This window comes from Symphalangus syndactylus, chromosome 1 (genome assembly GCF_028878055.3).
Source record: "Symphalangus syndactylus isolate Jambi chromosome 1, NHGRI_mSymSyn1-v2.1_pri, whole genome shotgun sequence".
Taxonomy (NCBI): Eukaryota; Metazoa; Chordata; class Mammalia; order Primates; family Hylobatidae; genus Symphalangus; species Symphalangus syndactylus.
The window spans coordinates 101428143-101495282 of NC_072423.2; the positions used below are offsets into that span (position 1 = coordinate 101428143).

General features: G+C 61.2%; 4 protein-coding genes across 9 annotated transcripts; 1 reads left to right on the forward strand and 3 right to left on the reverse strand.

Moving 5' to 3' along the window:
• Positions 1–6867: 6867 nt before the first annotated feature.
• Positions 6868–47480, reverse strand: LSP1 (lymphocyte specific protein 1). 3 transcript variants are annotated; one of them, XM_063636072.1, is made up of 12 exons: positions 47374–47480; positions 45799–46043; positions 18980–19117; positions 17566–17730; positions 15652–15793; positions 15181–15273; positions 14882–14925; positions 14624–14705; positions 12335–12469; positions 11882–11959; positions 11620–11722; positions 6868–7366 (listed from the first exon to the last, which is right to left on the reverse strand). In XM_063636072.1, exons 2-11 carry the CDS (start codon positions 45849–45851, stop codon positions 11633–11635), a joined length of 1020 nt encoding a protein of 339 aa, XP_063492142.1. In that variant the 5' UTR covers positions 45852–46043; positions 47374–47480; the 3' UTR covers positions 6868–7366; positions 11620–11632. The 3 variants fall into 3 exon arrangements, with proteins under 3 accessions (XP_063492142.1, XP_055128158.2, XP_063492144.1); XM_055272183.2 differs by lacking the exon at positions 47374–47480 and having other exon boundaries at positions 45799–46074; XM_063636074.1 differs by lacking the exon at positions 47374–47480 and having other exon boundaries at positions 6868–11722; positions 45799–45960.
• On the forward strand, positions 8550–10080 carry PRR33 (proline rich 33). The gene has a single exon (XM_055272172.2). It carries the CDS (start codon positions 8550–8552, stop codon positions 9963–9965), a length of 1416 nt encoding a protein of 471 aa, XP_055128147.1. The 3' UTR covers positions 9966–10080.
• Positions 47481–57684: 10204 nt separating the features above from the next.
• TNNI2 (troponin I2, fast skeletal type) lies at positions 57685–59362 on the reverse strand. The gene is made up of 6 exons (XM_055294574.2): positions 59162–59362; positions 58956–58997; positions 58745–58873; positions 58493–58582; positions 58213–58389; positions 57685–57907 (listed from the first exon to the last, which is right to left on the reverse strand). The coding sequence occupies exons 3-6, from the start codon at positions 58865–58867 to the stop codon at positions 57812–57814; spliced, it is 486 nt and encodes a 161-aa protein (XP_055150549.1). The 5' UTR covers positions 58868–58873; positions 58956–58997; positions 59162–59362; the 3' UTR covers positions 57685–57811.
• A 2533-nt stretch (positions 59363–61895) lies between these two features.
• Positions 61896–65065, reverse strand: SYT8 (synaptotagmin 8). 4 transcript variants are annotated; one of them, XM_055294578.2, is made up of 9 exons: positions 64891–65065; positions 64292–64394; positions 64032–64195; positions 63507–63605; positions 63207–63365; positions 62827–62994; positions 62557–62662; positions 62327–62460; positions 61896–62225 (listed from the first exon to the last, which is right to left on the reverse strand). In XM_055294578.2, the coding sequence occupies exons 1-9, from the start codon at positions 64918–64920 to the stop codon at positions 61986–61988; spliced, it is 1203 nt and encodes a 400-aa protein (XP_055150553.2). In that variant the 5' UTR covers positions 64921–65065; the 3' UTR covers positions 61896–61985. The 4 variants fall into 4 exon arrangements, with proteins under 4 accessions (XP_055150553.2, XP_055150551.2, XP_055150552.2 ...); XM_055294576.2 differs by having other exon boundaries at positions 64292–64397; XM_055294577.2 differs by having other exon boundaries at positions 64875–65065.
• Between the last annotated feature and the right edge of the window lie 2075 nt (positions 65066–67140).

Genomic DNA, 67140 nt, shown 5'->3' on the forward strand with positions numbered 1-67140 from the left:
CAGCCCTCCTTGGCCCACAGCGGCCCCCTCACCCTCGGGCACCCAGGCCCTCCCCAGCTTCTCATATTTCCCTTCTGTCTCCTCCAGGCCAGAGTCACATGGATGCCCCGACACCCCCAGGTAGGGTGACCTCAAGGCCCCCCGACTTGAGGCAGGAAAGGCCCACTCTCCAAGTGGGGAAACTGAGGCACCGGGTTTTCTGCTGAGCCCCTGGAAGCAACACAAGGCTGTTTTGTTTCCCCCAGTATGGCCTGTGTCATTGCGTCTGTTGTGGGGAGGGGCTGGTGGCAGGGGTGTGCTGGGGGCAGGGGATGGCATTTCAACAGCTGAGAAGCAAAGCAGGTGTCTAGTTAATGCCTGCCTTGGAGGGGCTGCGTGAAAATAACCTATGCGGTCAGTTTCCTTGCATCACCCTTCCCACCTTGGGAGGTGACGGGGCCAGGGCAGGGTGGGGAGGCAGGAGCCGATGTCCCTTGCTTGCTGTGGCCCTGACCATGCCCCCAGACTTCTTCTCCACCCATCCAACCTTTGCTTTGCCCCATGTCCCCCTGTGGACTTCAGGAGGGGTAGCTAAGGCCTCATCAGATGGCACAAGTCAGGGGGACCGTGTCCAGGGCAGGGAGGGTGGGTGGGGGCTCTTACGATCGCCAGCTCCTCCACCCTCCAGCCAGGGGGATGCGATGAAGCTCAGCCCCTCACTCCTGCCTCGTCCTGTCCCAGTCCAGGCCCTGTCCACTTCTGTCCTGCACCTCCAGACGCTGGCCCCCAAGGCTGCGTGGGCTTTAGACGCCCCCACCCCGACACACTCCTGGGCTGGCCATACAGGAGCCCCTGCTCTCCTGTCCTCTTTTTCGTCTCTACAAAATGGCGGTGTTGGAGGCCCAGGTGTGAGAGCTGCATGGCAAGGCCAGGATGGGCCCGGGCAAATGTCTACATGGCGGCCACAAGCTGGCAACCTAAGCCCTGGCAGGGCCCCTGCACGGCGTCTTCCCTGCCGCTCACACCCCGTGCCTCTCTGCCTCCCGCCTTCAGGCCACTCCCTAGCACTGGGCTTCCGTGAGCCCCGACTTGCCCCCTCCCGGCCTCCCACACTCTGCCTTCTTCTGCACCCTCCCGGTGCTGAGACCATCACGCCTCTGTGTCCGCATCCCAGACTCTCCGGACGCTGGAGCAGCCACCTGGGGGCTCCGAGCCATGATGCTTCGAGTTGAGATGCTCGGCACCACACGGACCTGGGACCTCGGCGCCCCAGGACCCCAGAGGGTCCCTGGAACCAGGGGCCATCCACCCGCACGCAGGAGGCCCCGTCGGGCCCAGTCCTGGGTGGCCGCTCCTGCCTATACCCACCTGCGGGTTGAGTGTGAGAAGGGCTGGAGTTCCCTGTGGACAGGACCGGCTGCAGGCACTGGCGCCCGGCTCACACCCTCGTGTTATAGTGACATTTGATCTTCCCAGCAGCCCATTGGCCAGTGACTGGGTGGCCGGGGTGTGTGCGGAGTCTTGTGGGGGGGACTATGCCCGTGCAGGCCCCTTACCAAGTATAGGAATGGCCAGAGGACGAGGCTGAAGGAGGCCAGGATGCAGAGGACGTGCTTGGAGAAGGAGGCAAGGTCCTCCCTCCGCCTCCAGGAGGTGTCAGCTGCTATTTTTACTCCCAGCAGCGGGTACATTCTGGATGGGCTGAGGAGGGGAGGAGGAAGGTTTTGGGTGGCCCTGGGGCACAAAGCCGAGGCTCTCTTTGGGCAAACTGGTGTGGGGGTCACCAGAGCCGGGCTGCCAGGTTTCCCATCCCCCCTGCCCCTTCTCTCTGAGATGTTTGTGGGAGTAAACATTTGTCCAGGAAAAGGGTCTGCACAGCCAGGGTCCCCTTCCGCCACCCAGCCCAATGCCCCAGGCCCTTCGCTGTCTCCGCCAGGGGAGGAAGCAGCCCGAGGCCTCGGAGACCCCCCATGGAACTGAGGCCAGGCCCCCACCCTATCTGAGACCCTCTTAGAGGCCAGCTCTGCTTTCCTGGCTAGACACTGTTGGGGCCTACACAATAAGCGGGCAAGGGACATGGCCAGGCTGGCTGCAGTCTGAGTCTGCCATACCTCCCCGGGGCTGCTGCCATTGGAGGGGGCTACACCTGGAGTTCACTGGGTAAGGGTCTGGGTCCGCCCTCTAGGCCCTCTCTTACCCTGGGGCCCCGGGGCCCTGGGCACTCGCAGTGGCCGTTACCATCTGTGCCAGCATCTCCCACAGGCTCACTGTGGCGTGTGGAGACTGGCTTTCTTTCCTCAAGACTCCAGGTGGCACCGTCCGACTAGCAGACACCCTTCCTGGCCTCCGATGGCCTGTATCCTGGCCAGCGAGGCCACCAGATTGGATAGTCCTGCCTCTTGGATCAGGGAAACTGAGGCACCAGGTGGGGGAGAGCAGTCTGGCACCCTGACCCGCCCCCTCACTCCCCTCAGACTCCACAGGCTGAGCGTGGGCCGTGGTGTCTGTGGAACTCTTCGATTGAGGCACAGATTGGTTCCTTCTTGGCCAGCGCCCAGGAAGAGGGTGAGTCCCGAGAGGCACAGACAAGGTCCCTGTCCTTCCCAGGCTTAGAGTCAGGGACATCATGACAACCCGGCAGGGGCTCCCAGTGCCCTGGGGCCGGGTCGGGGGCCTTCCGGAAGGCTTTGGTTGGCACCTCATTCCACCCCTCCATGGAAGAGCGAGGCCGCAGAGCCCAGGGACAGGCAGGGTGTACCTGGGGTCACATGACAAGGCGGGCTGGTCCCAGGCTGCCATTTCAAAGGACAGGGCCGGTCCCCTGCCTGCCTCCTGCTGAGTGCCGGGCACTGGGAAGGCTCTTGGAGCTGGAGTTGCTGGGATCCTCCCTGTCCTCCCGCTCTGGATCTGTGGCTTCGTCTGCACTCCACGCCTTCCCCTCCCTGTCCATGTCCTCAATGGGCAAGGCTTTGGGGGCCATGTACAGCCCTGGCCCCTGGACATCTGTGACCAGCTTTCTGCCCACTGGGGACATCTGCAGAGCTGCTCCCTCAGAGGCACCTGAGAGGGTCCCTAGGGGTCAGCAGGCCCACCCTGTCCTCTCCCATGGTGGGGCCAACCTCCTTTTCCATGCTGGCTCTGCCGGCTTCTCTAATGGAGCCCTGAGCCCACCATTCTGGTTACACATGGTTCAGTCTGCAGGCCTGGGAAGCCTGTGCCCACCCAAGCCCTCGCCCAGGCCAGGGGTCCTGAGGGGTGCACCTGAAGGTGGGTGTGCCATGGCCCTGCACTGGCCCCGTGTGGCCAGCAGGGGAGGGTGCTGCCCACCCAGCTCCTGGGGCTTTGGCAGGCGCTCTCCGCCCAGCTGGCTGAGGTCAGAGGGATAGAGCAGGTTTTATTTTGGGTATCGGTGACCTCCCGCTTGGGCGCTGGGCCTGAGGCATAGCAGGGACTGTACAGAGCAGGCACCGGCGGCCTCGAGGGCCTGCACCAGGTAATCCACGCCCTGCTGCCATCTGGCCTGACCGGGGTGGTCCGAGGAGAGGAGGCAGGGCAGGGGCCTCCTGGGGACTGTAGACCTGGGTGAGGGCAGGGCACAAGGGAGGCCCAGCCTTGGTTGGGGACGCATTTCCACCCAGGAGGAGTCTGAGGACGAACCATGGGGCCTTGGCTCTAGGGCAGTTGTTGGGGGATTGGGGGGTTCTGAAATTGGCAAATGCTGAGCCAAGCTCAGGGAGTGGGGAGCAGGCTGTGGGAGGGAGGACGGCCTCCTGAGTGTCTTGGCTCCAGCTCGCTGCCTAGGTGGCCCCCAGATGGTGGCCAGGGCCCCTCAATCTAGGTCCCAGCACCCAGTGTGCATGGTTGTGGGTGGTGGAGACCAAGAGGGTCCTGAGCCTATCCTCATGCCCTGAGCTGACCTGAGCGCCCAAGCTGGATCCAGCCTGAGGCCGCTCCACCCAGCTGTGGGCTCAGTCACTGCCAGGCCCAGGACAGGAGCAGCTGACACAGCACTTGGGGACTGAGCTGCTCCAGCCCTAGGTAGCTGCCTCCCCACAGGCCTAGTGCTTCTGATTTTGCAGTTTCATTGACTCGTTCTGCAGATACGATGAGTGTCTTCTGTGTGGCTGTCCTAGGGGCCTGTAGCAAGGGTCACAGGGTGTCAGGTGGCTGCTCTGGCAGGCAGGACAGAGGCTAGGGGCTTCGTCTGCCATCCCTGGCCAGGGGCCTCTTAGGCTGCAGGCCTTTTGAGCCTCCTGACCTCCACATTGGGCATGGCCTGACCTCCAGGTTTCCAGGAGCAGGGGCATGGAGTTGCTGTGGCCATGGAGGGGAGGCTGCATCAGAAACACAACAGGGCTGTGGCTGGGTAGAGCTCAGAGGGACAGGCCCTGGGTCCTTGTTCTCAAGGCTGAGCCGAGGGGTGCAGAGGATCTGACAAGGGGCCAGGGCTGGTCGGGGGCAGGGCGGGCAGTGGCTGCCTCCCCAGCACTGCTGACCCCAACTACCCCCTGCCCCTGGTGCTGTCCACTCTGCACCCCAGTGCTGAGTGCCCAGCTGTGGCCTTTGGGCCTGCCTCTCGGCTGCCCTTGGTCACCGTCCCATCCGGATCAGGTGGGAAAGCAAGGGAGTGCTGTCACTTGGTGGTTTCCCAGCTGAGCAGGGTGGCCTGGATCCTCTCTCAGTGGCCGGGGCATCTGAGAAAGGATGGGGGCACGTCACCTCCCTTGTGTGAGTGGTGGCTCTGTCGAGGTTTCGCTTTTCTGAACTGTGTGTATTCATGAGGCAAGCAGGGTTTGACATGAAGCCTTCAGAAAATAGTGGCTGCGAGGAGGCAAGGGAATGGCAAAGTGAAGTCCAGAACATCAGTCTGGGGGGCCTGCTCCTCGAAGGGGCTTCCCAGACATTGAAGGCTGCAGGGCTGAGTGTCAGGCCCCAGTGCAGGACCTGGGAGAGGAGGGACAGGAAGGCGGATGTCCCCAGGCTGTCTGCTATTTCACACAGTTGTCCATTCATCCACCCATCTATTCATTCCCATGCATTCACTCTCACCTTCACCATTTCCTTTCCTTCCTTCCTCCCTCCTTCTCTTCCATCATCCATCCCTCCGTCTGTCCATCCCTTCAACCACCCATACAACCACCTACCCATCCACTCATCCCTCCATTTCATCCATCCCTCCCACCATCCATCCATCCATCGTTAGTCTATCCATCCATTCATCCACCCACCTATCCATCTATCTATCCATCCATCCATCTGTCTATCCATCCATCCATCTCTTCAATCATCCATCTACCCATCCATGCATCCATCCATCCCTCTCTCCCTTCATCCACTCTCCCTTCATCCATCCATCCCTCCCTCCATCCATCCATCCACACATCCACTCATCCATCCATCCACCCACCCACCTACACATCCACTCATTCATCCCTTCCTCCATCCATCCTTCCCTCCCTCTGTCCATCCATTCATCTATCCCTTCACCCATCCATCCACCCACCCATCTACCCATCCACTCATCCATCTCTCCATTCATCCATCCACCTATCCATTCACTCACTCACCTATCTATCCATCCTTTCATCCATCCTTTCATCTACCCATCCACACATCCATCCCTCCATCCATCCATCCACCTATCCATCCATCCATCCAAATGTCCATCCACTCTCATCCATCCCTTCATCCATCCATCCATCTACCCATCCATGCATCCATCCCTTCATTCATCAATCCCTCCATTCTCCACCTATCCATCCATCCAACCACCGACCCATCCATCCAACCACCTACCCATCCCTTCATTTATCGCTCCTTCCTTCCATCCATCCATCCACCCACACGCCTACTCATTCACTCACTCATCCCTCCCTCCATCCCTCCCTCTCTCCGTCTGTCCATTCATCCAGCCATCCCTTCATCCATCCATCCACTCATCTACCCATCCACTTATACATCCCTCCATTCATCCATCCACCTATCCATTCACTAACCCATCCATCCATCCATCCATCCAGCCAGCCAGCCAGCCATCCTCCCACCCACCCATACATTCACCCTCCTATTCACCCATTCATCCATCTATTAGTCCATCCGTCCACCCACCCGCTTACCCATTCACTCATCCATACATCCCTCTATCCATTCATCCATCCTGTATTCATCCACTCACCCACCCCTCTACTTGCCCACCCAACCATTCATCCACTCACCCACCTACCCATCCATTCACCTGCTTATCCATCCACTCACCCAACCATCAATCCATCCATCCACCCACCCACTCGCTTACTCATTCACTCATCCATACATCCCTCTATCCATTCATCCATCCCCTATTCATCCACTCACCCATCCCTCCACTCGCCCACCCACCCATTCATCCACTCACCCACCTACCCATCCATTCACCCACCTATCCGTCCACTCATCCATCCATTCATCTATTCATCTATCCATTCATCCACCCACCTACCCATCCATCCACCCACCCACCCATCCACCCATTTGTCTGTTTACCAAACCTTCACTGAGCACCTCCTGGGTGGTGCTGGGGGAGGCCTCAAGGTGGATCTTGCCCTCAGTGGGTGCACAGTCAGGGCACAGAAGTTTCTATTGGGCTAGTCATGGTGGGGGTAGGGATATCACAGACATTCTGGAAAAGGAAGCCCAGACCCCACCCATTGTGTGCGCTCTGACTTAGGCCACCAGAGAGCTTATGTCTTGGAGTCTTATACTGCAAAGGCCATGAGACAGGTCAGACTGCCTGAACCCAGAGGCCACAGTATGCTGTGCGGTGTGGGAATGGGCTGGCCACTGGCCCAACCTTTCCATCCTGGACAGCCCTGCCCCCTTCGTGAGTACAAGACAGCCAGCACACGAGAATACACAGGGAGCTTTATTATACAAAATGGCGGGGTGGGGGGCGGCAAGCAGAGTGCAGGGGGGACGCAGCATCAAGCATCCTGCATTGCCGTTATCAGCCCTTGACCTGCAGTTTCCCCTTGGATCTGGGGGGTGACCTGCCCTCTCTGCACAGGCTGTGCTTCAACCTCCTAACTTCCTAGAAGGCACTTGGCCTCTCCAGGGGTAAGTCCCTTTGGCCAATGATCAGGAGTTTCTTTCCTCCCCCAAGTAATGAGAAGCAGAGCTGGGTGGGGTGGGGGGGGGAGGTGGTGGTGGTGGTCAGAGAGTGGAAGGGCAGAGAGGCTAAAGGGTCCAGGAGCAAAAGGAGGTGGCAGCGGGTGGCGTCAAAGAGGCGAGGGTAGGTCATGCTGGCAACGGGAAGCAACTTCTTAGCCAGGGCCAGGGGGTGGGTGTCTGGCTGGAATCTCCCCTGGGTACATGGAGGGTGCCACCCAGCTGGACCTGCAGACCCAGGAAGCTGGAACATAGGCATGGGGTGCAGGGGGCATTAGTCTAGGGTCCAGGGAGGGGCCACAGACCTGCCTCCTGCAAGCCCACAGATCCTGCTCCCCGAGCCTCTCTCTGCTGGCCTCCCTGCCCTGCCCACACCCCCACTCCACCACAGGAGAAGATGTCCTGCCTCAGAGGCCTGCTTCCCAGTGTGAGCACTTGTGCCCTGGGTCAGGACCTCTGGCTGGAGACCTGACTCCAGGTGGAGGGAAGGCGGCCTGCCTGCCAAGCAGCCTGCCCATCCCGGGAGCTAGAACTGGGGTTCTCGTGGTTCCTGCAGTCCCGTCATCTAGAGGAGGCAGGTAGCTGAGAGCAAGTCTTAGGCAGGCTCCTTCCGCCCCCACCCCTCCAGCAGCTCTGTTCTTGCCTTGGCAGAGCCAGCCCCCACCAGCGGCAGCCCCCAGGACTCCCTCCTTCCCCAAACCAGACAGCCTCTGGCTCGGACAGATGCCATTTGTCAATGTCCTCGCAAACACGTGGTGCCCAGAAACCAGGGTGGGCGGCTTGGCCGGACCACCCCAGACAGGAGGTCTGCGGGAATATCCCATTTAGCATAGCTCAGCGAAAACTGCTCCCACCTTCCGGCCGATCTACCTCTGATGATGCAGCCTCAGCTTTCCCAAGCCTCTTGGCCGCCACCCCTCACCACTGGCTCGCAGCGGACGCGCCTGTGGTCGGGCCGGCGACAACGGGGCGCCCCTCGTGTGTCTGTGGGCAGCTGCTCTTCCAGCCCTGGGCCAGGCTAGCAGCTGGCCAGGGGCATGCCTGTCACTTGGGGCTAACCCGCGTCTCCCACCCCAGCCCACCCGGCGTTGTGGCCTGACCCAGGCTGTGCACTTGGGGCCTGCTTTGTTCTGGGACGGCATGGAGGACAGAGCCCTGGAGGCAGGTTCTCGCTCTGTCCTGGGAAGGATGCGGCCTCTGTGCCCTCATTTCTACACCAGGGTGATGGTGGGGCCACCCCAAAGTCCCCAAGGGGCAGTTGAGCTCAGGATGCCCCCGGCAGGTTCCGGGTGCCCAGGAAGCAGGATACTCAGGCCTCCACACCCCTGGCCCCAGGTCCTCCCTGGATCACGGGAGACACAGGCCTCCCACCTCAAGAGGGAGGAGAGCTGGCCTGACCGCTGTCCCTCCCACCCTAGGACACAGTCATGCTCATCTCAGCTGCATCGATGGCACCTGAGGTGTGTGGCCCAAGCCTCCAGGGAACCCCTGGACCCCCACCACCCCTGCTGCCCAAGCCAGGGAAGGACAACTTGCGTTTGCAGAAGCTCTTGAGGAAGGCAGCCCGGAAGAAGATGATGGGAGGCACGCACCTCACTCCACCCAGGGCCTTCCGCACCTCCCTGTCCCCCGTGAGTGAGGCCAGCCATGACCAGGAGGTCACAGCCCCGCACGCTGCTGAGGGCCTGCACTCCGCCGAAGCCCCACGCCTTCCTGAAGCCCCACGCCCCGCCGAGGCTCCCCGCACGGTGGCTGCCCTACCCCGCTCCCCGCACACCCCCATCACGCACCATGTGGCGTCACCCCTGCAGAAGTCCACATTCTCCATTGGCCTCACCCAGCGCAGGATTCTAGCTGCTCAATTCAAGGCCACGGGGCCCCAGGTTGTAGCCCCGGCCCCAGAACCTGCCCCGCCCCCCAGGGGCTTCGTCCCTGTCTCAGCCCCTGTGGCTGGGGGCACCCACATCACCCAGGTGCACATCCAGCTAGCACCGTCCCCACACAGTGGGACCCCTGAGCCCCCCAGGACAGCCCCAGAAGGGGGATCCAACAGCCAGGATGGAGATGCCACCCCAAGTCTCCCCAGGGCCCAGCCCCTGGTCCCAGTGGCTCACATCCGCCCGCTGCCCACCGCAGCCCAGGCTGCCAGTCCCTGGCCTGAGGAGCCCCCTGTACCACGGCCGCCACCCGGCTTCCAGGCCTTGGTGCCCAGAGAGGCTAGTGCCAGGGTTGTGGTGCCCATAGCCCCGACCTGCCGCTCGCTGGAGTCCTCACCGCACAGCCTGGCCCCCGTGGGCCCTAGCAGAGAGCACCTGGAGGAGCCCCCGATGGCTGGCCCTGCCACTGAGGCTGAGCAAGTGTCCAGCCCTGCCTGGGCCTCATCCCCTACCCCACCATCAGGCCCTCACCCATGCCCTGTCCCCAAAGTTGCGCCCAAGCCCCGGCTCAGTGGCTGGACGTGGCTCAAGAAGCAGCTGCTGGAGGAGGCCCCGGAGCCTCCAGGACCGCGGCAGAGCCTGGAGCCAGAGGTGCCCGCCCCCACAGAGCAGGAGGTGCCTGCCCCTGCCGTACCCCGGGCCCCCACCTCCCGGGCCTCCAGGATGTGGGATGCCGTGCTGTACCGCATGTCAGTGGCGGAGGCCCGAGGGCGCCTGGCGGGGCCCAGCAGTGGGGAGCACACCCCAGCCGGCCTCACCCGCCTGCCTTTCCTGTACCGGCCTCGCTTCAACGCCCGGAAGCTGCAGGAGGCCACCTGGCCCCCTCCCACAGTCCACTCCATCCTGGAGCTGAACCCCCAGCCCAAGAACTTCAACCGCACAGCGACTGGTTGGAGGCTCCAGTGAAGTGGCCGGAATGGCCCCCAGGGCCCAGGACCATGGAATGGACAGAAGAGGGGCTGAAGCTCTAGCTGGGGGCCCACAGTTGCTGCATGAAGATGCACCAGGGTCCAAGGGGCATGGGGTGCAGGGCAGCCTGGGAAGGGCACATGGGGTGCTGAGGGAAGTCTGCGTGGTCAGGAGGGTGGTCAGGTGGACAGGGCAGAGAGGATGAGCTGGAGCCCCCGGGCTGCAGTGGTGTGAGGGGAACAGAGAAGGGATCTGTGTCGGGATGTAGGATGGGGGCCTTGGGATGAAAACTTTAGGTAAGATGGCAGAGGACTGCACCTATTGACCTAGCCCAGGCTCCTCAGGGGCCTGGGCCTTGCATTGTTCCTCCCTTTTGCTGTCACCTTTTGCTGTCAAAGGTTTGGGGGCAGATCTCTGCTTGCTGAGGCATGGGTGCGGTCAGGTTGGCTTGGCCATCGGCGTCAGGAGCAGTCAGCAGTTTTGCTGCCTGTGCTTCCTGATAGCAGAGCCAGACCCTGGGACTAGGGTGCAGCGGGGAGCCCTCAGCCAGCGTGGGACTTGGCACCAATACAAGTGCTCGGGGCAGGCAGGGAGGGGCTCATCAAGGGTGGAGGAGGGCCCAGAGTGACCTCTCTCTCGGCCCACCTCTGCTTCCCCTACCTGGGCTGACAGCCTGAGAGGGCAGAACTCGAGGGATTCGCTGGTGGGACAGCGAGGGTCTCAGCACTGGCCATGCCCAGGCTTTGACAGCTGGATGAGGAGGGAGCCCTGAGTCCCAACCCTGTGGGAACAGCTTGGCCAAGCGGGGCCGAGAAGGGGCTGTGGCTCTGGTGGGGAGAGTGGAGGGGCCCAGTCAGCAGTCAGCCAGGCTCTGGTGGGGAGAGTGGAGGGGCCCAGTCAGCAGTCAGCCAGGCTCTGGTGGGGAGAGTGGAGGGGCCCAGTCAGCAGTCAGCCAGGCTCTGGTGGGGGTCGTCAACCACAGGAGAGGGACACAGAGCTACCAGAAAAAGCCTCTGCCACAGCTGCTTGAGAGTCAGGGTTTGGCAGGGAAAGATGGCAGGAGGACGGCTGCCCCACCCTGGGGTGTGATGGGTGCTGGAAATGGAGCCTGGGGCCCAGGTCACTAATAAATGTGTGTCTAACCATGGCAGGAGTGGCACTGCTCTGTCTGCAGCATAGGATGGGGAGGGCATCAGGACCTCTGAATCGCTCTCGGCTGGGACAGGGAGTAGGACCTAAGTTCCTGTCCCTCTACGGACCCCCAGCATATAGGTGGTCAGGCAACCTGGGCTCCATGCCACCTGCTTCCTTCAGTGCTAGCCCTGTGGTGGCTAGGCTGCCCCTCACTTCCCTCACGAGCCCTGCTGGGGCTTTTGGGGAGTCCCAGATGGGAGCCTTGAGCTTCCCTAGTAGAGCAGTGGCTGAGCCGGGCTGACTCTAGTGAAATGAGCAGAGAGTTTGAATCTGGTGTCAGGTGAGGGAGGCAGCCTCTGCGCAGGACTGGGAGACTGAGCTGATATGGGTTCTGGCCAACTCGGAGTCCACCCTTGTAACCTGCAACAGGGCTCCAGGTGCCCTCCAGGCTGCCAAGTTCCCAGCACAGTGCACGCGTGTGCACCTCATCCCGCTCTGTGGGTTGCCGGGGACTCACCGAGATGGGAGGCCTAGGGAGCCGGGCCCCCTTCCACAAGCACCTTCTCATATTTCCCATGCCCGGTGGCCACAAACTTATACCTCTTCCCAGATGGGGTGCTCTGTTGGGAATGGAGACCAAGAGTGAAGGTGAGAGCAGCAGAAAGGAGATGATGCTGCCTCCGCCTCTGGGAAGCCCTCCCAGATGCACAGAGGACAGTCCCTCTTTGCCCTACCCTGCTGCACCCACCCTGCCTGCAGCAACCACATTTAGGCTGTACCTTAATTGTTGATGAGGTCTTGGAGCCTCCCTTCTGCTCCCAGAGGCTTTTCTTGCTCATGTCTCCAGCCACAATATCCTGGGGGCAGCAGAAGGGTATGTCACAAGGGCAGACCCCTGGATCTCGGGGAGTAGAAGCCCTGGGCCCTTCTCTCCTGCCTTGCCTTACCTTACCTGGCCAGGGGGCCTGGGATCTGCCTACCTAAACTTTTTCTGTGCGATCCCAGTGGAAGAGGCAGGGAAAGGAATAAAGGTGCCATCCACTTCCACTCAGACAACACAGCCTTCTACACCAGCAAGGGTGAACCCAACCCTACTGCAATACCTCAGGGTTCTGTCTGCCCACATTGATCCCGGACAGTCCCACGCTTGTCTTAACAAGGAAACCTGACCTGCTACTAAACTCCCAGGTGCTGGCTCTGCAGCCCAGCCTTGCCCCTGGAGGGGACCTCACCTTGCAGGACGGAGTCTTGGCCGCAGACTGAGCCTGTACCTCACCCGTCTCCCACCGACTCTTGGTACTGGCCACGGCCATGCTGGGCAGCTCTATGGAGGCCTGGCGGGCTAGCTTGGGGGTCCGGCCAGCGGTCTGAAGAGGAGGAAAAGCATCAGGATTACCTTAGTGGACAGCTGCCGTGGTCACATCAGAGGGTCACACTGGGCAACCCTCTGCTTTGTGTTTGTGTTTTCCCTGGGAGCCCTTTCCCAATTCAGCCCTAGAGTGGGGATCACTGGAAAGATGTGCCTTCCTCAATTCGATGCAATTGTGAGATACCTCCCTGTCCTCAAGAGCATCAGGGAGATGATGGTGCACAGGACAGATGTGGGTCTGCCTCCATGCTGCTCATGGGGTAGGGCTAGGGGACCACGGGATGGATGGAGGGACATTGAATGGATGGAGGGACAGTGGTTAAATTGCAGAGTATTGGTTGGATGGAGTAGCATTGATTAGATGGAGGAGTATTGGTTGTATAGAAAGGTGTTGATAGATGAAGGAATATTGATTGGATGGAGGGGTACTGATTATATGAGGGAGTATTTGTTAGATGGAGGGGCATTGATTGAATGGAGTAGTATTGGTTGGATAGAGCCATATTGGTTCAATGAAGGGGCATTGATTGCATGCAACGACATTGATCAGATAAAGGAGTATTGGTTGGATGGAGGGGCACTGGTAGGATGGAAAGGTATTGACTGGATGGAGGAGCAGTGAATGAATGAAGTATTGATTGGATGGGGAAGTATTGCTTGGATGGAAGAATATTGATAGGATACAGGAGCATTGATAGGATGGAGGAGTACTTGTTGGATGGAGAGGCATTAATTGGATGGAGGAATATTGGTTTGATAGAAAGATGTTGGTTGGATAGAGGAACATTGATTGCATGGAGGAGTACTGGTTGGATGGAGGAGTATTGGTTTGTTGAAGGGGGATTAATTGAAATCAGAAGTATTGGTTGAATAGAAGGGCATTGATTGGGTGAAGGAGTAATGTATGGATGGAGGGGCATTAATTGCACAGAAGAGCACTGATTGGACGGAGGAATACTGGTAAGATAGAGGAGTGCTTGTTGGATAAGTGAGTACTGTGTGGATGGAGGGGTACTGGGTAGATGGAGGGGCGCTGATTTACTAGAGGAGTATTGGTTGGATGGAAGGATACTGGTTAGACGGGGATGTCCTGATTAGATAAAGAAGTATTGGTTGAATAGAAGGGCATTGATTGGAAGCAGAGGCATTGATTGGGTGAAACTATTTTGGTTGGATGGAGGGAAACTGATAGGATAGAAGGCCATTGATTGGATGCAAGGCATTATTGGATGGAGGGGCATTGATTGGATGAAGTTGTTTTGGTTGGCTGGAGGGGAGTTGATTGAATGGAGGAGCACTGAATGAATAGGGGTATTGATTGGATGAAGGCGTATTGGTTGGATTGAAGGGAGTTGGTGGATGAAGGAATATTGGTTGGATGCAGGGACATTGACTGGATGGAGGAGTATTGGATGATTGGATGGAGAGGTACTGATTGAATGGAGGGGCTGGCATGTGGGATTGGCATTGGTTACATGGTGAGCCATTAATTGGATAGATGAGTATTGGTTGGATGGAGGGTATTGGTCAGATGGAGAAGCATTGATGGATGGAGGAGAATTGATTGGATGGGAGGGACATTGATTGGATGGAGGGGCATTGGCTGGATGCAGAGGCACTGATTGGATGGAGTAGTATTGGATGGATGGAGGAATCTTGATTGGATGGAGGGGCATTGATTGGATTAAGGAGTACTGGTTGGATAAAGGGGCATTGATTGACTGGAGGAATATTGGCTGGATAGAGGAGCATTGATAGGATGAAAGAGCATTGATTGGATGGTGGAGTATTGTTCCGATGGGGGCATTGATTGAATGGAGGAACACTGAATAATTGGAGGAGTGTTGGTTGCAGGAGTATTGGTTGTATAAAGGAACATTAATTGGATGCAGGAGCATTGATAGGATGGGAGATTATTGGTTGGATGGAGTAGCATTGATTGAAAGGAGGGGCATTGATTACATGGAGGGACATTGATTAGAGAGAGGGGCATTGATTGGGTAGAGGGGCACTGATTGGATAGAGAAGCATTGGTTGGATAGGGTGTTCATTGAATAAGGCGGCATTGATTGGAAGGAAGGGCATTGATTGGATTAAGGAATGGTGCCAGGATGCAGGAGGGACCTGACAGCAGGGGGGAGCCAGGTCATACCTCAATGGCCTGGGTGTATTGTTCCAGCCACTGGTCAATCTTGGAGATGGGCAAGTCTGGCTGCGATTTCTTCACACTGTTACTGGAGGGTAGAAGATGTGTCAGGCCCCATGTCTCCCACAAGGCTTCTCCCAACCTGCCCAAGCCTCTCCCAGAGCCCCCCTCGGTCTCCAGATCTCTACCCTGTGACTCCCTTAAACCCCCTCTTGGGGAAACCTAAGATCTGAGCCCAGAAAGCAGACGGACAGACAGACAGACCTCTTCTCTATGGAGCGGTTTAGGGACTCGGTCCTGTCGATGAGCTGCAGAGGGTGGAGAGAGACACAGGCCTGCAGCAGCCGAGGTAAAGCCCACCTTCCATCTCCCCAGCTACTCCATCCACTAATCCAACCCCCAACCCTTTTATCACGGGGGTTTGCTGAGCACCGGGCAATGGGGGGATAGCAGACAAAAGCCAGGCCTGGGCCTCGTCTTCCTGTGGCTGGCATGTGGGATTGACCTTTTGGGTATGAGTCCGGGAGAGGTGAGAAGATGGCAGGCTTTGCAGCTTGACCTACTTTGGTGGTAGGGCTCAGGGGAGGCGAGCTCTGTTCGATGGTCCCCTCCAAGACCAAGGGGCTGGGTGTCCTAGGCTGCTGACATTTCTGGTGCTAGAAAAAAAAAAAACAAAAACAGACATCCCAGGTGACCCCCTGCTTGTACTCCTCCTGCCCTGCCCAGCACTTGTGGGAAAAAATGCTGCCCCTCCCTGAGCCCCAGGTTCTCTGTGGCCCTGACGTGCGCCAGTTCTGGAGCTGGTCGGGAGGGACTGAGGAGTCTGGGGAAATGACTCCGGATCTTGCAAGAGGATCACTGAGCCTCGCCCTCTCTGAGAATGTGGGCCCAGAAGGGGCTGCAAGGTCTAGGGGTGTGGGGGGCTGACCCACTCTGGGCTAGACCCACAGGGCCCACAGAGTAATGCAGACAGCAAAGGCAGACTCTTCCCTGGGGTGGGGGTACACCCAGACCCTCTGAGGTGGAGCCATCACCTCCTCCTGTTCCTCCTCAGCCCCTGCAGCCCCCAGGTTGTCCTGGACAGTGTCCTCTGGGTCTGGCCCCTCCTTGCTCAGACTCAACTCCTCCAGGTGGACTTCGTCACTGTTCTCCTTTTCGCAGGCATGCAGGCTGGGCCTGTGGGTGGAAAGGGAGGCAAAGCCGTTCTAGGGCCATTGGATTGCTTGGTTGACCCCTTCCTTTTTCCAAGCCTCAGTTTCCCCATCTGCAAAGTGAAGGTAGTCAGGCTACTTGAGTGCCAAGGGATCTGAGACCCAAGCCCATTGGGAGAGAAGGTCCAGTGGCCTCAGAGCCAGTGCAGTCTTCTTGGGCCCCTGTGTCAGGGCCTGAGGCCCTTGGGGAACTGCCCAGTCCCAGCGAGGCAGGGCTGTACAGACTGAGGGTCCCTCAGGCACTGAGGCTGGGTTCAACCCCCAGCTTTCTGGCTGGGCCTCAGCTTGGCAGCTGCTCGCCCACCCAGTTGGTCTGGCGGGGTCCCCGCGGGGCCGGGCTGCCGGGGCCACCACTCCTGCTCTGCTCCCTGTGGGGGCCCTTGGGTGTTTGGGGGACTGGAGGCTGGGTCATTTGGAGGGCTAGGCAGGGGTAGGGGCCAGGTCACTGAGGAGCAGGGCCAAGGGGCTGCCGGCTGCGGGGGAAGGGAGGCCAGCCAGCTGGCATCTTCCAGCGGCTCTGCATTTGAGCAGGACTGAACCTGGAGAAGAAGATGGGAAATTCTCGAATTTTCCATGATTTCAGGCCCCTGGGTGTGCGTGCCAGCCAAGACCCAGACCCACCCGCCCAAAGTGGGCAGGGGTCTGAGCCAGCAGCAGCCACACAGAGGGGCCATTCAGGAGCAGGTCTGTGCAGCCAGGCAGGTGCAGAGGGTGGGGTGGCAGCCGCAGAGCTGGGCTCCACGGAAGAGTCAAAGCGCCCCCTGCTGGTGGGAGCAGCCTTGCCCGCCTAGGCCTGAGGCTAGGGAGAAGGGAGCTGCCCCATCTCAGAAAAGTAAGGCCGCTGACTCCCAAGCGCGTAGGGGGAAACTGAGGCCTGGGGAGGGGGGCAGTGGGCACTGCGCCAGGCCAGGACCAGTGGCTCTTGGGGAGTGGGAGCCTGGTTGTAGGAGGACAAGGGAGCGTCGCTCAGCAACACTGGTCCCTAGAGCTCCAGGCTGGTTTAGGGCCTCAGAGGGGCCAGGAAGAACCCTGACCAGGGAGAACTGTCAGCCCAGCCATGAGCTCTGGTTCCACTCAAGGCAAGGGGGTCCTGAGCAGGGATGGGGTCCCAGATGGCCCGGGGTGGGGTCAGCCCCATCATGGCCACAGATGACAGAGCAGCAAGGACTCTGAGCAGGGGTAGTGAGGTGGGGCTCGGGAGCAGCCCCTGTTGGGCCTGTTGGGGTTGAGACAGGCACACACATCCCCACATCTGGAAAGTGCGTCCTCCCAGCCGACTCTCCGGCGTGCACATCTGGAAATACCTGCTCCCCTCCGTGGGAATGGAGATCAGCCAGCCCCAAGGGAGGAAGGGGCGGCGGCGGGCTCTCAGCCTCCATTACGGAAGCGGCCGCAGCTGTGTGCTGATGTGGCAGCACCCGGCCCGGCCTCGCAGCTGCCTGGATGGGGCCCAGGGGCCCTGGGGAGCCCCAGAATGAGGTTTCCTCGCGGCCCCTCGCCGGCCACCATGCTGTCTCGCCCTCTTCCTCCCTTCCCTCCTTTCTCCCCCTTTCCTGGCCATGGGGGCATTTCAGGGGCTGCTTGGAAAGGGGAGGATGGGGTGGCTGCTCAGGCGCAGGTTGAGGGCCTGAAGGGAGCTCCGCTGTGCCCCACTCTGCCCAGCGCCTGCCCTTGAGGCTCGAAGGTCCAGAGGGAGCCCCACTCTGCCCAGCGCCTGCCCTCGAGGCCCTCACTCACCTGTCCTCTTGCTCCCCCTCAGGACTCCTGCACCGGGGGGGCTCTCCGCTGTCCGAGGCACCCTGCGCCTCCTCGTGCTGCTGCCGCTGCTCTGGCCTCTGGGACCAGTCGCCAAAGCCCTCGTCCTCATCCAGTTCAGGGGCCTCCGAGGGCTTCAGGCTGAGGCTGAGGGTAGCAGCGGGGAGCTTAGGACTGGGCGGCTGCTGCCTCCTCTGCCCAGGACCCACACTCACCTCACGGCGCCCGCTCAGGCCCTGGGCTCTAAGTGTGGGAGACCCTGTCTGCCACAGAGCTGGCCCTGGGCTGTGTCTCCTGTGGTCAGAATCCCTGAGGGCAGGGCTGTGCCTCCCCCGTCAGTTCTGGGGCAGCCTGAGAACTGTGCTTCCTCTGTCAGTCCAGGACTCCTTGAGGCTCAGCAGGGCTATGCCTCCTCCATCAGTCTGGGGCTACCCGAGGGCAGGGCTATGCCTCCCCCATCAGTCTGGGGCTCCCTGAGGGTAAGGCTGTGCCTCTTCCATCAGTGTAGGGCTCCCTGAGGGCAGGGCTGTGCCTCCCCTGTCAGCCTGTGGCTCCCTAAGAGCAGGGCTGTGCCTCCCCCGTCACCCTGGGACTCGCTAGGGCAGGGCTGTGCCTCCCCCGTCACTCTGGGACTCGCTATGGCAGGGCTAGGCCTCCCCCATCAGCCTGTGGCTCCCTAAGAGCAGGGCTGTGCTTCCCCCATCAGTCTGGGGCTCCCTAGGGCAGGGCTGTGCCTCCCCCATCATCCCGGGGCTCCCCAAGTGCTGCCCTGGTCCCCACATGAGGACCTTACATGAGGTCCTCCTAAGCCCTGAATTCTCAGGCCTCCCATGTGGCACGGGGAGCCCCTGGATAGCTGGGGCCCTTGGTGGGGGTGGCCAAGGGCCTGACTATGGTGACCGCTGAACCCCACTCTGCCCAAGGCTGCTGACTTGGAGAAAATGGAACAAAAGAGGCCAGGAGGAAGGGAAGCATTATTGGAAAAACAGCCCAGCCCAGCCGCGGAGGCCTCCTGGGCCCAAGGAGGAAGCCAGCCAGCCTGGCCGCCAAGTTGGACGTGGCTCTGTGAGTCACTGGCGGGGGAGTTCGGTGGGGAGCTCGGGCCAGGCTTCGTGGCTGGGGTCAGAGGCGGTCCGAGCAAGGGCCAGGGCACGGGCACAGAGCCTGGGTCAGCGCCCACGAGGCAGCCAGGTATTGGCAGACCCTCATCCAGGGCTGTGGCCACCCTCGCCCCCAGGAGCACTCACCCACTCCCGCGCCTGCTCCTGGGGGCCTTTCCTCGCTCTCATCCCGCACTGGAACCCCCAAGCCCAGGCCCTTGACCTCCCCCTCTGCCCACGCCCCAGGGTACACGGATAGGGGCTAGAGCCCAGGCATGTGGTAGGGGGCTGCTCACAGCATCTCCTGCTCCGGCCTCTTGGGGACATGGTCGCCTCCGTCCTCGTCCTGGGCCGGAAGCTGCCTGTCTCTCTCATGCTGGCATTGCTCGCGGACGGCCTCCTCCTTGTCCTCCACGCTCCACTGAGCAGTGGGCCTGGTGGGGGACAGAGAGGGAGAGTCACGCCACGGCCGACACAGGTGCTGTTTTGCACCCATTCCTCCCATCTACACAGGCCTTGCTGGGGCCACACGGTGCAGGCAGCCCTGTCCACGAGGGCAGTCCCAGGCCCGCCCTCAGGCCTCACCTCGTCCATCTTTAAAGAGAGGCTGCCCACGTGCTCTTGAGGTGCCCTCTGGCCCAGGCGAGGGTCCTGGGGCCCTGTGAGGATCTGGGCACACCTGTGCCCTGTGGGGATGAAGGTGGGACTCCAAGGCCCATTCAAGCCTGAAGAAACTCAAGAACAGGACAAAAGACCCTCTAACCCCCTCTCCCAGCCTGCCTCCCTCCCTAAGTAGAACCAGGACCTAGACCCTGGAGGGCCCAGGAAGATACTGGAGTCCAGGGAGACTGGCCGCAGCGCACCGCCAGGCAGCACCTCCACCCCACCTGCGAATGCTCCCTCCTGCACCCCAAAGGCAGGGCGTGTTGGGGAAAGGGGACCCCGCATGAGGTCCAAGGCTGAGAAAAGGAGGGCCTGAGCATGTCCAGGCAGGACACCTCCTGTCCCACCACCAGCCCCACTCACAGAAGCCCCGCAGACCCATGGGCTCCTGCCTGGGCCTAACCCCATAGCTGGGGGCACCTTACAGGATTGGCTCACCCAACCCCACCCCATCCTTATTTCAGAGCCCTCTACAGAGTCTCTCTGAACTGTTTCTTTTGTTTGTTTGTTTGAGACGGAGTTTCGCTCTTGTCCAGGCTGGAGTGCAATGGTGTGATCTCGGCTCACGGCAACCTCCGCCTCCTGGGTTCAAGCGATTCTCCTGCCTCAGCCTCCTGAGTAGCTGGGATTACAGGCATGTGCCATCATGCCCGGCTAATTGTGTATTTTTTAGTAGAGACAGGGTTTCTCCATGTTGGTCAGGCTGGTCCCGAACTCCCAACCTCAGGTGATCCACCCGCCTCGGCCTCCCAAAGTGCTAGGATTACAGGGATGAGCCACCGCACCCAGCCGATTGAGCCATTTCAAAAATGGGGAAACTGAGGTAAGGGAGTGCTTCTGCTCTCAGAGCCTGAAACCATGGCTTTTTGGGGTCCCACACGCCTCCCTCGGGGACAGAGGTAGACACAGGCTGGCCTGGACCTGGGCATCAGAGCCCCAGCCCAGCAGCTCTCATATGGTCCGGGTCCTGCAGACACCACTGCCTCAGCTGTCACGGCCCTGCCTCCCATCACCCTCCTAGAGCCTGAGAGGGGGGTCCAGGGTCTCTATGCTCCTACAGGGCTTATTATCCCAGACCCAGGGAGGGAGCCCGGGCCAGAGCAGGGAGCAGGGCTGGGGTCTCCCCGCCGGGGTCTCAGTTCTTCCTGGCCAGTGGCCGCTGCCTGACCCTGCAGCCTGATCCCCACTGGGCCCCAGTCCCCTGGCCAGACAGCCCTGCCAGCACGTGATCTAATCTCTCCTAGGTCTCCCCTAAGCCTCTCAGACAAAAGCCAGGCCCTTCCACAGGCCCGAGTTCAAGGCCCACTCCCCCCACCGAAGCCACAGGGGACTCCAGCCACGCAAACCCAGCCGCCTGTGCACCCCGCCCCCCACACCCCCGAATCCGCCTGCCTGTCCTGCTCCTCAGAAGTGCCTTCAACTCCAGGCCCCCGAGGAAGCCACTTAATTCCCCACACCTGGCTCCCATCATCTGGGCAGATGAGGCCCAGCTTCCCGCTTCTGCCGGCCTCCGCGTGGCTGGGGGCTGCTGGGCCTCGTTCCACCTGGGGAGGCAGAGCCTGGGGCGCAGGGGCCCTCGTGCTCACTCACGCCCCCACTCACGCCCCAGCCCCTCCAAACGGAGGGCGGTGCAGAGCTGGGGCAGAGTGTTGAGGAGGTGGAGGGGTTCCACGGAGGGGAAGCCTGGCCATGTTGCTCCCGGTGTTCCCATGTCCCAGTCCCTCCATGTGAGCAAGGTCTCAGCTGGGGTGTGTGTCCCTGGGCCTGGGGCATGAGATGGAGCCCAAGCTCCTCCTTGGACCTGGGCTTCCAATGGGTCCAGGGCCCTCACTCCAGCTCCACAGACCCCTCACTCCAGCTCCACAGACCCCCTCCACCAAGCCATAGAGGAGGCGGGGCTTGGAAGCACACACTGGCACAGAGACCCCAGAAGCTCACGTGCACACGTTTCCTCAGGTCCACCCGTATGGGCAAAGAGTCCGGGCCCCAACAGCCCCACAAAGGCCCTCACTCTGCTCACAGCTCATGCCCAACACACGGAGTACGGCCAGGCGCGGGACTCCCTAGGCCTGGGGCACACGCAGGTGCGCACCCAACTCACACACGTTCTCCACGAGCCCATGCTCCAGCCACACAGGCACACATGCCCGCACCCCATGCACATACAAGTATGCACGTGCTCACACACGGGAACCCTTGACATCCACGTGCATGTGCAGACAGGCTTGGGAACAAGGGGACCACGTCCCCCTCCAGGGATCCCTTCAGGGTGCCGCAGCCTCATTTTAGTGAGGCAAACATTGACTGTTTGCCTTGCCATTGCCCCGACAACGGCGGTGCCGGCCCTGGCACGAGGCCCAGGTGTGTACTCTGGGAACATCATCCCTGCAGAGCTGGGCCGCTGGAGGATCACTCTGACTGAGCTCTCCCTGGCTAGGGGCCTGGGGGACAGAGTGGGGGTGCAGAGTAAGCATCTCCTGGTGTCTCCCCCAAAACCCAGTGCTGGGGAGAAGCCCCGCCGGCCCCTGGCCTCTGACCCAGCAGAGCTGAGGACGTGGAGGCCTCTGGGCCCCTTCTCCGTCTCCTCCCTTTCCCCTACCCCAGGATATGAGTCATGCGGGCCCCCTCCCCATGACCTCACCCCCTCACTATTCCACAGCTGGGCTCCGTTCTGGGAACTGAAAGGGGGGCAGCTCTCCTGGGGTGGGGTGGGGGCCTCTGGCCTGGGAAAGGCGCCCCCCGGCCAGCGGCCCAGGCCCCTTGGCATGCACCGCGGAGCTGTCAGGACTCTGGGATGGCCGACCCCGCCCGTGGCCCTGGCTCAGCCCCGTGCAGCTGCGAGGGATTTGGTGTTCCTGCGCAAATGCAATTAGGCGATTTCCTGTGTCTGTTCTGGCTCCGAAGCCCAAGGTTCAGCCCAAGGGGCCAGGCGGTGGAGGGGCTCCTTCCACCTCCCACCCCAGCACACCCCCGCACCCTCACAGTCCCAGGCTCCACTTCGGGTCCTGGCCCCCAGCCAGGGACACCAGTATGCACAGAACCCTGACAGATGTTTCGTTCTGAGTGGAGCTCCCCAAGCTCAGGTCTGTTCCTGCCGGCCTCGTCCACTGCCAACCACCCCCGACTTGGGACACTGGCTCTTCTCCTCCTTCCTCCACAGACCCCCCCACCTCTACCTCCCAGTCCCCACTGAGGGCCTGACAACGCCCATCCTCAGCCCAGCACTCCCAGCTACCCACCGCCATCCTCCCCCTGCAGACACTTCCAGAATGGGTGTCCGGCTCGGTCCCCGTCCCGACTCTGCCCCCTGCAGGCAGCTCCTGTGGCTGCCCCACCCGGCTGTCCTGAGCCCAGAGGTCGGCTGGAGAGGGTCGGTCCTCTCTGGGGTCCTGGGGAGTGAGGAGGCTCTGGTGAAGAGCACGGGCTGCAGGGAGGATGTCAAGGGGAGGGGGAGCTTCTCCTCCAGGCCTGACCACAGGTCCCCTGGACGCCACAGGGAGCTGGCAGAAGGCCTGGGGAGTTGGGCTGGGCCTCCCACCAGGGTGGTTCGGGGCTCCCTGCACAGCACTGAGGTCTCTGGTCCCCTCATGAGCCCAGCCTCCCCTGGGGTCATAGACTTGACCCCTCAAGTCACTGCAGAGCCCAAGAGTGGAGAGACACAGCACCGTGTGCCGGGAAAAGTGCCCACAGGGGCCCCCCATGGCTGAGGCTTCCAGAGGGTAGTGGGACAGCAACCCCGCTCCCCGCCAGCCGCCCGCCACAGCGTTCATGATACAGCTTCAGAGTGTGGGTCGGGGTCTATCTGGGAAGTCAGGGCAAAGGCGGTGGCAGCTGGCAGCACCCACACCCACAGCTGGGGCACTGCTTACATGAGCCCCCATCAGCGGGCCCCTTGGTTGTGCCACACGCAGGGGTCCTGCCCCAGGGAGGAGGTAGTCCAGGGAGGGGCTCGAGGGTGTGGCACAGGCCAGCTGTCACTCCTCCCTGGAGAGGCAGCTGGGGACGCAGCTGGGAGAGGAGCCAGGAGCAGAGACAGCCCGGGGCCAGTAGGTGGGTGACAGGTGGGACAGCGGGAGGGGCACGCGCCGTCCGCCTGGGGCTGGGGTGTAGAGACGGGAACCTGCCCCCCAATGCTTGGTGCTGGCCCAGCCTCCCCCCGGGGCCTCTAGCACCTTCCCAGTTATGTCTGCACCCTTCTGGGCATGGCAGGGGAGGGTGGGGGTCAACCCCTTTCCTTGTAGTCCCATGCCAGTGGGCAAGGGAGACGCCCCAGTGAGCAGGACCCTAGCCTCTCTGCCTGGGGAGGCCAGGTGATGAGCCGCCCGGAGCGGAAGGAGGCCTTGAACTTGGGTCTGAAAGATGAGCAGAGGTTTGCTGGGCTGGGTGCAGGCAAGAGCTAACGCAGGAAGGCAGAGAGCAGGAGTGCTTAGAGGGAGTGGCTCTGTGTGGCCGGAGCCAGATGGGTGACCCTCACTCAGGAGGAAGCACTGGGACCCTCTCTGCACGTGCTGGGTCCCCTGCCTCCCGCTAGGATCCCCACACCCAGGTCCTTCTGGGCCTCTGCTGCACAGATCAGGTCTGGAAGTCTCCCCAGAGGAGGCGGCGCCTGGACTTGGACATCGGCCTGCAGAGCTGGCTTCCCTCACAACCCTGGGAAGACAGAACTCAGTGGGTTGATGTAGGGGAGGGCGGAGCCTCCCTCCAAGGCACCAGCCCAATGCTGGGGGCGACATAGAGAGCCAGAAGCCGGTGGGGGCGGGAGGCTCTGCCCCCCATGGGCTCTACATGCCGAAGCCCCCATGGCCAAGCTGGGACCCAGGGTCAGCCCAGGGAGGCCTCGAGAATGGAGACTGTGGGCCCCACCCCATCACACAGGGAGGAGGTGCTGTGCCCGCTCGGGGTGGCAGCTGCCCTTGTCTGGGCCCTTTGGGTGGGAAGAGGCTTGGTGAAGTAGAAAGCCCAGCCCCAGCCGGCAGCATTGCCTTCTCACAGTGGCAGCCCTTTGTAACCTGGGGGGGCGGGGGTCCCTGCCGGGCATCTCCTTGTTTTCTCACCATGGGGCAGCATTTGGGGGCCTCTTGAGGGACCCCCTAGATGCTTCTACTCAGAGTCCCCAAAGCCAAGGAGCCTCCACTCCTCCGCCTGCAGCCTCCCCTGCCAGTTCTCACTACCCAGGGTTCAGTGGCCTGGGGGCTGATGGAGGGGGTCGCCTCTGCCAAGGCCCCTCCCGGCGCCTCCCTGGCTCATCCAGCCCACCTCTCTCCCATGCTGGCTCAGGCAAAGTGCTCTGGTCACCAGGAGCCCTTCCTGACCAGCCCCGGCCCCTTCTTGGCCTTCGCCCCACCTGGCCTCCCCTGCAGCCCTGGCCTGGGTGCCGGGCCTGCTGGGTCCAGAGCCCACCCCGCCCTGAACAACCCCGAGCCTCAGCCACCCTCAGTTCTCACCCATTTCACAGCTGGGGACTGGAGCCTGGGCCTGAGGTCTCGCCCCCGGGAAGGGGTATCGGGAGACCAGATCCTCACCCCGACACTGCCCCCACTGTCCCCAGCCTCCCTCCTCTGCAGGGCTCCCTGCTCTTCTGGCTGCCACCCTGATGGCTACTTCCTGCCCCACAACCACCAGGCTAGCCCATACTCGGTTCCGACTTTTTCTTCTCAGCCTGCCTGGGGTGGCCCAGGGCATGATTCTTCCACAGCCATAGCCTCAGTCCAGTTCCTCCCTCCTCCCTCCTCCCTCCATTCTTCTCCTGCTCCTTCCCTCCTTCTCTTCCTCCCTTCTCCATCCTCCCTTCTTCTTCCCTCATTCCCTCCTCCCTCTATCCTTCCCTCCTTTCCTCCCCTCCTTCCTCCCTCCCTCCCTCCCTCCCTCCATCTTTCCTTAGCCAGCAGTTTATTTTGTCAGGTGTTAGGGACCCAAAGACGGAGAAGTGAGCTCTCCTCCCTGCCCTTACAAATCTTAGCAGTTGCCACGAAACCAGCGCTGACCCATGATGTGGATCGAGAAGCACAGAGGGGAGCTGGCAGGAAGTCTCTCAAAGGAGGGGCTCTTGTGCCTGCTCTGAGCCTTGAGGTCGCTGCAGTGGGCAGGGTCATGGCAGGGAGGAAGGGGTGCAGTGGCCATGAGTATGTCTAGCGGTCCCCAGGGAGGCACAGCCAAGGGGAGACAGAGCCACCCCCCACCCACACAGCCCTCCCCTCTCCCCATCCTCCCCGTATCCCAGATGCCAGCCCCCACCTCCTGACGACCTGAGGCTTGTCCGTGTCTCTGCCCCCTGCCTCCACCTCTCCCTGCCTCCACCTCTCCCTGCCTCCACCTCTCCCTGCCTCCACCTCTCCCTGCCTCCACCTCTCCCTGCCTCCACCTCTCCCTGCCTCCACCTCTGGGGAGAGGCGCACAGGGAGGGGTCTGTTCCTCTGGGTTCCTTACCCACCCAATCCAAACCTACTTCCCCCTATCCCCCCACCCACCACCGCTGGGACTGCTGTCCAACTTGGGATGGGATGGGGTCGCCTCCTCCGTTGCTGAAGCCCCCTAAGCTTCATGACCCACCCAGTGCTGCATGAGGGCCCTGAGCTCCTGCCTCAACTTCGCCCCAGAGTGGTGATGCCAGGACTAGGCTGAGTGCGGGCCAGGGTGACTGCAGCCCAGGCCTGCCCACCACACACCCCCTGTCCCAAAGGTGCCCACGCCAGCTGGACAGACCCCAATTCTACCAGCACGGGCTGGGGTGACTGCAGCCCAGGCCTGCCCGCCACACACCCCCCATCCCAAAGGTGCCCACACCAGCCGGACAGACCCCAACTCTACCAGCGCGCGCCAGAGTGACTGCAGCCCAGGCCTGCCCGCCACACACACCCCCTCCCAAAAGTGCCCACACCAGCCGGAGAGACCCCAACTCTACCAGCGTGCGCCAGAGTGACTGCAGCTCAGGCCTGCCCGCCACGCACATTGTGTCCCAAAGGTGCCCACTCCAGCCAGACAGGCCCCAACTCTACCAGCGTGCGCCAGGGTAACTGCAGCCCAGGCCTGCCCGCCACACACACTGTGTCCCAAAGGTGCCAAGCCAGCCGGACAGACCCCAACTCTACCAGCGAGTGCCAGGGTGACTGCAGCCCAGGCCTGCCCGCCACACACCCCCCATCCCAAAGGTGCCCACACCAGCCGGACAGACCCCAACTCTACCAGCGAGTGCCAGGGTGACTGCAACCCAGGCCTGCCCGCCACACACACCCCGTCCCAAAGGTTCCCACGCCAGCCGGACAGACCCCAACTCTACCAGCACGTGCCAGGGTGACTGCAGCCCAGGCCTGCCCGCCACACACACCCCGTCCCAAAGGTGCCCACGCCAGCCGGACAGACCCCAACTCTACCAGCATGGGCCGAGGTGACTGCAGCCCAGGCCTGCCCGCCACAAACACCCAGTCCCAAAGGTGCCCACGCCAGCCGGACAGACCCCAACTCTACCAGTGCGTGCCAGGATGACTGCAGCCCAGGCCTGCCCACCACACACACCCAATCCCAAAGGTGCCCAAGCCAGCTGGACAGACCCCGAAGTCTACCCAGACACCCAACAGGAGGGGTGCCCATGCAGCGGCAGACAGCGCTGACCAAAGGGCATCTATGACCCTGGAAGCCTCATGGTGTGGCCTCCGCAGAGCTGCAAGCCTTGGTCCCCTGCTGAGACTGGAAAATGGAGGCTTGTTTCCCCCAACCCCTCTACCCCTGGCTTCCCACTGGTCCTCAGAGGCTGGGTCAGGGACCATCCTCAGAGCAGCGTCCAGAACCGGCTTGATGTCCCGCTGACCAGCCCATCACCTCCCGTGTGCTGGGTGCCCTACCTTTTTTGATGCGCTCCGTGGTCAGCCCTGTGCCGGCAGCACCCTTGTCCCGCTCTGCAGCTATTTCACATCTCTGCCCCCATCTGCCGCAACCAGCCTAGGTCGGAGGTTAGGGCCCCGCCCTGCTCGTGGGTGGCCCTGCCTGTTGCATCCCGGCGTGGCTGCGGCTGTGCCTGTTCTTTCTTCCCCCCTCCTCCTGTTCTGCGTGCTGTGCGTATGGCTTTCTGTCCTCCTCCGTGTCACTGACCACAACGCTGCCGGGCCCGTGCCACGAGTGAGGCGACCCGCGGGACCTTTCTGGGGCCCTTGCCTGCACTCGGCGATCAGCGTCCTCCGCCGCAGCTCTCACCCTCGCATGCATCAGCGTCCTCCGCCGCAGCTCTCACCCTCGCATGCATCAGCGTCCTCCGCCGCAGCTCTCACCCTCGCATGCATCAGCGTCCTCCGCCGCAGCTCTCCCCCTCGCATGCATCAGCGTCCTCCGCCGCAGCTCTCACCCTCGCATGCATCTACATGCAGCCCCACTCGGTGCCTGCTTCCCGCAGGAGGGGACCAAGGAGCCCTGATACCTACAGGTCCACCGACAGCCTGGCTGCTCCTCCCGCCTTTGCTCGACGGCCCTTGGGAGCGCTGCGGCGCCTGGGCCAGCTGGGACTGCCCTGGCAGAGTTCTCGCCGTACTCACGAGGCAGGCTTTTGGCACGTTCCGGGACACGCGACCAGTCCCTGGCAACGACTTGAGGCTCTGCCATCCTCTTTCCTTCCCAGCTAGCCGTGCCCAGATGTACCTCACATCCCTCTGCCCACAGATGCTGCCCGAAGCACTGCCATCCTCCACGCAACCAGAGGCTTCATACATTATTCAGACGTGGTGCCCACCTGGGTGGGAGCAACAGCTGGCACCCAGAGAGAAGGGCCAAGCCAGCCTGGCATTCGACCACCTGTTCCACTCCCACAGCACCGGGATCTTCCTACCGTAGCACCCAGCCGCCAGGACCTCTTCCTGACGCCCCCACACCACGTCTGCCTGTGGAGCTCTGGGGTTCCCGGCCTGGCCACCGGCCCCTCCCCGAAGCTTTCATGGCTGACCAGCCCCTCCCAGACTCATCATCCCTGGGGGTGCAGGGGAGACATCGCAGAGCAGAAAAGAGTCTGACCCTGGGCCGGCCCTACTTTCCCAGGAGGCTCCCTGGTGTATGTCCCCTGGTGCTGTGGACACCCCCTGCCAACCCCCAGGACGGGGGTAAGCTTTGGAGCCTCCCTGAGCCTCAGCTTTCCTATTTGCAAAATGGGGTACGAAGGACCAGCTTCAGTGGGCTGTGGGAGACTCACATGGCCTTGGGATGTCCTCATGGCTGAGGTCAAGTGGACCTGCCTTGGTCCTCTGCACCTGAGGCCCAGACATCCCCGTTTAAAGAGGCACAGTGAGCATCAGTGCAGCCAGCACCTCTGTCCTCACAATGGCTGCCAGGGGCGCAGTCCTATCATCCCCATGACAGAAGCACAAACAGAGGCTGCGAGGTGCACATCTCACATCTCACGCAGTGGTCGCAGGGAGCTGATGACGTGCCTGGGGCTCCAACCCCTCAACCCCCAAGAACCGGGTGTAGGGAAGACCAGGCAGGGGCAGAGGCCAGAAGAGGTGCTGCCCCTGAATGTGAGTGGACGGTCCTGACCCAGGGGGTCCCAGTCCGGGCGCAGAAATTCATTGCTCAGTCCCAGGGAAAACCAGCCCTCCCCCACACTCCCTCCTCTGTTGGGCGCCCCATTTTCCTCGCCCGTCCTCTCCTTGGCAAGCTCGCCAGCCCTCGCCTGGCCTCACTGCTTTCCTCCAGCGTCCATTGCTCACTTCTTTGATCTTCCTCCTACCGCCCATCTTTGGAGCACCAAGGAGCTGTGTGAGACAGCGGCTCTGCAGCCTCCTGCCCCGGGCACCTGCTAGGTGCAGCCCATGTGGGAGAGACCCCTCCTCCCACACCTGGGATCGGCGGCAAGGGGCAGTGCCCAGGACCCTCACGCAGCTTCCATTCGCACCTCAGCCTCTCCCTCTGCCCTTCCCATCCTGCCGCCATCCCGCACCCGCTTCTGCTCCCCTCTTCCTCCTCCTTCAAGGCAGCCCCTGCTCTCGCCCTCCCTCTCCTCATTTTTCCCTCCCTTTCTCTCATTTCTGTCTCGTGCCTTCGCTCTTTCTTTCTTTTCTCTGTCACTTCTCCCCAGGTAGGGTTTGTTCTCGTCGAGAGACCCTGACAACCCCAGGCACAGGGTTGTCCCCCTCCCAGCATTGCTGGCCAGGCCTGGCCCTCTATCTCACCTCCACAAGCACCACCTCGGCTCTCACCAATACCTCCCCAACCCGTCACGGGCAGCAGCTGACCCTCACGGCCATGCTCATGCCTCCCGGGTCTCAGCCCACTTGGAGCCTGGGGTGGGGACCAGAGCCCCTCACCCTTCTCCCTAATGGTCCCCACACCATCCAGGGGTCACCCAAGGGCTTCTCTCCCACAAGCTCCCACTTGCAGCGGCTCCTGCCTGCCCTCTAGAGACCTCTGTGGTTAACCCCAGTCCACCAACCTCTGCCGAGCCGCTCTGAGCCGGATGCTCAGTCCCCGGGCCATGCTCCCTCTGGCCTCAGGGTGCCTTCCCTTTATGGCTCCAGCAGGGGCATCTGGGGGTCGAGTGCCCAGGGCACCCTGGCTGCCGCTTGCTGGCCGCTCTGCCCAGCTCTGGTTCGCCGGCTGGGACTGAAGCCTGAACCGCAGTCCTCTGGGCTCTGGCCCTGACACCCTGCCCAGGGGGCTGGGCCACTCGGTCCCTGCACCTCTACTGCTGGCTCGCTTGGTCTTCTGGGCAGGACGGGCTCTGTCCGAAGACCGACTTCCAGCCCTGCCAGGGCGGGGGCTACCCCACCCTCAGGATCTCGGGCCTGGATGGGCCCAAGGCAGCCACACCCTTTTGGACACTGTGGTTGGAGGCCTGGCTTCCCCCAGCCCCCTCAGGGCCAGCCCAGCAGGCTGCCAGCCCATTCCTGTCCCACTGGCCACATCAGGAGCCCCAGAGGTCCCTGGACCAGGCTGCTCAGCGTGGGTCCCTGCCTGAGGGGCCTTAGAGCCCTGGGGAGAGCCAAGCACGGCGTGGCTGCCACATCTGTACATCTGTGGGCAGATGTGTGCCCGAGATGGAGGGAATGGAGGGGCTCACACTGCCCAAAGAGCCGTGGCTAAGGGTGGGCACGGGGCTCCAGGGACCTCAGTGCTTGATAAGGACGTCTGCCAGGCTGATCCCCAGCCCCCCTCTTCACTCCGGGCCAGGCTACAAGGCACTCTCAGCCGGCCTGGTGCCCTCTCACAAAGCCAGGACCCCACAGGTGGCAGGACCAGGCTGGTGGCTGAGTCTGGGTGACGTCTGGAGTTGAGTGGGCTGAGGTCCTCTTGAGGTCCCCTGACCATCCCTAACACTGGCCTTGCCCGAGCTGGCCCTGGGAGAGCCCCGAGTTGCCCAGGGGCAGGCAGGAGGCACACGGCAGACTCCCAGGTGCCTGGAAGGGCAGACTTGGCAGGGAGGAGTTGTGGGGAGGTCAGCCCAGGGCCCAACCCTGCCAGCCAGAAGCCGCATTCTGGCAGGGTCTGGGAACAGCAGACCTGGAGAAAATGGTGTTATGGGGCTATATGCAGAGTCCCTGGGCTCACACCGGATGTAGACAAGGAGAATCGCTGGGGCAGGGGCGGGGGACGATGGGGCAGGGGGGACACGTTTTCCCACTGGCCCAGGGCACCGTTTTTAATGAATGTAAACTGCATTGAATTTACTCCCTGGCAGCTGCTGGCACCTAGCATGTCCCTTCAGGGCTCATCACTGGGGACACAGCACCCTGCCTGCAGTGCCTCTCCCAGCCCTGCACCTGACATGGCAGGACACCCAGGGGGTCCCCGGGAAAGGGGTGGGGTGATGCAGGTGGAGGAGGGACCAGGGGACCCGGGCTCATCATGCCCTGCTGAGTGGCCTTGAAGTCTCTTCACCCACAGCTTTTCTGAGCCTGGCTCACTCCTTTATCCAACAGGGAGTGGGTAGGGGGCGGCCTGCCTGACCTGGAGGGCTGGGACTGGGGAAGTCTGAGCTGTAGGAGGCTGCAGAGAAGTGATTATGGCAGTGGTGGTGAGCACAGCACTGTCCCAGGTGGTAGTGTGCTTGTGCGTGTGTGTGCATGTGCGTGTGCATGTGTGTGTGCATGTGCATGTGTGTGCACGTGTGTGCACGTGTGTGCATGTGCATGTGTGTATGCATGTGTGTGTGCATGCGTGTGTGTGCATGTGAGTGTGTGCATGTGTGCGTGCATGTGCGTGTGTGTGCGTGTGTGTACATGTGCGTGCGTGTGCGTGTGTGTGCGTGTGTGTACATGTGCATGCATGTGCATGTGTGTGTGTATGTGTGTGTGCACATGTGCGTGTGTGGGTGTGGTGGGTGGGGTGCAGCGGCCTCTGGGTCTGTGTCCTGGAGGGGGTGTGTGTTAGTGCACACGCATGAGCCTTGCTTCATGTAGCTCACCCTGGTTGCTCCCCTTAGCTGGACAAGGGACTCTTGCTGCCCTCTGCCCGGCCCCCATCAGGGCAAGTTCCGAGGGAGTTCAAAGGGACGGGTCCTTATGCCACCAACCCACTGGCTGACCACCTCAAGTGAGGTCCCCTCCCCGCTGTCTCCTCTCCAGGTCCACAGGGACTGGCCCCGAGCCTGGGCCTACGCGGCTCCAGTGCCTCCTGAGTGCTGCTTGCTCACGTGGGGCTGCAGTTGGTGCTGGGCCCGCTGGACGGATGCTCATGGCCAAGCCCCTGGTGACAAGGGGGTGATCCCCCACACAGCCAGACAGGGGCTCTACCCCTCCTCCTGGGGCTGCACTTCCTTCTCTTGGGCCCATTTGTTAAGTAGCACTGGTGAGCCTGGGGGATTGACCCCAGGTACTCCTCAAATCCCAGGCCACAGAGCTCCTGGGGAACAGCAGCGTCCCCTGGGGAAACACATTCCCGTTGGGCAGGGAGGGAGGTCTGACCAACAGAGCCTGGAAGCCCAGGAGGAGGAGGCTCATGGGGGGCCAGGGGTAGGGGGAGCCTGGGATGTGGTGTGCCCAGCTAGGGGCCCACTGCAGATCCTGGTGCTGGTCCTGAACTCGGGTGGCAGCCGGAGACCCTGCCAGGTGGGGACCAGATCAGAGCCATCTCTGCATCTGCACGGACCCAACAAGTGGGAACTGGGGAGGAGGGGTGAGCCGGGCTGCCCTCAACTCCTCAGACCCTGCTTAGCTCACCCCCGTGGGCATCCCTGGCTCTCTGCCCTCTCAGAATCTCAGCACTGAGTGCCTGGACTGGGTGGGCAATGGCAAGCTGACCAATGCCAGCCCTGCCTCCCAGGAGCTCCAGGTCTGGCCAGCATGCTCCATGCCATCAAAGGGAGTCAGAGCAGGACAGCCCTCCAGGTTAGGAAGAAGCAAGGCAGCCTTTGAGGAGGAGGTGGTGTTTCAACTTGGCTTAAAAGCCTGGAAGGGTTGAGGAGGAGGAAGGGCACTGCAGGCGGCTCAGAGTGGCTGATGGTGCAGAGGGATATCTGTGAGACTGCCCAGGCTGGGTCCTGAGGAGCCTTGGGCCCTCCAAACTCTGCTCTCCCACCTGACTCCATGAAGGGCCACATCACTACTTTACAGAGGAGGAAACAGGCTGGAGAGGGCACCACACTGGCCCAAAGCCTGCAGGTGGACAAGGTGCGGATACCTTCCCTGGCCCTGAGGAGCCTCCCACTCAGGGTTGGTGGCTGTGGCCAGGGCGGGTAAGCTCAGCCCAAAGTTCAGTTTCATGATCTGTGAAGCGAGGGTAATAGGAGGGTGCCCAGGGTCCGAAGGACCCCACGGGAGGCCCCAGAAGCAACGCGGAGGATGGGCCCTTCATCCTGGGGGCTCAGAGTTGAGCAGAACCCCTGGGGCTTGGGGAGAGGTGTGAGCAGGCAACAGTGCAGCCGGTGGTGCAGGTGGGACGCTGTGAGTGGGCGACAGTGCAGCTGGCGGCGGTGCAGGTGGGATGCTGTGAGTGAGCGACAGTGCAGCCGGTGGTGCAGGTGAGACAGTGTGAGCAGGCGACAGTGCAGCCAGTGGCGGTGCAGGTGGGACGGTGTGAGCGGGCGACAGTGCAGCCGGTGGTGCAGGTGGGAAGGTGTGAGTGGGCGACAGTGCAGCCGGTGGTGCAGGTGGGAAGGTGTGAGCAGGCGACAGTGCAGCCGGTGGCGGTGCAGGTGGGACGCTGTGAGCGGGCGATAGTACAGCCGACAGTGCAGGTGGGAAGGTGTAAGCGGGCGACAGTGCAGCCAGCGGTGCAGGTGGGATGGGGGAGGAGGATGCATAGGCAGCTGCCAGGAGCCGGGAGGAAGAGAGGCCTCAAGCAGCCTCCGCACTCACACATGTACACGCGGCCAGCCTGGCACCCTCTCCCTGCCCACGCTTGAGGCAGCGGAGCCCACCAAAGCTGGGGGGAGGCCCAGTGGCCCCGTGCCTGGGAGCCTGGCCCGGTGCATGTGGCAGCCCAGCACGGGCACCCTGCCCTGCCCTGCCCTCCGTGCCCAGCCGGGGCAGGAGAGACCTACCTCAAGAGGGTATCCAGGCCCTGTCTGCTAGAGTTCCTCCTCAGAAGCTCGGGACTGCCCAGGCTGCAGCCTCTGCTCAGGCGGTGACCTGGCCTGACCCCAGCCCCGGGGATACAGCAGCATCGTCAAAGGCTCCTGTCCTGTTGGCCCTCCTCTCTGCTGCCCTCCTCCCATACCCCTGCCCCCTTATGCCCGGCTCTCCTTGGCTTTCCTGCCTCTCCCGGCCCCTCACTCCTGCACTTCCTTGGCGCTCTGCCCTGGCCCTCGGTCTCTCACTGGCTGCCACCCCTCCCCTGTCCCTTCTCTCTGGTGTTCTTGTCCCTGTGACCCTCTGCCTGTCTGTCTTGGCCCCTCTGGCCCCTGGCACGGGAGTGTGTGGGCTGGCTCCCTTGGGCAGCCTGGTCCCTCCCTCTGGCACCTGGCACAGGGGTCTGTGGGCAGCCTGGTCCCTCCCTTCGGCTCCTAGCACTAGGGTCTGCAGGCCGGCTCCCTGCGGGCAGTCTGGTCCCTGTGTCCCCATCCCTGCGGGTCTCCCTGACTGTGGGTCTCCCTTTCCCGTCTCCTACTTCAGGACTCTCAGCAGCTGCTTCTCTTTTGTTTCCCCCAGCCCCCTTCTCCTCCCGCCTCCATCTCTTCCACCTCCACCTCCTCCTCCTTCCGAGAAGAGTAAAAATGTCAGAGCGAAAACTCTCCCAGCCCAGCAGCGTGGGGCTCAGCCAGACCTCTGTGGCCCGCTGATGGGCAGCGTGGTTGCCTCCTTCCCTCCCTCCCTCCCTTCTTCTTTCTCTTCCTCCCTCCGCCTCTGCCCTCAGGCCACCTTGGCAGCCGCTGCCCGCCTCTCGGTCTCCCCTAGCCCTCTGTGGTGCCCCTGCCCCAGGCACAGGGGCCTATTCTGCCCATCGCCACCTCCCACCTCAGAGTGCCTCATGCCCTCTGCCAGGCCCTGCCCGGGCCCTCCTCTGTTCTTCTCCTTCGTCGGCCATTCTTGTCCAGCCCCCCCATCAACCTGCCACCTCCCTCACCATCACCGCAGGCCTGGACCCTTCGCTGGTTCCTCTTTGTCCTGTCCCCTCCTTCCCCGTCTCGCACTCAGCCCCTCTCTCCTCTCTCCTTTCCCTCTGGTGTCTCTGTCCCTATCTCTGTCTCCCTCCCTCCTTCCCTCCTCCCTCCCTTCCCCTCCCCTCCCTTCCTCTCCCCTCCTCCCCTCTCCCCCGCTCCTGGTTCTCCACTTTCCCTTTGTTCATTCCTGGCCTCTGCTCTTGTTGTCACCTCCAGAGAAGGCTTGGCACCCCTAGAACCCTCTCTGTTCCCCAAATGGGGAGGCTGCTGCCTTTCCTGGTGGCCCCAACACCCCAACCAGACTGCAGAGATGACCCAAGAGGCAGAGACACCACCAACGCAGCATCTTCGGTTTGGTATTGGCACAGCATGGTCCCAAGAGGTGGCCAGTGGGCACAAAGTCGGCCTGATGCCCTCGCCAGCCAGGCCCCCCTTGCCCCCGTCCTCTGGCCCTGGCCCAGGGAGGAGCAGCCCAGCCCTCTGTTCCTCTGGTTGGGCTTGGCTGCTGTGACTCACTGGAGAACACTTGGGGCTAGTGGCCTGACGGACGAGGGGTGGGATGGGACACATGTTCAGGGCTCACCAAGGGTCAGCTCCGCGATGACAGTCTCACATCCGGCGGCTTGCCCAGCTTGCTGGCACTCAGAACCACCACAGTACCCATGTCCCGGATGGAGAAACCAAGGTCCAGCCAGCAGCACTGGCATCCAAGGTCACAGAGCGAGGGCCTGGCACAGCCAGAACCAGAGCCGGGTCTGCCAGCCACTGGCCACCAGATTAGTCCCGGGCCACCATCTGTGCATGGGCACTCATCTGCCTATGCCACCCTGTGTCCCCATATCCACGGAGAACAGCCACCTCTTGCCTCCCCAGCTATCATGATCCTGGCCAGGCCAGGGAGTTGGGGTTGCGCAGCACCTAGGGAGCATTGACAGAAGCAAGGGTGAGGCTGTGAGCAGACAGGCGAGCGGGTGAATCACTGGGGAGGGCAGTGTGCCGGGGGTGGCGGCGACAGTCGGAAAATTCCACATGGGACCATAGCCCGGGCTGTGGTGACTCAGGTGGTGGGCTACCCCATGGAGACTGCGGGGGTCAGGAAGTCCGTCCCCACTCCCTACGCACACACCAGGCTGGGTCCCAGGGCCAGTCCTGGAGAGAGGAGCCCACAGCATCTCCCCTCCCCCGGCACAACCCAGGAGGAGCAGGGAATGTACACTAGAGACCATGGTGTTGGCCCCACATCCCCAGCATCCGCAGAGCTGCAGAGACCACAGGATTCTGGAGTAAGCAGGAGGGATGGTAGCCAGGGCTGGACCTCAGGTTGGACAAACGTTTAGTGAGATCACCCAGGGGAGGGGAGGTCACCCACAGGAGGCAAGATTACCTGGGGGGGAGGTGAGATCACCCAGGGGAGGTGAGATCACCCAGGGGAGGCCAGATTACCTAGGGGAGGTGAGGTCACCCAGGAGAGGTGAGGTCACCCAGGGGAGGTGAGATCACCCAGGGAAAGCTAAATCACTCAGGGGAGGTGAGATTACCAGGGGTAGGTGAGATCACACAGAGAAACTGAGATCACTCAGGGAGGCCAGATCACCCAGGTGAGGTGAGATTACCGGGGGCAGTGAGCTTGTGCTTTATTTGCACCTCAACCTGCCTATTTCCTCCTTGCCTCCTGTTTTGACTTCTGGAGGGAGTCCAGCCACAGACAGCCAGGAATGAAATGTGGCCAAGGCGTATTTTAGTTCAAAAGAAGGAAGAATATTCCCACAGGGAAAAGAGCTACTTTGGAATGGCAGGACTTCCCTGTCACTAGAGAATGATCATCTGTCAGAAATGCTGATGGATGGGAAGTGACAAGAACAGATATTTACATGCAGTGGCCAAGATTCATGGTTTTACAACTAGGGCATGTCCTGTGAGGGACAATATGGGAGAGCATTTGATGTCAACTCCACTGTTATGTGTGCGCTCATCCATTCACCCACTCATCCATCCATCTACTCATCTATCCATCTCTCTGTCCATCTCTCCATTCATCCATCAGTTCATCCATCCATTTTACCCATTCACCCACCGATCTATTCATCCATCCATTTATCCACTCATCCATCCATCCATCCACTCATCCATCCATTCATCCATCCATCCATCCATTCACCCATCCATCCATCCACCCATCCATTCACCCATCCATCTATTCATGCATCCATCTATTCATCCATCCATCTATCCATCCACCCATCCATCCATCCACTCATCAATCCATCCATCCATCCACCCATCCATTCACCCATCCATCTATTCATCCATCCATCTATCCATCCACCCATCCATCCATCCATTCATCCACTCATCCACCAGTCCATCCATCCATCCATCCATCCATCCATCCATCCATCCATCCATCTATCCACCCACCCATCCACCCATCTATCCATCCATCCATCCATCTATCCGTTCACTTATCCATCTATTCACCTATCCATCCATCCATTTACCCATCCATTCATCCATCCATCCAATCATTCATCTATCTATCTGTTATCCATCTATCCATCCATCTATTCATCCATCCATCTATCCATCCACCCATCCATCCATCCACTCATCCATCCATCCATCCATCCATCCATCCATCCATCCATATGTCTATCCATCTGTCTCTCCATCCTTCCATATATTTATTCAATAAATTTGTACTGAATGCAGACACTTTGAAGGTGTTGGGGATTTAGCATTAACAAAGTCCCTGCTCTCACGATGATCATGTTTCAAGTGTGGGAACAAACACATAAATAAATAAAGGTCAGATGATGGAAAATATGACAGAAAATATAAATCAGGGTAAAGGCATATGGAGTTCTGGAGGAGATTGATATTTTATGTATGATAGCCTCATGGAAATAAGTAATTCTTTCCTTGGGTTTTTATATATGAAAGCCTCATGGAAAGAAGTAATTCTTCTCTTATTTGAAAAGAAATGAGAGAAATGGGAGGAAGTGTTTCAGGAAGAGAGTGCAAAATTCCTGATTTATTAGTGTGTACTCACACATCCGTTCTTTCTAACAGTTCACTCAGCACGGATTCAATTGTCTATTGATTCATTATCCATTTATCTTTCTACTCATCTCTTGTTATATCCACCCATATATCCATCTATTCATCTATTATCCATATCCATCCATATGTCTACCTCTCCTGACATCCTTCTATTAATCTTTCCAATCATTTATATGTCCATATGCCAGCCATCCACTCATCCACCCATACATAATTCCATCTCATGTGTCCTTCCATCATTACATTCATTCACCCATTTATACACCCATTCATCCACCATCCATTCATCCACAAATCCACTCATCTTTTGTTTTGGTACAATTGCTCATTTAGCTGTTGGGCTGATGATCAGCCAATATACACAGATACAACACAGTTGAATATAGGAATATATATAATCAGCACCCATTCCGGTAGATTAATATTTGTACTACATGCTTTGTTAAATATTCTAAATATCACATCTGCATTTATCTATCCACCCATCCATTCGTTCTTTCATCCAAACATCCATATATACATACATATGTTCTTCTGTCCATCCATCTATTTTTTGTTCATCTGCTCATTTGTTCATCCATTCATCAATTACTAAATAATTCTTTCTATTTATACATGAGTTATACTCTATTTATACATGAGTCCATCCACCCATTCATCCATCCACCCCCATCCATCTTCCCATCCATTCATCCACCTGTCCATCTATCCATGCACCTATCCATCCACTCATCCCTCCATCCATCCACCCATCCATCCATCCATCCATCATTATCCATCCATCCATCCATCATTCAATTATCCATCCATCCATTTGTTCCTATTTCCTATCATTCTTCATTCATCTTTCCATTCATTCATACTGTTCTCCATAATTGATTCTTTTCTAATCTTTATTTTTCCTTTCTTATGCAGCTAAGACATGGTTCATAAGCTCATGGCCCAAGAATAAAGCAGACCACCGTGGCCCAGGAGGCTGAGCACCTCTATAGAGCCTAAGCAGGGGCTACAGGGGTAGGGATCTGTCTTCATATTGACACATTCTCATCATCCCTGACACATACCTGCGAATGTATGTTCACAGAGCAGCAGCCCAGTGAAAGGTGCTTTGAGCACTGAGAGAGTCCATGGGGACAGGGGAGGTCAGGGTGGTGGCCTCAGTGGCTCCCGAGTGATCCCTGGTGGATAAATGTCTCTGATTTAAAGAGGAGGCAGCCTCCAAATGCTTGGAGTATGCATCTGTTCAGTGTGGCCCTCTGTTCAAGCAAGCGCTGCTGACAGCAGGAGAATGGGCCAGAGCCACACGTAGGGGCCAGGATGGTGGGTCGTGGGTGCTGGGTGCTGGGGGCTGGGGGCTGGGTGGTGAATGGTGGGTGCTGGGTGGTGGTGATGAAGCTCAGATTTTGGTTGGGACTGGGTCTAGGAGAAAGGCTAAGGGATTATTTCTAGATTCATCTGGAATGAACTGGCTAGATCCTTTCATCCCAAGTCCCATTGCTTTTCTGAGGGGAGGTACCCGGGAGAGGAGGAGGAGGCAGCCTTGCCTCAGAAACCAAACTGTCAAAAGTGTAGGTTCCACCCAGGAAGGAGGAGCACAGGCACTTTTGAGATGAGAGGGATGTGCTCTTCTCTGGAGCGGAAAGGAGCAGTAGGTGAGGTCCCACCTGCCAGGGATGGAGCAGGAGAGTGACCCTGCACAACCTTGGATCCTCATCTGCAGCCCATGGGTAGCTGGAGACTGGGGACTCTGGGAAGGGTACTGGGCATAGAACCCACCCCCTGCCCCAGTGGACAGGGTATCCTGGACACCTCAGCCACTCTCCCCGAGTGTGTGGTGTGTGTAGAGGCCCCTGAGTCTGCACCCCTGCTCCCAGGGAAACTGGGAACCCAGGAGGTATGCCGGAACCCTTCATGCTGTGACCTACAAATGCCCCGCACAGAGCGGCCCTGCTCCAAGCTCTGAGGTCAGGGGCCCATCTGCCTCCCTCCTCCTGCCGGGAGATACAGGGGACTCAGAGGCCCTCCCTGCCACAAACTCCCTTCCCCGACAACCCACAAGCAGCTTGGAGGCAGTTAGCAGATGGAGTTAGGATAGGACTTGCCTGGCCCCAAGAAAGGGCCAGGGGCTTTCCTCCCTCCACCCCTGCTCAGCATCTCCCTCCTCCCTTGTCTGCCTGTGTCTGGCACTGGCGGGGCCGTGCTGGGTGGGACACAGCTAGGAGGCTTGGCTTTCTCAGTACCCTAATCTCCTATCAACCCCACCCCCATGCGCCCCTCCAACCTCTTTCCAGGTCCCTAGATGTTGGGGAGGGGATGGGGGCTGGGCTGGCTGTAGAGAGTCTAACCCTGGGGAAGGGGCCCTGCTGGGCTGCCCCCTGGCCGAGCCTCTCCAGCCCACTCGCTTCCCTCTCTTCTAAGTATCAATACAGCTTCATCCACAGCCAGGGCCTGGTTCTGTCTGCCTCAGTGCACATGGAAAGCCCTCTCTGATTGCCTTGTGGTCCTGGGCTGCCGTCTCCCAGAAGGTCTTTAGTGGCCACCAAAAAGATGCTGAGGGCTGGGATTTGGGCGGGGCTGGGCTGGAGGGAAGTGGAGGACCTTGCTGGTCCAGCAGTGCCCAGTCCCAGTTCTGCTTTTCGGGACGGTCCCTTTGCTGGTCCAGCAGCGCCTGGTCCCAGTTCTGTTTTTCGGGACGGTCCCTCTGGGTGCTTGCTGAGCTTGGGCCATGAGCAGTGCTCTGGCGCTCTTGGGAGCCTTTGAGTCCAGAGTGGGTGGTGTGTGGTGTGGGGTCAGAGAGCCCCCGGGAAGGGCAGCCCAGCCCAGCTCCCTGCTGGTGCCCACAGGTCTTGTGGGCCCTCAGCACGGAACCCCACAGGGGTAAGGACTCTAGCCCCTCCCCAGGCAGGGAGCAGCCCTTGGACAATGCACTTGGCCCCTGTGAGCCTGGGTTTCCATCTGTGAAAAGGGAAGCTGCAGGGACCTGCCTCACAGCTCTGGGGGATGAAACAAGAGCCTTGGTTTAAAAAGCTTGGCAAAGGTGGGGCGCGGTGGTTCATGCTTGTAATCCCAGGACTTTGGGAGGCTGGGGTGGGTGGATCACCTGAGGTCAGGAGTTCAAGACCAGCCTGGCCAACATGGTGAAACCCTCTTCTCTACTAAAAATACAAAAATTAGCCGGCGGCAGTAGCAGGTGCCTGTAATCCCAGCTAGTCGGGAGGCTGAGGTGGGAGAATCTCTTGAACCTGGGAGGCGGAGTTTCCAGTGAGCCGAGATTGTGTCACTGCCCTCCAGCCTGGGCAACAGAGCGAGACTCTGTCTCAAATAAATAAATAAATAAATAAATAAATAAATAAATAAATAGCTTGGCAAAGACTGGCCTGGAGTGAGTGCTTGGTCTGAGTGGCTACATTCTGAGTGTGCAGACGGGGAAACTGAGGCTTCAGAGGGGTACAGCTTACTCATCCAGAAAGCAATACAAGGGCCGATAGCAGCCGATGCAAGGCCAGCCCTGGGGCCTTGCAGCCCATCCCCCTCCCACTGCCCCAGCAGTGGGATCTCAGGGGCTGGAACTGCAAGGCAGAGCTCACACCCCCACTCCTCACCAGGCTGAGGACTCAGAGCGGGAGACCACTGGGCCCTCTCCGCTGCCAACAGCCTCCTCTTCTCTAGGGCTCACCCATCCCTCTGGCACGTTCTCAGGGAACTGAGGCAGAGGCAGACTGACCTGTAGGGTAGTGGAGGGGAGGCCCACCATCCTGCCAACCCAGGGTGCCAACGGCCAGGGCCTGTCCCAGCTGGACCCCAGACCCTACTGGCACTGCCCTTGTGTGGCTCCAGGATTGTTCTAGGAGACATGAGGGAACCAGGAAGGGGGCACAGGAAGGAAGGATTCTGGCTTCCAGAATCAGTGGGGGTGGGGCCTGTGATGCTCCCATTTGTGCGACCAGCCCGGCTGGGTGTTGGCGGACAGCAGCGCCTGCCAGCCCAAGAGGAAGAAGACAACTTTCTGCTTCCCTGGGAAACTTCCAGATGCCTGAGACCCCTTACCCAGGGCAGAAGGAAGGGGACCTCCCCGGGGATCTCGGGTCCAGACATCAGGTCTTGACCACAGGAAGGTGTAGGGAGGGAGCCCCAGGGCTTAGCCCTCAATCCTAACCTCCCTCAGCAGCCGCTGTGGGGCCAGGGCTGGGGCTGAGGTGGCTTCCCCAACTGTCCCCAGCGCTGCCCTCTTTCCTGAGCAGCTGTGGGCACTGCTGGGGGCTCTCAGGGCCGTCTGCCCCAGCTTGGAGCATTGCACATCCTCCAGGTAGTGCCCAGCCCTGGCTCAGAGGGCAGGTGGGCGGGAGGGCTGCCCACGGGCCTGGCTGCCTGGGGAGTTCCATCCCATGGGCTCCTACTGCTCAGATGAAGACTTCCAGGGGGCTGCCAGGGACCTCCAGCCCCTTCCTCCTACAGAATCTGGAGCTTTGAGAGTCTCCGGGGACAGATGGCCAGAAGGGGCCCTGCCAGAGTGGCCCCTCAGGTCATCCCTGCCCTTCCCAACTCAGCTCAGCACACAGAGAAGCGAGGGAGGCTCCGATGGGCCAGGCAGGGCTCCAGGACTGGCCCTGTCCATGGCAGGTGCTGCCAGAGTCCGGGGCAGCGGCCTCCCACCGTGGGCTGGGCAAGCCTTTGAAGGTCCACAGAAGGGCAGGGTGGTTGGGTGATGCTAGAAAGGGCATGTGCCAGGGCTCTGACACCTTCCAAAACTGGGAAGAGCTGGGAAAGCCAGTGGGATGGGAAGTGAGTTCAACCAGGCCAGGTGGGCCCGGCGTGGCCACCCAGGGGCATGGACTTTGCCTGTAGCTGGTGAATGGTTCTTTCCATGGGAGGCACGGCCTGGTCGCGCATGGGGAACAGACTGGGGGAAGGGTCATCCTGATGGGGGCCTGGGCTACAGTAGAGGCAGACTGAGAGGGCCACCAGGGTGTCTGTGGGACAGGGTGGGGGCAGGCAGACTTGCCTTCTAGGTGTGGGCATGGGGTGGGCACCCCAGGGCAGCTGGGCCAAGGACAGGCACTGCAGCCAAAAACACAGTGTGACCCCAGGGAGGGTACACCCCTGCAGAACTGGACTCCAACATTTGGATATGTCGAACCCAAGGTCCGAGAGGGCATCCTGACCCTCCCCAGCTGTGAACTGGGACTGCCCCACCCTCATCGCCTCAAGGCCTCCAAGGCCAGATAGTTCCTCAGTGTGGGGAGAACCTTGCTCTTTGGGGCTATAGAGGGCAGGCATCCCCCAGCGTCACCAAGGAGTCCCCACAGAGCCACAAGGGAGCTCTGTGAAATCCTCGTCCCTGTCCCCAAGGGACAAGGACAAGCTAGTGACTGTCAGCTGGACAGTGGGGCGAGACAGGAGTGCCCCCGAGTGGAGGAAGCAGAGCCTAGACTCCGCCTGGGGTCAGGGGACCTTCTTTGGCCTGAGGCCTGGTGGGAGAGAACAGTCCTGTCCTGGGGGCATCTGAGAGACCACATTATGGAGGGGTGGTTCTGAGGAATTTGGCCCCGTCCTGGGCAGTCTGAGGGGAGGGGCCACATCATGGGACAGTCTGAGGGGCTGGACCCACTTGTCCGGCTGGAGGAGCTTGGCCTGCCCTGGGCCTCATGTCGGGGGCATGTCCTGAGACCATCACAGCCTGGCGTCCCTGGCGCTCTGTGAGATGCATGGGGGGCTGTCTCGCCTGCTCTGCTCCAGCCGCAGCCGAGCCTGCCCAGCCTGGGCCTTCCTGGGGACTCCCATGTGGGGGCTTCCCAGGACACACATCCCTGCCTGGGTGCAGGGGACTTCTGTCCCATCCTAGACAGGAAACTCCCCGGTTCCCTTAGTCACCTTGTGAAATGAGAAGCCTGCCGCACTGGGGCTCTCAGTTTCATTCTGAAAGGTCAGGCTTGGCTCCGCACCCCATGCAATTCGGGGGGGGCAGGGGATGTCCAAGGAGGGGGTCCAGGCTTTGCAGAGCCCAGGAGAACTGCCGCTCTCCAGCTGGAGCTCCTGACAGCCCCGGCACAGGTGCAGCCCTGGCCTCCCAGGATCTGCATCAAGATGCCCCAGGATCATCTGTGCCTTGGCCATGCCCACTCCAACCCCCCCGCCCTGGCCCCGCCCCACCCCGGGGATCCAAGGCATTTGAGACAGCTGGGAGGGGGTGGCCAAGGATGAGGCCAAGGAGGAAGGTGGGGGTGCCCCAGCCCAGAGGCTCATGTCCTGCCCTTGTATGGGCTTGAGGTGACCAGGAGCAGCACCTAGTCCAGGGCTGGGGGTGGTGCTGACAGGAGGGCCCGTTTTGGAACCAGGACGCAGCTGTCGTGCACCCAGCAGCCTGTCTCCCTGCACATGGCCTGGGCAGGGTATCCTCCCACCTCTCCCTGGGGACAGGCACGGACATCCCGACCCAGCCCTCAGCCAGCCCCGGCCTCTGCTTAGCCTCCAGACTCATGGCACTCAGGGTCCCTTCAGCGGCCCCCGCACCTGTACCCAAGTGGGATTTGGCAGGAAGAAGTCAGAGATGCGGACCCCTCACACCACCAGGCCCACGACAATGTGACGGCCACCAAGGACACAGACACAGGACAGTGACTGCAGCCACCAACGCAGCACAGGAGCTTTGCATGAAGGCCGGGAGGTGGTCCCTGCACCGCCCTGGGTCGGGTAGACAGGGACCCTCTGCCATCAGCACCAAGGCAGAGCCTGGCAGCAGCCCTGGCTGCAGTTTTGGGGTGTGTGAGCGTCACCCTAGGCCTCCTCTCAGATCCATCCTGTGTGGCTGCGGGCATCACGCCCTTTCTGCAACCTGGGCCCCAGCGCCTTCCCTTCTGCACACCAGGCCACAGCTCCCGCTGGCCTGTTCCTAGGCCGGCCTCTATCCCCAGCACCGGATCCCCATCCCCTGACCATCAGCACGTCACCCCTCTGCCCCTCAAAGCCCTACCTGTCCCTGCACCCCACGCCCTGAGCCCTCCCATCTCTTCTGGGACCCGCACCGGGGGCAACTCGGGTTCCCCTGGCGAGGCTCAGCTGTGATACCTGGATGCCTGCTGGCCGGCAGCTCCCCTCTGCCAGGGAGCCCAGTTACCAGGTCCCTAGCCCTCTCCACCCACCCCAGCACAGGGCTGGATGCCCATTGGTACCACAGAGTACAGCTGCCTGCTAGGAGGCCTTTGGCAGCGGGGTTTTTCTGCCTAGCTCTGGCAGTCCCACACACAAGCTCTGCCATGCCCCCTCATGTCCCCACCCCAACCAACACACGGTGCCCAGCACCCAGCACAGGCACCTGCCAGGATCCTGGGCCTTGTCCTTTACCGCAGGTCAAGGCCAGCTTTGGGTGCCCTGCCCTGAGGCCTGCTGGGCCCCAAGCCTGGCGGCCTCCAGACCCTCAAGGCAGGATAGCCCCTCTCAGATAGTCCTGTGGGCAGGTGGCCGGGCCCGGGCCAGTTCCACCCATCCCAGAGCAGCTGCTCCCCAGCCCCCACCTCGCCTCTTCCCAAGCTAACAGGTCCCACAGTCCCCAGCTCCTCCCCAGCAGTCCAGGACACGTCTTGGGGTCTCCTTGCTTCAGGCATCCACCACGGGCTTAGGATCCCACGCGCCTCCCCCATTGAGTCCAGGGCGCAGAGGCAAGCGGAAAAGACCTCCACCCTTGTTGTGAGGGGGGGGTCCCCGCAAGACTTCCTGCCACTTGTCTGTGGGTCCCCAGTTTCCCCATCGGACATCCAAGTTCTCCCATTGGGGGCCCCAGACTCCCCATCAGGCACCCCAGTTCTCCACCCTCCATGCAGCTCAAGGACTATGCACCCATGGACATGGCACAGGGCACCGGGCGTCGCTGCAGACCCTTACCCCAGCAACTCTTCCCGCTCCTCAGCGCCCAGGTCACTCGAAGCCTCCGCCATCGGCCTGTAGTCTGGGCCCCACAGGGTGCTGGCAGATCCCTGGAGTGGGTGTACGTGCTGTGGCTTTCAGTGCTTTCTGGGGCGGCCTCTGAGCCCCCACCCCCAGCCAAGTTTCACTTCCCCCTTCCGGCTGCAGGTTGAGGTTTGGAACCTATCTCGGCTTGGGTCAGGGTGTTGTTTTTTAATCTGTTGCTACAAGAGGAGAGGAAGAAAAAAAAAACCCAAACCACCCCTCAGGAAGCGTTAAGCAAGTTACAGGGGCCTGGCGTGACAGAGACAGGGTGCGAGGGCCAAGATGGCCTCAGGCAGCTCCTCATGGCTTGGGGAGGGGGGCCCACATTGCCCCTGGTCCCCGCTAGTAGCTCTGGCCAACAGGCCCATCTGTGAGTGGCCAGTTCTCCTGCAGCATCGGGGACAAACATGTCTGTGATCCCATAAGCACCACATGAGCGTTTTAGCCTCTGAGTGAAATCTCCCCAGAGGTCGGCTCTCCTGCAGGTGCTCGTGGAACTTGGTGGAGCCTTTTCTCAAAGCCTGGGGTCATAGCCTTGAGCACATCAAACAGCTGTGGGTCCCAGGTGGCTTTGGGGGCTGCGCCTGGGATGCCCCTGTGTTCTACCCGTCGGGTGCCTTGTTCCGTCTTGGGCTCCCTTGCTGATGCCGAGCTGTCGGGCAGCTGCCTCGTCCCCCCGCTGCCCCTTGCTCTCTGTGCTCTGGGCGCTGGAGTTGACCACCGAGGGGTTCGTGTCCCCAGGCTCTAAAGGCAGTGCCTCAGGGACCCTCCCAAGAGGCATAGGCCGGCCCGAAGTAAGGGATGGAGGCTGCTTCCAGCCCTCACTGTCCTCAGCTTCTGGGAGTGACCATGCAGTGGCTCCAGAGTCAGGAGGAGGGATGCATGACTGCAGGAGCCAGACCCCAAAAGCTGAGGCAGGGGAGGACTTAAGCTGGGCCAGAGTAGGGCAGCCACAGAGGTGTCGAAGGCTTCCCTGCTGGAAACCTCAGCACAGGAGAAGGGGAGAAGGGAGCCCTGGCCAGCGGCTTGGCCTAAGAAATCCAACCAGCAAGGACTTGCAGGGGCTCCCATGGCAAAGAGGGGCTGGAGAGAGGCCAGGGGTTGGGAGGGCCCTGGGCCTAGAGTGTTGACCCATCAGGGTGGGGCAGAACCAGAGGCCGCCTCCTTGGGAAGCAGCGAGCCCCCCACCCACCAAGCACACCACAAAGACCTGCAGAGGCCTTCAGAGCCCCACGAGCGGAGGCACCAGAGGGATCCGTGGCCCAGATGATGGGCAGGGCTAGAACCAGATCAGGCCCAGCGCCATGGAGATGAACAGCCCATGCTTGTGTCTTCCCCACGCCCCGTCCCTGGGGGTCCCTAAGGACCCCCAAGTCTCCCTTGCAGAGCGGCCCATGGCAGAGCCCTGCGGTTCTCACCATGTGGCCTCCATCCTGAGGCCATCCTGAAACAGCTCCCCTCGGGGTGGTAGGGTCTCCCTTTCAGGTTGCGGCCATTCCGCTTACCCACCCGTCCAGGCACCGCGTCGGCAGGTGCAATGCCTGTGTCCTCCTGCCCTTGAGGTCCTTCCCCTGGCCTGCAGAAGGGCAGCCCCAACGTCGTGGCTGGGAGCTTCAGGAACCTTGCCAGGAAAAGGACAGGCAGGTGGAGGCTGGGGTCCACCCCCTCCCGCCCTCTACTGCCCGAAGGCTGGACCGGCTGCCTCACTTTTGGAGCTAGAACAAAATGAGAATGCAGAATCCTGTGGTTCAAAAACTAGGAATTTTGGCCGGGTGCAGTGGCTCACGCCTGTAATCCCAGCACTTTGGGAGCCCAAGGCAGGTGGATCGCTTGAGGTCAGGTGTTTGACACCAGCCTGGCCAACATGGTGAAACCCCGTCTCTACTAACAATACAAAAATTAGTCAGGCATGGTGGCAGGCGGCTGTAAGCCTAGCTACTCGGGAAGCTGAGGTAAGAGAATCGCTTGAACTTGGGAGGCAGAGTTTGCAGTGAGCCAAGCTCGTGCCACTGCACTTCAGCCTGGGCGACACAGCAAGACTCCATCTCAAACAAAACAAAACAAAAACAAAAAAACCGTAAGAATTTCAAGAGGGAGACACAGAGCACAAAACCACACTCAGCCCCAGGTCCTCGAAGCTGCTCGGCCAGAGGGGGAGGCCCACAGGCCCTGGAACTGAAGGCTGGGGTGACGATCGGCCTGCCCCAGGGGCTTGGAGAGTGTGCCCTCCTCCCCTCTGCCTACCCAACCCTGTTGGGGCTGAATCATGCCCCCACCCCCACATTCATATGGTGAAGTTAAAACCCTACCCCTAGGCCAACCCCTCAGAGCGTGACCGTGTTTGGAAGCGGAGTTGCTGCAGGTGTCATTAGCTGGATGAGGTCATGGTGGAGGAGGGTGACCGCTCATCCAGTGTGACTGGTTTCCTTACAAAAAGAGGAAATGTGGACCAGGCACGGTGGCTCACGCCTGCAATCCCAGCATTTTGGGAGGCTGAGGCTGGCAGATCACAAGCTCAGGAGATCCAGACCATCCTGGCTAACACAGTGAAACCTCATCTCTACTAAAAATACAAAAAAAAAAAAAAAATTAGCCGGGCGTGGTGGCGTGTGCCTATAGTCTCAGCTACTCAGGAGGCTGAGGAAGGAGAATGGCGTGAACCAGGAAGGCGGAGGTTGCAGTGAGCTGAGATCGTGCCACAGCACTCCAGCCTGGGCGACAGAGCAAGACTCTGTATCAAAAAAAAAAAAAAAAAGAGGAAATGTGGACACGGGACACAGACACCCATGGTGGGGAGTTCCCCATGAGAAGACAGTGGAGATGAGGGTAAGGCATCCACAAGACAGTTGCACCAAGGGGCACTGGGACCCCCAGCAGTGGGAGAGGCCTCAGGAGAACCAGCCCTGCCCACCCCAGGGTCTTGGACTTCCAGAATATGGGAGCTCAACGTCACGGCAGCCGCAGGGCAGCAGGACAGTCCCTCCAGCGACATGGCCCACAAGCAGGCCACAGAGTGGGGGAGCCCTGCCCTGTTCTCGAGGAACCCAGGCCGAGGAATAGGCACACTCCAGGATGCTCACGGGGCTCTGGGAGGCCTTCTCAGCAGATGTGTGCCCTCACCTCCCGAATCGCAGAGGAAAGGGAAGCCAGGGTGCGGGGTGTCCTTCTGTGGCCGTCCAGCCCTCTCTCCTGCCCACATCACCATCGTGGAGAAGGCCGACTCTTGCTCTCTCACTCAGCTCCTCCTCTGCAGACACTGGGGCCATCTTGCGGCCCATCCATCTTCCTCCCCATCCCCCCAGCCTCTCCTCCCTACACCCTCCACGTTGATGTGCAAATCACTCAACCTTTTAACAAAAAAACAAAAGCAAAGAGCATCCCGGAGGCGGCCCAGCCCATGTGGCCTGCCGGCTTCTCACTCCTTCCCTCCCTGGCCAAGCCCCTGCCTCCAGCCCTTCTCTCCACTCAGCCTGGACTAGCAGGCATGGGCAAGGGAGGAGGTGTCCACAGCAGGGGCCCAGCCACCCCTCAAGCAGTCAGGGCATTTGTGTGTGTGTGTGTGTGTGTGCGACAGGGTCTTGCTCTGTTGCCCAGACTGAAGTGCAGTGGTGCAGCCAGGGCTCACTGCAGCCTCCACCTCCTTGGCTCAAGTGATCTTCCCGCCTCAGCCTCCCAAGTAACTGGGATCGCAGGTACATACCACCACGTCCAGCTAATTAAAAAATTTTTTGTGTGTACAGCCACTCATTTGTGTACAGACGGGGTCTTGCCATGTTTCCCAGGCTGGTCTTGCGCTCCTGGGCTCAAACCATCCTCCTGTCTCAGCCTCCCTCAGTGCTGGGAGTACAAGCATGAACCACTGCACCCGGGCAGTGCATGCAAGTTTGAGAACCGCGTGGGCCCTGCTGGGTGGGAGGTTAAACAGGAACAGAGCCTTCCTCTGAAGAGGTAAGAGTCTACCCAAGAATCAGATGCAGAATCATTTCTTCCCTCGGTGCCGCTCACTCCTGAAACTCTAAGGGAGGTGTGTGGAGGGCAGACCCCGGCCCCTCCGTTGTCCTGTCTCCAAATCTGGTGCAGGATCCAGCGAGCAGCACAGGGACCAGCAAGCGGCTGCATCAGGTGATGAGTTAGTTTGGATTCCGGGATGGAGCGAGCTGAGGGCATCAGACTCCAGGGGATGGAGCCAAGCAGAGAAGCCCTGAGGGGTCAGCCAGGATGAGGTCTGTCCCAGGTGGGCAGGACACAGGGACACTCCAGGTGCAGGGGCCACAAGGCAGATGTCTGGGCAGTGCAGACCCAGATTCGAGGGGAGAAGCCGGGGGTTGGGACCGGTGTAGCAGGCTGGAGGTGCATGTAGAAGTCCCAGCCGAGCAGGGAGAGGCCTGGGCAGGAGATGCTGTGTGCTGGCACCATGGGCTAGAAGGGACATCCCGCAGCGCCCCTCCCTGGCAAATCACTCTGTGGGCACATGCAGGTGCTGGAGGGGTTTGCTGTGGGGAGCAAAGCAGGAGGCTGTGCCCTCTCCCTGCATGCAAGCTGGGGTCACTCAGCCCCTCTCCTTCCACTGGCCGTGGCCACTGGTGAGCTGGGGAATCTGGCCCAGGAGTGAAGAGAGTGAGGAAGAGAAGCTCTCAATGGGGACAGACACAGACAGGAAAGGGGTGGGGAAGCCTTCGAGAGGGCCGGGTGGGTCAGAGGCATGCCAGGAGAGGGCATGAGCAGACAGCTGCCCCTAGCAGAGCGGACAGGCCGGGTGGGTCAGAGGCATGCCAGGAGAGGGCATGAGCAGACAGCTGCCCCTAGCAGAGCGGACAGGCCGGGTGGGGGGAGGCAGCACTGGGGGAGCCCAGGGTTCAGGGCCGGCTGAGGGCAGAAGAAGGTCTCCAGCAGGCACAAAGAGACACGGGCCAGGTCGGAGAAGACGGGCGTCGGTAGGCACAAAAAGCCTTGCGTGGGAGAGCTTGGCTATTTATTTTGTTTGCTTTTAGTTTTTACTTTACTTTTTATTTAAAAAAAAAAAATTTGTAGAGATGGAGTTTTGCTATGTTGCCCAGGCTGGTCCCGAACTCCTGAGCTCGAGGCCCCCCACTCAGCCTCCCAAAGTCCTGGGATTAAAGGCGTGAGCCACCACACCTGGCCTTCATTTTTTTCTCTCTCTCTCTTTTAAAATCTTTAGAGCTTGGTGTCGTCTCCACTATTTGGCAGCGTCAGAGTGACTGGGGTCTTCACTCATGAGAAGCTCAACCTGCAGCGACAGCAGGGCCGGCTGGGACCTACAGGCAGGGAGCTGACCCGAGTGCCGTGAAGGGCCTCGCTGTGGATACGTGCTCCGGAGGGCACGGGACGCTTCATGAGAGGGCGGTGATAATTGCTGGGTTCTGCCCCGATGGCCTCTGGTTTGAGGTGGGGGGCCCAGGTGATTTGGGGTGTGAGTGAAAGATTTTGGGGGCTTGGTGGAGGGGGCGGAGGGGCGGAGGGGAGGATCAGAAGGAGAAAGCTCATGGAAACCGTGCCTGGCCCGATGCCGTGCTGGTTCTCAGCGGCCTGCTGGAGGGGCAGCCACAGAGACTGGAGCCTGCGAGGACCCAGGCCTTCCTGATGGCTCGAGGAGGGGACAGGGAGTCAAGAGCAGCTTGGCAAGGAGGGGGAGCAAGGGGAGATGAGAGGGGGTGGTGAGGAGGTGGGGGTGACTGGGGCCAGGGGAGGGAGAGGCCCTGGAGCCAGGCTGTGCTTGTGGAGGGGGCAGAGGTGCTTGCAGGAGGGCAAAGCAACAAGGGGATCCGGGGGTTTTCAGCGTGGTCACGGCCAGCCCCGCACAACAGTGGACACTGGCTGCCAGAGGACCCCAGTGTACATGGCGGCCCCAGCATCCTGTAGGGACTGTTAGACAATCCTCATGCAGACCCCTGTCCCCGTCCCGAGGTCCTGTCACAGCTGTATGCCTTGCCCCAGCAGCACTGACACAGCTGCAAATAACTCCAGGTCCCTGTCTTTGTGGATTTTCCCTCCCAGAGGAAGAGACGGACAGTGAACAAATGAAAAAACAAGTCCATGGTCATTCTGGAAAATAACCAGGAGAAGTCACAGAGATGGCTGGGGGACTCATGGAGGGCTTCACAGAGGAGGTGGCCATGCTGAAACTGAAGGGTGTGAAGGAGATGGCCACAGGGAGAGTCTGGGGAGAAGCTTCCAGGCCTGGGGCAGAGGCAGGCTTGGTGGTCCTGGTGTGATATTCAGCAGCTGGGTGGTCCAGGGGGCCAAGCCAGGCCTTGCTGGGGCTGGGGGAGAGTCAGGCTGACTCTAGGGGGCACACAGAAGAGGAGCTTAGGGAGGCAGGAGGTGCCAGCCAGGTCCCTGCCTACCTGGTGGTCCAGTGAGGCGGGCGCTCTCATCTCCACGTTCATTGTACATCTGGGTAAACCGAGGCTGGGCAGCCCACTGGGCTGTAGTAGGGGCTGAACCACAGAGGCAGCTCTAACCCTGAGCTCCAGGGCTGTCTGGGGAGAGCCGGAGCCGAAGGAGTGGGGGTGGTGAGGCCTTGGCAAGCGCCAGGCTCAGCTTTCCAAGGATGGCTGGAGCCAGGCACCGGTCTGCAAAGGTGGGTCTGGGCCCAGGCACAGCCGGTGCCAGGGGAACAAAAAGGACACAGGGCTGCACAGGTCAGGCGTGAGGTGCAGCTGGAGAGAGACGGTGAAGCCCAGCCCTGATCCTGCAGCGCCTTGGTGGAGGCCCAGGGAACCCCTGAGGACCACACAGGGGGTCCAGCAGGTGGACATTCATGGGGGAACTCTGTGTCCCCCTCTGGGAACCCACTCCTGGCTTCCCCTTGATCAGGTGCGTGAGGGGGTGAAGGTCGGGGGAAGCCCCCTCTGAGTTCAGCCCTGCGGAGAGAATGGAGCCCCGTGACCTGCCTCATCCTAGCTCCACCCAGAGCCCAGCATGGCCAGGGCACCCAGGCCAACCTCCTGCTGTCCCTGAAGGGCAACTTTCCAGCCTTGGATCCCTGGCCCTAACCCTAACTCTAACCCTAACCCTAACCGTAACCCTAGCCAAGGTGTCCCCGGGGGCCTGGCACCCAGCCCCGCCCTCGGCCCTCAGCAAGGGGCACACACGCAGTCCTCGGCCTCCCCCACCACCCCGAAGTCTCCCACACCCTCTGGGACACCTTTCTGCCCACACCTGGGTCTTGTGAGGTCCTCTCTGTTAACTTGTGGTATTTTTCATGTCATCTGTTTTTTTTTTTATGATGTGTTAATAATTATTATTTATTGGCTTATAATCCAGGAATCTTTTTGTTTTATTTTATTTTATTATTATTATGCTTTAAGTTTTAGGGTACATGTGCACCATGTGCAGGTTTGTTACATGTGTATACATGTGCCATGTTGGTGTGCTGCACCCATTAACTCGTCATTTAGCATTAGGTATATCTCCCAATGCTTTCCCTCCCACATCCCATCACCCCACAACAGTCCCTGGAGTGTGATGTTCCCTTTCCTGTGTCCATGAGTTCTCATTGTTCAGTTCCCACCTATGAGTGAGAACATGTGGTGTTTGGTTTTTTGTCCTTGTGATAGTTTACTGAGAATGATGATTTCCAGTTTCATCCATGTCCCTACAAAGGACATGAACTCATCATTTTTTATGGCTGCATAGCATTCCACGGTGTATATGTGCCACATTTTCTTAATCCAGTCTATCGTTGTTGGACATTTGGGTTCGTTCCAAGTCTTTGCTATTGTGAATAGTGCCGCAGTAAACATACGTGTGCATGTGTCTTTATAGCAGCATCATGTCATCTGTTTTTGTTGTTGCTTACAAATTGTATTGCTTTAACATTTAAAGAAAAGTTTAGCTTTGGGGGAAGTCATTTCAAACCCACAGAGAAGTTTCAAGAATAAGAATTTGACAAGGGGCCTCTGTAGCCCCCTCACCCAGGGCACACGTCCACTTTGCCATTCGACCCCTGCCTCTCCGCCTCTCAGCCTCTCTCTCTGTTTCTCTGAGCCTCTGTCTCTTTCTCTCTGCCTCTGTCCGTGTCTCTCTGCCTCTGTGTCTTTGTCTCTCTGCCTCTGAGTCTGTCTTTATGTCTCCTGTCTCTCTGTCTCTGTCTCTCTCTCTGCCTCTGTCTCTCTGTCTCTCTCTCCCTCTGCCTCTGTGTCTCTCTGTCTCTTGCCCTCTGTCTGCCTCTTTGTCTCTCTGTCTTTGTGTTTCTCTCTGTCTCTGTGTTTCTGTGTCTCTCCATCTCTCTGTCTCTGTCTTTATGTCTCTCTCTTTGTCTCTGTGTCTCTGTCTCCATGTCTCTCTGTGTCTCTGTCTCTCTGTGTCTCTGTGTCTCTGTCTGTGTCTCTGTGTCTCTGTCTCTCTGTGTCTCTGTGTCTCTCTGTCTCTGTCTCTCTGTCTCTGTCTCTCTGTCTCTGTCTCTGTCTCTGTCTCTCTGTCTCTGTGTCTCTCTGTCTCTCTGTCTCTGTCTCTCTGTCTCTGTGTCTCTCTGTCTCTCTGTCTCTGTCTCTCTGTCTCTGTCTCTGTCTCTCTGCCTCTGTCTCTCTGTCTCTCTGTCTCCCTCCTTTCCTCCTAAAGACTTGAAGGTCTGTTTCCTTGGAATGCAGATGTTGTTTTGTGTAACCACAGTGTAGCTATGAACTTGAGCACGTTTACCGCGGACACTGCTTGTTATCTTGTCTGCCAGTCTATGTCCTGATGGCCGCTCCCATCAGTGGGGGCACAGGGCAGGCCCTCTGCGTCACTGCAGCCTCCTAGCAGAAAGGACATGTCAGGCTCTTCCTGCACGTTTCCTGCCCCGCCCTGCAGTCAACCTCTCTTCCGAGGAGCCCTGGGTCCTTCAGGGGAGGACAGTTTTAGGGAGCAGGGCCTGGGGCCGGGTATGCTCCTTGACACGGGGGTGTCTGCGTCTCAGTGGCTCAGCGGCAGAGCAGGAAATGCCCACGTGAGCAGAAGCACCCACGCCTGTCCTGCACCCACGCCTGCCTCCCCTGAGGAACCCCTGCCTTCTGTCTCAAGCAGCCGCAACTTCCAGGGGTGCCCCGTGCGCTTCCTCCCACCCCTCCCTCCTTTGCCTGCTGTTCTCAGTCTTCCCCAACCCCTTCCTGGCCACAGCCTAGCACGGGTTACCTGGGACTTCAGAGGCCATGTCCTCCCCGACCTCCAGAGCCACGCACAGGGCTGCCCACATCCCCTGCCCTGGGCCTGTCCCCCTCCTCTTCCGGGACTCCGCTGGGGCTCATGGTGCCTGCCCCGGCTGCCCTGGCTGTCCCCGCCCTCCCCCTCCTCTCCTCTCGCCCTGCCCTTGGGCGCCTCAGCCCATCGGCTCACCACCCAGGACACCCACATCCACATCTCCAGCCCAGCCCCTGCTCCAGCTGCCTGGGCCAGCTCTCCCCTCGGAATTTCCACAGGGCCCCCAAACCCAGCAGCCCCAAAGGGAGTGCCTCACGTCCTCCCAAAGCCACTTTCTCACGGCTCCTGCCCTGGAGAACAGTCTCTGCCCGCCGGAGCCCCCAGCAGGTGCCTGCCTTCCTCATGTCCCTCAGCCAACAAGTCCTGGGGACCTGGCCCCTTCCGCGTCTCCATCCCTCACTCCCCCGACCCGGCGGTGACTTCCGCTGTGCTCCACCCTGCTGAGGTCTTTCCAGAATGCAGAGCTGGGGGACAGCCCCATGCGGCACCGGCTGCAGGCCCCACTCCAGCGGGGACACCAGAATCACCTGAGGGGAATGGAGCCGAGCTCAGAGGGGCGCCAGTTTGATATTTGCTGGTTTGCTTTCCGCAGGCCTCTCGCTATTTACTCATTCACTCATTTATTGGAAATTTAACGAACACCCGTGCATCTACTATCCAGCCCAAGAATTAAAACATTCCCCAAACCTACATCAGCGTAGGGGTCCTCTCTCCATTCTGCCCCTGCTCTGCCCCCACCCCACCCACCCCAGAGGGTCACTCTGGAATTTCATGTTTGTGTTCAACACTTCCTTGCTTTGAAATAAAAAAGGTAATTTTCCCACACAGTGTGTCTGCGCTGGCCGAGTTGAATCTTGTGGTTGGGAGCCAGGTGTGATGCTCCTGCCCTGGCTCCTCTGCCACACTCCTCTGACGCCCTGTGGGATTGGGTCCAGCCCCCTTTCCCAGTGGGCACAGGCTCGGGAAAGCTGCCATGTCCCCTGCAAGGGGTCCATGGCCAGGCCCCACCGCCGCCTGTCCCTCGCTCTGCCTGTTGCCTGCCTGTCTCTGCATGGGACGTGCTCCGGCCTGCAGCACCCTCTGCCTCCACACTTGTCCTCCCTCAGGTCTCAGCTGAGTCTTGGGCTTGTGCAGTGTCCCCCTGACAGGCCAGGTCTCGGGCCTCACTTCTGTACCCCACGGCCTCCTACACCCTGGGCCACACCTGGTCCCATCATTCTGGCATGGGGTCCCATGCACCTCTGCCACAGCTGCACCCACCAGACAGTGCCGCCTTGGCCCCAAGCTGCCCTGCTCCGTGCCTTCCCCTACAGAAGGCTCCAGGAGAAGTCCCGGGTGGGGGGTTCGGACTGGTGTGGGGCTCCAGCTACAGAAAAGGTCAGAGCTGAGTGCCAGGGCTGGAGGGTGCCCGGGGAGCAGGGGACTGCACACAGCCGAGGCCGTCCCGGGCGCCCACTGACGTCAGTCCCTCAAGGCAGCCCGAGGTGGAACTGCCGCTGCACGTCCACCTCCGGCAGATCAATCGAAGGGACCTCCTGGGGGCAAGGGCACAGCGCGAGCTGGCAGCCTCCCCAGCGCAGATCTGAGCACAGGGACCTTGGCGTGCCTGCTCTGTCAACCTTCAAAGAGCAGGGCAGATAACGTGGCCTTGCTGTCACCGGCCTCGTCAGAACCTGTCAGCTGCCTTGTCCTTGGTGGCCAGATGGGGCTGGGATCTTGGGGCTGAGTGGAAATGAGACTTGGGAGCCACACTGGGGCCAGGTCAGGGCCAGACCCAGCCCCTGCTCGATGGGCACAGGTCTCTTTGTCCCCTGGCATGGTGAGGAGTGACACAGCCTGCCTTTCAGGGTGGCAGTAAGGACCAGAGACCAGGCCGGCCAGCCCCCAGCATCATGCTGGTCCCCAGCCCGGAGACTGCCAATTTGGCCTGGTCACGGCCCACCGTGCAGGCTCGCCCCTCCACGCTCCCCGTGCCCAGCCTCAGTGCTCAGGGCAGGGGGCAGATAGGAAAAGCAGGGAGGCCCTGGGGCTGGGGGTCTGCCCCTAAAGTGATGTGGGAGGGGGATGAGCAGGAGGATCTGGGGGTGGGCACGCGTGGACAGCAGCCTGGGATCTAATGTGGTCCTTGGCTTCCTGCCCCAGATGAGCTCCCTGAGGAGGGGCAGCTTGGGAGGCATAGGGGGCTGCCCCCAGCACTGCGGGGGCCACACGTGTGTCACATGTGTGGATCTCTCTGGAGCCCCGGGAGGGCCTTTGGAAGGCTGTGCAAATGGGAGACCCGCTTATCTCAGGAACTCCCACCCAGACCTGGCTCGGCCCCGCAGCCTCCGTCCCCAGCCCTGCATTTTGGATGTGCCCAGGCCGAGCCCCAGGAACGCCTGGGGAACTCTCAGGGCCCTCACCAAACAGCCCCGTGCAGCCTGGGGTGGATTCCCCTGTAGGGGCCTTCCCAGGCTCACCTCCTTGCTGGAAGCAGCTTCCCTCCCAGCCGGAAATCCCAGGCCCCGTGTGGCCTCCTCCCAGGCTTTTCCCACTGGCCACTGACCACACTACAGGCCACCGATGGGGGGTCCCAAAGCATGGCCCAAGAGGCTGAGGAGAGCCAGACCAGGCCAGCCATGGGGATTCAAATCCTTTATTGACAGTGGAGGTGAGGCCAGCCCTCCCTGGCAGGCTCTGGGTGCATCTCCCTAGTATGTTCTCCTGGGAGCCTGGCACCGGGGCAGGCATAGGGGCAGCAAGTGGCCTAGGACTCGGACTCAAACATTTTCTTCCGGCCCTCCATGCCAGACTTCTCCTCGATGTTCTTCCTCCAGTCACCCACGTCTCGCAGGTCCCGCTCCTGTGGAGGGGAGGGCAGGAGAGAGCCCAGGCCACCCACTTATGCACACACCCTGGTCCGCACCACCTTCAGCCTCAGTTTACCCTCTGCATTGGGCAGTGGCATGTCCCCTGCATGGCACCCTGGAGGGGCAGTGGTACAGGGCCCCCGGGCAGGGCAGGTGTGGGAGGTGTTCCCCTGGCAGGGCAGGTGTGGGAGGTGCTCCCCTGGCAGGGCAGGTGTGGGAGGTGTTCCCCTGGCAGGGCAGGTGTGGGAGGTGTTCCCCTGGCAGGGCAGGTGCGGTGTGCTCCCCCCGTGGCACGCACCTTCTCTGTGTCCTCCTTCTTGACCTGCTTCAGATTGGCCCTCAGGTCCATGCACACCTTGTGCTTCGAGCCCAGCAGGGCCTTGAGCATGGCGTCAGCCGACATGCGCACCCTCCGCAGTGGGGGCCGCTTGAACTTGCCCCGCAGATCAAACAGCTTCTGGTTCATGTCCTCCAGCTGTGGGCAGGGGAGCCGGGTGGGAGCCCGAGGTCCTGGTGGTCTCGGCCTCCCCAGCCCCCCCCGCCTGCCCGCCTGCTGCCCGCCCAGCCCCACTACTCACCTCCTTGCTACTCTTCTGCACCCTCACCTCCATGTCGTACTTCTCCTCTTCAGCCGCGTCAATCTTGGCGTGCAGCTGTTTGCAGAGCTCCTAGGGGTGGGTGTCGGGGTGGGTGGCCGTCCTGACACTTGGCAGCCACGGTCACCTGCCCCTGCCCTGACCACCCCGCTGGCCCTCTTGACAAGTGGGGAAACTGAGTTAGCAGGCAGGCCCGCTGCTGGGGAGGCGAGGTGGCCGGGGAGGGGCTGGTACCTGCACTTCAGACATGGAGCCTGGGATGTGCAGCGGCGGGCAGTGCTCTGCCAGGTAGTTCTGCTTCTCGGCCTCGCGGCGGCCCTCCTCCTTCTCCAGCTCCGTGGCCGCTATCTGCAGCATCACGCTCTGCGGTGGGGCAGGCGGTGAGGGGCTGCAGCCAGCTCCCCTGCAGACCCACCTGGGCCGCCCCCCGGGAGCCCACACCTACCTTCAGGTGCTGTCTGCGGGCCGTGATGGCCCTGTTCCGCTTCTGCAGGGCGGGGGACAGGGGGTCGAGTCAGGGCCTCCAGGCCTGGAGCACCCCCACCCCCTCCCACGCTCCCTGGCCAGGTCAGGGGCTCCGGCTCAGGGACCAGCAGAGCCTGGGGACTCCCGAGGCCATGATGCGCAGGCTGGGCCTCCCTGGCCCCAGACCTTGCTCTGGGACACGGTGCTGTGTGGTGTGTGACACTTTGCCCAGGTGGCACATGGTGCTGGGAGGCTGGAGGCTGGGGGAGAGGAGTCTGGGCCACAGGGCCAGTTGGGGGCAGGTCGGCCGGCGAGGTGGAGTGCAGGAATCAGAAAGAAGAAGTGATTCCCCTGTGACCGGGCCACAGCCACACTTCCCCTGCCCCAGAAGTCTCGGGGCAGCCACTTCCTCTCTTTCGGCAGCGTCTTGGTGGGTGGGTGGGGCACTTTTGCCAGCGGGGAGGGCCGGGCCATCTTCCCTGGGGCCTTGAGGCTGTGACCTATGACCTATCCCGAGTTGGGGGAGCCCCCTTCTCGTCATGTTTTGAGTCCCCAGCAAGTACTCACCTCCTCACTGTCCAGGGAGGGAGGACGCAGGCAGCATGGGGAGAGAAGACAGAGGTTAGGGCCATGGCTGGTGGGGTCGGAGTGTGTGATGGGGCAGACAGGGCAGGAGGCAGGCAGGGTCACTGTATGGGGGTACAGGGGTGCCACTTACTCTCCCATCCTGAGGTCCTGAGCTTGGAGCCTGTGGGGAGAGGAAGGCAGAGGTGTTGGCCAGGCCCTTGCACGGTGATGCCTGCGCCCATCAGGTGCTGAGGGGTTCAGGGCTCCCGATGACAGCCCCCTCCCGCCCACACCCTACTCTCACCTCCTCCCCCTACTCTCACCTCCTCCCTGTACTCTCACCTCCTTCAAGGACAATGTCTTGGAATTCCCTAGGGTGAGAAGTAAGAGGAGAAAGTGTTCCCAAAATGTCCCAGGCATAGCCTGAGGAGCTGCAGCTGTCCCTGAGGGAGGGTGAGATGGGCCAGCGCAGGTGGCCGCCGGAGTCACGCTGTTATTTTTAACCCTCTCTGTTTGGCTTTGGGCCTAAGTGCATGGAAGAAATCCCTCCTCAGTTTGGCCTGGGGGCTCAGGTTATGGGGTTTCTTGAGCCCTAAACTCTCCTTCCAGGGTCCCCAGAGGTGAAGCCTGATGGTCAGGGACTGTCTAGAACCTGCCTCGTGCTACAGCTGCCTCCCCAAGCCTCTCCTTCTCACTCCCGGATCCGTGCAGGCCCCCAGAGAGGGCTGCTGGCGGCATCCCCCAGGCCCCCAGGCCCCCAGACCCCTGCCCCAGGGAGTCCTCCCTCAAACTAGCTCGAGCCACGCCCTGTCCCCCAGCCTCGGCGGGCCGGGCTGGGCCTCACCTAGAATCTGGGCAGCAGGGCTGGGAGCGAGGTCAGGCCGGCAGCGGCGAGCTGGGCTGGTGGGCCCAGGGGGAGGGGTATAAATGGCCTCCCCCAGGCTGGGCCTCTGCTCAGAAAGGGCACAGAGTCCTCCTCAGACCAATGGGGGCGCGGAGAGCCACAGAGACCTCCCCACCTGTCCGGCCGCCTGGCCTGGCTGCGTGCTGCCGCCCAGTCCAAGAAGTCTTGGTGGGGGGGGTGCCGTGGCTGGGCTGCTCTATTTAGGGCTTGGTGACGCCCTGGAGATGCCTCCGTTGTTCTTGTAAGGAGCCTGAGAACAGTGCCTGGCTTTGCCTGTGGCCTTGGCCGGGCACACGGCTCAGGTCAGCTGAGGGGTCACTGAGAGGATCCACACCTCGCCTCAGCCCATCTCGCCCGAGGTCAGCGTCCAGCCGACCTGGCTGCTTGCTGGTGACAGCCGCAGCCTCTCCCTGCGGGGCCAGCTTCCCCACTCAGCCCCTGCAATGGGTTTCCCACTTCAGCCCAGGCCTGACCCCCTTCTGCAAGCCTGGCTCCTGGGGTGAGGCCTGGACCTCCAGATGTGGCCTTCTGGGCCCTGCCACAGCGGCCGAAGGCTGGGGGGCTGCCGCCTCCCTGCGTGATGCTATCTTCCTGCCTGAGGAGCAGGACCAGGAGTGAGGGGCGCGCCGCACCTGCCTCTGGGCTCCTCCCAGCCTGCCCAGAACGCCCTGCTGCTGTCCCCTCACCGGGCGACTTGGAACCCATCCTTCAACCTAAGGAGAATGGCGCCACCTGCGTTGGGAGCCTCTCTGACCCGCGGAGGCTTGGGGCCCTCCTGGCTGCCCGGGTGGGCCTGGCATTGCCCTTTTCACCCAGGCCCGAGGCCATTGACCCCCCAGCCCTCAGGCCCCCGCCCTGCAGAGGCCCCCTGGACCGTGACTTGGCACCCTCTCAGAGTGGGGGCTCTTGGCCCCAGCCCCGCTGGCTTCGCAGCCCCGTGGGGAGGATCAGAGAAGACAGCAGCGTGGAGGCTCCAGCCGCTAAGGCAGCCCAGATGTGTGGGGACTGGGAAGGGCATTGGGCCAGGACTGAGCCCCTAAAGGCCCCAGCGGCTTCCGAAGGCATCTGCTGCCCCCTGCTGCTCACGCGGGGAAGGCCCTGCAGCGCAGGTCTCTGAGGTGTTGGGGGTCCTCCCTCCACGCTCACCAGCCCCCAAACATCATTGCTCACTGTGTCCCTACAGGGCTGGCTCTAGCCCGCCCCATCCCATGTGGTCCCAACTCTCTGGCCCCCAGCTCCCCAGTCTTCCCAGGTGGCCCGGGGGGTGGAGATCTGTGCTCCTGGGGAGGTTCCCCACCCCTACCCGAGGGTCAAGCAGGGACCAGTCAGAGGCCTCAGGGCCTGGCTGAGTCTGGAGAGGAGCCCCTCCCCTGTCCCTGTCAGGGGGCCCTGGCGAGTAGACCTGGGCCCTATTTCTGCCTCCCCTCCAGGCTCCAGCCGGACACACAGTGGCAGGAGAAGGCGTTTATTGCAGTGGTCCTGCAGGGCGGCCTGGGCAAGTGCCTGGGCTCAGCGGGGAGACAGAGGCACGTGGTGCATTCAGGAGTGGGGCAAGGGCAGGCGCAGGCGCAGGCGGGGCTGCAGGGCCAGCATGCGGTCCACCTCCCTGGCTGGCCGCAGGGGGTGCCACTGGGCGACGGGCCGCCGGGCGTGGGCCAGCATGTCTGCCCAGTGCTGCAGGGGCTGCCCCGAGGCCCGGGCACCCAGGTGCACCTTGCCCACGGGCTCAGCCCGGAGCGGCAGGCCGCGGTCCCAGACGGCCAGCACCAGGTCCACATTCTGTGCAGAGACAGGCCAGAGGTCGGAGTTGGGGAAGAAAGACCACAGTCATCATGGTCCAGCACTGGGTCCCGCTCTGCCCCTGCCTCCCGGTGGCCCACCTGGACCTGGCTAAAGGGCACCAGGAAGGTGAAGGCCTCGTTGAAGTAGGGGGCCGCCGTGCCCTTTTTGGTGGCTGTCTTTCTCTTCTTCCACTTCCTCTGGTTCAGCATGAGCTGGACCTTCACGTAGGGCTCTGGGAGGGCAAGGGCGCCGAAGGGGCATCCCAGGGCTCGGTGCTGAGCACAGGCCCCCCGCTCTGTACACCAGCGTGGGCAGGTGTCACCCTCACCTGCCAGTCCTGGACGCAGGCCTCGAGCCTCCAGCACCACCACGGTCAGCCGGCCTGAGCTGGGCACGTACCGGAGAGAGAAGCACAGCTCCCCGACCTGCTCGGGCTGTGGGCAGCAAGAGGGGCTTCAGCCCGGGAGGGTGATTCTGGCCGAGTTGGGGTTCAGGCCCCCGCAGCTGCTGCCCATCAGGCTTCAGTCTTTCCAACGGCCCATAGGGCAGGGCCCCTGCCAGCTTTGCCTTGGGCTGTGGCCTGTGACCAGCGCCTCACCTCGGTGGCAGCCGGCGGGCCCAGCGGGTACCAGTGCTCCAGAACATGCCGCAGATCCACGGTGCCCAGTGGCAGGCGGAGCTCACCCAGGGGCTCATGCCCTGAGAAGCGCTTGAAGTTGAAAAGCTGCACCTGCAGGGTGGCCCCTGGCAGCTCCGCCTGCGGGATCTGAGGCAGCGGCATGAGCCAGGCCCTGCTGCCCTAGCCCAGGCCCACCCAGCTGCCCAGGGCCACCCAGCTGCCCACGCCCACCCAGCTGCCCAGGGCCACCCAGCTGCCCAGGCCCACCCAGCTGCCCAGGGCCACCCAGCTGCCCAGGCCCACGCAGCCCAGGCCCATCCAGCCGTCCAGGCCCACCCAGCCAACCATCCCTGACTCACGTGGAAGCAGCAGGTCTCGTCAAACACGGGGCAGAGCGTGCCTGGGTGCACTTTTGTCTCATGTCTGTGTCCGGCCTGGGTGGAGACACTGACCCGAGCATAGGGGTCCACGGTGCCCCCAGGCCTCAGGTCGGCTGCCTGCCTCAGGCCCACCCTGATCTGGGAGCCAGGGGGGTGTGCTCAGCCAAGGGCCCCTGCCCTGTCAGCTCCCCACCACCCAGGGCACGGGGTCTGCCCTTCCCCCGTCACCCTTTCTGGAAACTCGCAGAACCGCTGGTCCTGCGCAGTGGGGCCCTTCACCTCCTGGCTTCCAAAGTCATACTCCAGGGAGAGCTGCAGGCGCCCCCATTGCTGAGCACCCCCCAGGCTGGACTCCAGGCTATCCACATCAGGCTGCACCTGGAGTGAGTTGGGACAAGGGGCAGATAGGGCTGACATCATGCCCCATCAGAGCCCTGGGCTCCCGGGCAGCACTAGCATGACACGGGTCAAGACCCCCCCCTCCAGGCCAGGTCACCCGACAGGCACAAACCGTTGGCTTTGCTCTGTGAGATCAGCCAAACCTACCCCAAATGTGGCATCTGGGGTACCCCCTGCCTTCCTCAAGAACCCACCGTTGCTCCCTCGGGCCCATGGAGCAGCCCCTGTTGCATGGCCTCCTTCTCACCTCTGTTCACCCACTTTCCCTGCCAGGAAGGTCCTCACCGCCCCTGCCTTTGTGGGGGTTAAACCATCCCTGGGGCGGAACTCGCCTCACTGCCCTGGGCTCTGGAGCCTGGATTTCAAGCCTTCTCTGGACTGAGCGAGCAAGGAGCCGCTCCTCACCAGGTGGGTGGTGGTGGTGCCACGGGCACTGCCCAGACCCACGGCCTCCTTGTCCCTGGGCTTCTTCCTGTGGCGGCGGCAGCAGCAGCAGGCAGCACAGAGGAGGCAGCAGACGAGGAGGACGCCCGCGGCAAGGGCGCCGGCAATGAGAGCCCAGCGAGGCCCTGGGGTAGAGGCCAGGCTGAGCGCATCTATGGACAGCTGCAGCCCCTACTTGCCTGGGTTATCCCCACACCCCTCTTGGGAATCCCACAACTCACAGGGGGTCCCGGCGACGAGGTCTGGAATAAGCCCAGGTATAGCTGTGGTGCCAGCTGGGGCTGGGGCACTGGGAGAGTCTGGTGGGTGCCCCATCTTTCTACCCTGCTGGTTTGGAGGAAGTGGCCCAGGAGGCTGGGTCAGCTGAGAGGGTGGCCCCTCTGGCCCCTGCCCGCTACCCCATCTGCCTGGCAGCAGCCAGCGCTGGGTCTGCCTGGGCAAGGAGGCAGCCCGAGGTGGCCAGGGGCAAGGGTTCTGTGCATCAGGAAGCTGAAGGGAGGGAGGCTCTGGACCCTGGCCAAAGCTCCAGCTTAGCTGCCGAGGCCCAGCCTCTGGGCCACCACCCACCAGCCCCCAGCCCCAGCCAAGCAGGCAGGGCCTGGGCAGCCTAGTCCCTGCCTTCACTGGACCTCAGAGCACCCTTGCCCCCACTGTAGGATGCCTCCTCCACCAGGAAGCCCTCTCCCTCCCTGCTTCTCTCTCCTGGGCCCTGGACCCTGGGCCCTGCCTGGGGGGTCCCATCTCATCCCTGGGGGTCTCATCTCTGCGGTCCCATCACTTCCTTGCCCCTACCCCAGGACCCACCACAGCTGAGGCCCACCATGGTTTGCCAGCCATGCAGGTGGAGCATGTTCACTGCAGCCCCCAGGAACTTGGAAGCCCAGAGGGGTCTGCAGGGTCGTGGGGGGAGAAGCAGGGCTGGCTGTCGGCGGAGCTCACTGGGCAGGCCTGGGCTAAAGGTACATTCCTGGCAGGGGCTCAGGGCTGCAGCGCCTGGGGATGAAGGTGAGGTGGTGGCAGGTAGGGGCAGGGTGCAGCTGGGAGCGGCCAGAACATTCCTCACACACTGACTCAGCCGCTGCCTGGACTCGCCCACCTGCCTGCCTGGCCACCCTTCGGCATGTGGGTGGGAAGGAGGGTGGGGCAGGCGCAGCTGCTGGCCCCGGTACCCGCCTGCCTGGGGCCTGGGGAGGGAGCACACCTGGCTGGGCTGGCTCCTCTCACCTACAGGCAGGGGAACCAGGGTGCTACATGGGGCCTAAGGTGACGCCAGGCCCAGGGTGACTCCCCAGCTCAGCTCTTCCCTGACTCCACCCACCCCAGAGAGCAACAGCCGGCCAGGAGACTCTGTTCCACCACGTCGGCGCCTCCCCTGCTTTGCCCACAAGAGCCTGGGATCCCTCTTGCCATGTCCAAGTCAGCCTGGCCTTAGGGGCCCAGCCCAGGCCATCCCTTCGGGAATAAGCAGCTGTTCAGGCCAGATACCCTCACCTCTGCAGCCCCCCAGTCTGGGACAGAGCAAGGAGACAGCCAGAAAGGGACCCTGCCATGACTCCAGACACACACACACACACGCGCACACACACACACACACGTGTGCACGCGCACATGCAACATCAATGCCCCCCTCCCTGGCAGGCTGGGAGAGGCAGCTGCACTCCCAGAACGGACCCAAACCCACAGTGTTCAGAGGAGGGGGCTGCAGCTCAAGGAGGGGAGGAAGGGTCGAGGTTCCAGCCCCACACGCATGTTGTCCCTGTGAGGTCAGCAGGTCAAGTGTTTTTACAGGCGAATGGACTGAGGCTGGGAGCTCTAGTTTTGTGGCTCTGGAGGCCGGCATGGCCCCGGAAACCCAGCCTGTCCCCAGAGCACAGAGGCCAGCACTGTGGAAGGATTATAGGTACAAAAAGGAGATGTGGAGGTCAGGGCCAGCTTTCCAGGCTGCATCCTGTGCACAGGGCCCCATGCTCAGAGGGGTCCCTGTTTGGTTTAATGTGTGCTGGGGCCATCTTGAAATTCTTAATTTTGGAACAAGACGCTGCACATTTTCATTCTGCACTGGGCCTCACAAATTACGGAGCTCGTCCTGTTCGGGCGACCCCTTGGGTTAGTCCCCTGCAGATGGAGTGTGGGTGTGCAGCGAAGCTCACGGGCCTCGGCAGCCCCTCGGCCCCTGGGGGACATCGGGCGTCCCACACCTGGCTGGCAGGGCGCCCCTAGTGGTGGCTGATGGAATGGGCTGGGTCCGCAGGGTCCCTGGAGCAGGACTGTGCCGGCCAGATTCAAACAGGCCACTGCCTCCTCCCCACGTGGAGTTTAAAGGCAACTTCTCCTTTTGAAATGTCAGAGACTGTATACATGCTGAGATTAAAGTAGCTTCACTCGAGATCTTTATGGTTGAGATTCTGGATAAGTTGCCAATACAGAACCTCCATCTGTGAGTGCAGGCATGTGTGCGTGTGCGTGCGCCCCTCCCCTGTGACCCCGCTTTGCTGGCATCCCCCCTCCTTTAGTCTAAGAACAGTCAGGGCGGGGCGGGGAGAGCACTCCTGCAGTGATTTGCCGCTGCTGGCCAGCGGCACTCCTGGGCCAGCCTGGTGACCTTGTCCCCAGAGGAGCACAGGGGCCACCCAGAAGCTGCTCCGGAGAACCCCAGGACCCTGGGGGCGCTGGCTGCTGACGCTGGGGGTCCCAAGGCCTGGGGAGGTGCGGGGTCCCTCTGGACCGCCGGGACCCCGGGGAGGTGCAGGTGCAGGGGGCGCATGGCCACCAGGTGGCGCCGTGCGCCCCTCGGGACCCGGCCTCCCTCATGGCTCCTGGGGACAGTGCCCTGGAGACCCTTGGGCGCTGGGGGCTCTCGGGTCTCCCCTCCCCGATCTGGGAATCCCCCGCCCTCCCTGCCTGAACCTCCGGGGGCTGCTCTCCCCGTTGTCTAGCTTTGGCTGTCTATCTCCTGTGGCCCTGCTGGGAAACCCTTCTCTAGGAGTTGACGCCATGTTTTCCCAGGAAAGGGAGACAAGTCCTTCCACCCTGGCTCCCCGCCTGGCCACCGCTCCAGGAGGCTCCTTAA

Bases quoted from the DNA above. Each gene is read 5' to 3' on its own strand.
- PRR33 (XM_055272172.2), top strand. From the start codon at position 8,550: ATGCTCATCTCAGCTGCATCGATGGCACCTGAGGTGTGTGGCCCAAGC.
- LSP1 (XM_063636072.1), bottom strand. From the start codon at position 45,851: ATGGCGGAGGCTTCGAGTGACCTGGGCGCTGAGGAGCGGGAAGAGTTG. The intron at 14,926-15,180 runs GTAGGTCAAGCT...CACCCTCTGCAG, and splicing joins CCCTGAGCCCTACCACCAAA to CTCATCGACAGGACCGAGTC. The intron at 12,470-14,623 runs GTATGACCTGGC...CCTCCTCTTCAG, and splicing joins AATACACCCAGGCCATTGAG to ACCGCTGGCCGGACCCCCAA.
- TNNI2 (XM_055294574.2), bottom strand. From the start codon at position 58,867: ATGCTGCAGATAGCGGCCACGGAGCTGGAGAAGGAGGAGGGCCGCCGC. The intron at 58,583-58,744 runs GTACCAGCCCCT...ACCCACCCCTAG, and splicing joins GCTCCATGTCTGAAGTGCAG to GAGCTCTGCAAACAGCTGCA. The intron at 57,908-58,212 runs GTGCGTGCCACG...TCCCCTCCACAG, and splicing joins AGAAGGAGGACACAGAGAAG to GAGCGGGACCTGCGAGACGT.
- SYT8 (XM_055294575.2), bottom strand. From the start codon at position 64,907: ATGGCTGGCAAACCATGGTGGGCCTCAGCTGTG. The intron at 63,366-63,506 runs GTGAAGGGCCCC...CCTGGCTCCCAG, and splicing joins ATGACTTTGGAAGCCAGGAG to ATCAGGGTGGGCCTGAGGCA. The intron at 62,995-63,206 runs GTGAGTCAGGGA...CCGCTGCCTCAG, and splicing joins ACGAGACCTGCTGCTTCCAC to ATCCCGCAGGCGGAGCTGCC.